This window comes from Nannobrachium achirus (genome assembly GCF_963921795.1).
Source record: "Nannobrachium achirus genome assembly, chromosome: 15".
NCBI classification, from domain to species: domain Eukaryota; kingdom Metazoa; phylum Chordata; class Actinopteri; order Myctophiformes; family Myctophidae; genus Nannobrachium; species Nannobrachium achirus.
This window is the reverse complement of record NC_137822.1, coordinates 37,673,075-37,745,163: the sequence shown is the minus strand read 5'-3', so window position 1 is coordinate 37,745,163 and position 72,089 is coordinate 37,673,075. Positions and strand designations below refer to the sequence as shown.

General features: G+C 41.5%; 1 protein-coding gene across 1 annotated transcript; it reads right to left on the bottom strand.

The window, feature by feature from the left end:
• Positions 1-43,725: 43,725 nt before the first annotated feature.
• On the bottom strand, positions 43,726-71,223 carry LOC308299827 (fibroblast growth factor receptor 1-A-like; the record flags this gene model as incomplete). The annotated part of the gene is made up of 16 exons (XM_080743611.1): positions 43,726-43,886; positions 44,700-44,805; positions 45,421-45,558; positions 45,868-45,938; positions 46,444-46,566; positions 47,130-47,320; positions 48,347-48,457; positions 48,963-49,084; positions 51,129-51,274; positions 52,224-52,414; positions 54,245-54,389; positions 55,716-55,906; positions 56,685-56,808; positions 60,677-60,849; positions 61,747-61,851; positions 71,112-71,223. 16 exons carry the CDS (start codon positions 71,221-71,223, stop codon positions 43,836-43,838), a joined length of 2,100 nt encoding a protein of 699 aa, XP_080599737.1. The 3' UTR covers positions 43,726-43,835.
• Between the last annotated feature and the right edge of the window lie 866 nt (positions 71,224-72,089).

Below are 72,089 nucleotides of genomic sequence, written 5' to 3'. Positions count from 1 at the left end.
CCTACCCCCAACAACATCTAGGAAGTACGGTTATGCTGATGACCTGGCCATCCTACTCAACAAACCATCGTGGCACGCAGTGGAGGAGGGCCTCTCGGAGGATATGACCATCCTGTCCTCGTACCTGAAGAACTGGCGCCTCAAGCTCAGTGTCAACAAGACTGTAGCAACAATGTTCCACCTCAACAACAGGGAAGCGTCACGCCAAATCAACATCATGGTTGACGGCACCCGGCTACAGTCCCAAGCCTCCCCTACGTACCTCGGTGTAAAGTTTGACAGAACACTGTCTTTCAAGCTACACCTGGACAGTGCCAAAGCAAAGACCACTGCCCGTTCTGCCCTCATACACCGGTTAGCCGGTACCACATGGGGAGCCACGACAAGGACTTTGCGCATCTCCACCGAGGCTCTGGTCTTCACTGCTGTGGAGTACTGTGCCCCAGTCTGGTGCCGCAGTCCACACGTCAAAAAACTTGACACTGCTCTTAATGAAGCCCTACGCACGGTCTCTGGATGTTTCCGAGCCACCCCAATCCCTCAACTACCTGTCTTAGCTGGAATCGCCCCAGCTGAGGTCAGAAGGGAGGGAGCCATGCTGGCTCTTGCCCAGAAGGTAAAGAAGAGTGAATTCCACCTCCTCCACCAGACGGTCACAGAGAGACCGCAGCGTAAGCGCCTCAAATCCCGGCGCCCTTTTGCCACACATGCCCAGGAACTGCTCAGCAATACACCAGCTGACACCAGCAGAGCTTCCTGGGTCAAGGCAAAATGGAAGGAGCAATGGAGAGCAGCAGCACCATCCAGACTCCACCGCTACATTGATGATCCGACCGATGTACCTGGCGAACACCTCCCCCGCGGGCAGTGGACAACCCTCAACCGCCTGAGGACAGGTGTGGGACGCTTCGGAGCGTCAATGCAGAGGTGGGGCCTTGTGGACAGCGCTCACTGTGACTGTGGAGACCCCTTACAGACTGTTGACCACATCCTGATCAGTTGCCCCAAACACCGGCCACCGAATGGCGGCCTAGGCCTAAAGAACCTGGACAACGAGACACTGGAATGGCTTGCTACAACTGAGCTGAGGATCTAAAGACATACGCAAGAAGAAGAAGGGTTCAATTCCTGGCCAGGTCATATACGGTAAGATTCTAAGAATGGGACCCAGTGCTTCCCTGCTTGGCACTCAGCAACAAGTGTAGGATATGGCGTAACTAAGTCTCTGTGTCATACAGTACTAGTGTCATGTCCAGTGGGTGTTCTTGTACTTCAAGATGCCTCACGCTACAGAAGCCGGAGATACACTGCAAATGTTAAGGTGGAGAATGTCAACAACACTATTAGGAAGGACATTGGAGATGACAATGATGAAGACGAATAGCTGTGTGTGTGTGTGCGTGTGTGTTGTGTGTGTTGTGTTGTCAGTGTGAGTGCAGTGTGTGCAATAAATGGACACATTGTTCTGCGTGCCCAAAGTGAGAAGTTGCAATACCTTCATTCTTGCGATCCCTGCAGTAACACCTACCAACATGAGTAAATGTTTAATGCAATTCTTAAATACATACACCCATTACCCCTAGCCTACCTAGTAAACAACCAACTTCCGTAATCCAGGAGAATGTTTTCCGGAAATGTAGCGGTTTACGAGGCTACATTACCCCAGAATATTATGATTATAATTATGATTATGATTATGATGAAGATGATGATGATGATGATGATTATTATTAAATTAAAATGATGTTTAACAGAATATCCCAGTTGACCAACAACATGTACACTATCACTCGATATATAAAGAATCCGTTCTGCCATTTTTGCTGTATTCATATAGGCCAGAGAAACTGTTGCCAGCATTGTGCTGTACTCCACTTTGAGACGCTGGTCGACACTCACCTGTGGCCTTGTCACAAAGAGTTTCCCAAAGAGGGTGCCGTGATGTCATGTCCATCCATCATCCATCTTCAACTGCTTATCCGGAATCGGGTCGCAGGGGTAACAGTTCCAACAAAGATTTCCAGTGTTGCCTCCTGAGCAACCTACTATTCTAAAAGTACTATCAATTCCACACTCTGCTGAGGGGGTGTGATTTCACTGTACTCGTCACTGTGTCAGATTAAGTAAAAGTGTCTATATGCTATTTGGACTAAATTATTAAAGATATTTGTAAAACAGTCTTAAGTAGCTAATGTACATGATTAGAACATTTTAATATTTCTACAATTTAAACAAATTGATACAAAACCTGTATGTCCAATAATTTTGGGCATAAACTATAAGTTGAAGGGTAGTGCCAGACTAGCCTGACACTTCAGTCCGCACATCACCACCCCCTGCTGGTGGGTGGTGTGTAGTGTGGACTGAAGCTGCACATATTTTATTTTATTTTGAGTGCGCCCAAAGAGCGGGCGCATTGAATGGGCCAATCAGGGTTGTATGCTTGGGGCACGTGTTGGTCCCAGCCCCCTCCAAACAGAGCACTTTAACGTGAGACACGCTTGTGGACTCTGATTGGTGTCCTCTGCCCACGTGAGAGTCTCTGATTGGTCCGTGAAAACTGTCATGGCGGAGTCAGACTTGACTCGTATTATTTTAATAAACTATGAAATAGTGCAGTTTCTTCACATTTTAATACCATTTTGCACTAACGTAAACATGCAGACATATAATATGTTATGAGAAATAACGTATTTTTGCAATGTCACGCCACGTCGCCGTCGCGTGTGTATGTGTGTGTGTGTGTGTGTGTGACGTCAATAGGCTTTAGCCCCCCCCCCCCGCGGAAATAGATTGTCTGCCCTTAATTTCAGACTCTCATCCCGAAGTGAAACGTAGTGTGAGATGTCTGGCCCTCGCAGTCAGGCAAGTGCCAGACTGGTTCAGTCCAATACGTTTAGACACAGAGTGGACTGATTTGATGTGACAGAAGCTTTTAAAGCCGCACACATGTGGAATACATCACTTGACGTATCCCAATAACTTTCCATGGGGGCAGGTGATGCAACGCGGCAAGTAGGACGACACAGCGAGGTGTCCCATGATTTAGGAGCAGGACTTTAATCAGTACTGCTAAACTTTTTGTTGCAATTCCTGAATGTAAACTAGACCAACATTAACACTATACACAGACTATATAGAAACTAGAAATCTAGCATTCTTGCTGAATTTGTTCTCATCAAGTTGTTGCAAAAGTCATTTTTATTGAATAGAAGATAAAACATGTTGGTAATTAGTCTCCTTTAGCAGTTAATGTATAAGATTTGCTTTTTAGCACCCCCTGGAGGCTAGACGCTGGTGGTGCAGTGCAGATGAACCTCCTTCTCAACTCTAGACCAGTGGTTTTCAGCTAAATGATGGAGAGTTGGTAACCAAATGGACCCTTATAGATCTTTAACTCTTGAGAGTGTAAAATTAAACCGAATGGACCCTTACAGGTCCAAATGAAATCAAATGGACCCTTACGGGTCCATCTCTCCTATGCTGCTTACCAGCATCAATAAAGCATACATTTGTAGACAAAATCCAATCCAATGATAAAATGCTGGATAAATAATGGACCTTGGTGTGAAAAGGGTTGAAAACCACTGATCTTTAGTTTAGTTTAGTTTAGTTTAGTTTAGTTTAGTTTAGATTAGTTTAGTAAGGATCCCCATTAGTCTATACACCGTAGTGGAGACTATTCTTCCTGGGGTCCAAGCATAAAACAACATCACAATAAGAGACATAAAACAACAAGACATAAAATGCAGTACAGTGTTAAATCATATACAGTCTGGCAGGGGCGTCCTCTTCCCTGAGCCAGGCCTAAGCCTGTCTGGACGATTGAGACAAGGAGGAGTTGAAGATGGAGGTGGGCTGCTTGTTGCAGGCAGATTGTCTAGAAGTGCTCACACTTCAAGCTGTGCATGCAGGATGTCTGTGAAGCATCCCCAGCAATACAGATGAAAGTGTGTTAAGAGAGAGATCTTCCTTATTGAACATACACTTAGAGCTGAAATTGGTTGAGGGACATTTCTACAGTGTTTAGTAATGATTTCCATTGCCATTCCCATCATCATTTTAAGGTAAACATAAGGTTATTCATTATCACAAATATGTTTAGAAATATCCTTGAGAATTAAAGGTATGGTTAGTGATATTTGTTTGTTTTAAAGTGTTAAGTGTTAAATAGCTCTATATTCTGCCCAACAAATAATGGACCTTGATGTGAAAAGGGTTGAAACCCACTGCTCTATAGAAATTATTACTATAAGAATATACTAGTGCTTTAACCTTTGAACAAGTTTAGTTTTAACCAAAAAACATCACTTACCCCAAGCTAAGCAGACTCCCTCAAGCGTAGGTCAGCCCTCTTCATTTTGTAGGCACAAATGTAAAGGATACCTGCAACAGACAGAAGGATGTGTTGTTCAGTCATGGATAGACACAAGGGCACAATGAATATTATATTTACAGTATAGAACAGGTGACTTTAACAATCTAGCTTTGAGGAAATGTTCTTCTATAGCAGAAGAGATATTTCTACTGCATGAACAGGTAGCATTTGGCATCAAATCGCCCACACAAAATTACTCTTTTATAGAGCAATAGTTATATTCTGTACTGACTTGATTATAATCACAATTCGAATCAGCAACATAATGTAGATAAACTTTAAGTCCATGGGTTTCCTTACCTGCAAGCAAGTTTATGATCACAGGACCCCAGCCAAGAGCGCAAATGCGCCACCACCATCCATGGCAGCCAACACTTTCGATAACAATGCTCAGATATGCCACCATACAGGCAGCTGGGAAAGGTGATAGATTGTGAGTTACAAGATTATTATTCATAGAGTATGTTCATGTGTGTGAGAGGCAGAGAGGGAGACGGACAGAGAGTGTGTGTGTGTGTGTGTGTGTGTGTGTGTGTGTGTGTGTGTGTGTGTGTGTGTGTGTGTGTGTGTGTGTGTGTGTGTGTGTGTGTGTGTGTGTGTGTGTGTGTGTGTGTGTGTGTGTGTGTGTGTGTGTGTGTGTGTGTGTGTGTGTGTGCGTGTGTGTTAATTTCACCTGGGGGTGTCACCCAGGACTATTTTGCTATCTTCCGCCAAACGCAAAACCTGGAGCTAGGCCGCAATACGGCTATGGATTATTCATAGGTGTGGTTTGGGCGTTACATGAATCAAACCAACATTGCCTCTAAGACAAGTGGCGCTTTGCAGTACACAAGCCACAATGCTATACCTTTTGTGTGTTATTGTGACGAGATAAAAAAGCACAGGAACTGAAGTGAAACTGAAGTGAAAGCATGCAAGCTGGAGATCTATATTAATTATGTGTATATGTCAGAAGACGTGAAAACAAAAGCTTGCCGTCGTAAAAGGATCATCACAAGAATTTTAAGTTGCCACTGGAGACTCACTGGAAATAAATATGAAAATCCCTGCAGCCAATAGATTTCTCCCCTTGCATGAATGACAGCACGACAGTCCAACGATGATCCCCAAGACATCTAACACACTGGCCATGATTGTTACTACACCTGTAGACAGTCATGGGAGAACATTGAACAAATCATCAGTCATCATGTGGAATGAGACCTTCATGGTATCTTTGCTGTATGTACATTTTTTTGTACATTTTAGAAAATGATTAAATGTATTTATGTGGCAGAATCAGTGTTGGGTAACGTTACTTTTAAAAGTAACTTGTGTCACAGGATTACTGCCATTGGAGAGTAGTCTGTTACGTTACAGGACTATCTTATTTTTGCGCTACTGACTATTAAATCCCCTCTGGGAGGACGTTTTGGTAAATGCAGAGAGTGCAACCTACAGGAGTGACCACTGGAGCTGTATTCACCAAGGCTAATTTGCATTGACGTTCTCCTCCTTTCACAAAAAAATAACTTGAACGCTTCCATGAGCTTACCAAGAGCAACCTTTCTGTCTTCCCTCAGCTCTACCATGTCGATAAATGAATGTAATAAAAACAAGGGTTCACCACAGACTGAAAGGCGTCGGTCACTGATTTGCGTGTGAATTTTGTGACTTTTAACGGCGCCGTTACCTCAACAGGGCCAAGATAGAGCCCTTGAACTGTAAAAGGAGCTGTGCCTTTCTTTTTAGGACATGAAATAATGCGTTACTTGACTTTATACCATTAATAATATTAACCAATTTTTTTATATTGCTTTGTCACTAATAAAAGTAACATCATTACATATGTCACAGGGCAGCCCGTGCCCTATACATTTACACATAAATTGAGGACAATGCACACATGCCAAACTACACAGCATTTTCCATTTAACGAACATTGACGGCTGGGAAATGACTGTGTGAAACGGTGAACCATGTGGTTCATGGACATGTTCTTAAGGTAGTATTCCAATGCATTAATGTTCTCCTATTTATTGAATCATTGTGGTGGTGGTAATCAGAGGTGTGGTCACCTCCCTAGTTGTCTCTCCTGCACGGCTGGTGGCAAATGTGCCAGGTGCTGTGGAGGAGAGGGTGTTTCCTATGTTTGCAATGTAATGTGTTTATTTAAAATTACATTAATTTGAAGTTCACCCCAAGAGTTTAATTGTATTGCATCATTGAGAATGTTTAGGTTTCTCTTAGCTCTGGGTTATGTATGGAGGTATTTATTTGGTAGTATTGTTGCTAATTGGTCCTGTGTGCTGTGGTAGGATGATGGATCCACTGGCTGCAGGAACAGTGAGGTTAGTTAGGTGTGGGCAATAGCACAAATATCAACCCTGAGGGGAAACCACACGGCCTTGCTGTGTTCTACAGTAGGGTTTTACCTGAAGAGAGTTCTGTTGGAAATTGTTATATTAGTGTTTGTCTTTTATTTATTATTCTGCATTTCTCTATTCTTGTATTTATGGCCTGTATTCATTTTGCAACTTGAAATCAATGTAAACTGCACTGAATTTTGATGGAGAAGGTTTGGGAGAAATAAAAGCCCTTAAAAGAATATCTTGGCCTGTTCTTGGAGCCTTGGCTGCTCGGGAAACGTTACAACATAATTTGATAATAAATTTGCAAAGCATTCCTCCTATCATTGCTTATCTAGAATATAATTGCTTCATAGCTAGTGTTAATTTAGTTGACTAAAACTAAAACTAAATGGTGTATTATTCAAAAGACTAATGCCCCTAACATAGTAGGCACCGTAGTCTTTTTAAGTCATAACACTACAACATTACATCATTACCCGCCCGCGGTGAAGAGCCATCACCGCGAACCCCGACACATCTCCTCAGGCAATCTCCCCATCACCCTGTTCAAAGGTTGGTCGATCTAGACCAATCAGTGTGCCCCCTGGTTTCAGAGCCACAGAAGCGCAAAACGGAGACTCGGAGAGCAGCGCCTTCACTGTGACAGACTATGATGGCCTCCACTTGTTATCTCGTTTTTAGGTGATAGCTTATCACCTAACATTTGAGATGATAGCTCTTCACCGCAGACCCTGATAGAGGCTTAAGACTATTTGCTGTCAACATTAACATTAATTGCATCGTGTAAGTGAATGGTTGATCTAAACTCTAAACTATATTGTGTACATGAGTGTAATACTAGTACTTACTGACAACACTGAAGTAACTCAGAACAGTTGCCACGATGGCACAGACTGGACCACCCACCATGCACATGTACATGTTCCATTGAGAGCTCCTGTTACTGCACCATGACAAGAAGATGTTTCAACAGGAGGGTGGAATAACAAACATGAAATGCATGAGGAACACACACAATCTTTGAACACATGTAGTCATTGTGATTTGTCCAACAGCAACCATTACATACAAAACAAGACAACCATCTAATCAAGAGCTCAATGGTTCTGCATGACTATATGTGCAGTCTAAGGCATCCACTAGTTAGTAAATACAAAGCTAATCTATATGTATTATGAATAGCCTACTGCTTCTTATGTTATGACGACTGAACGCAAATTGGTATCATATTATCAATAGTAGTATGTAGTATACTACACACACCAACATATCGATTATATTGTCAACTTATAATTTCATATAATCATATTAAAAAGTTTATGGTGAACGTCTCAATCACATGACTATAGAGATACTGTGTACCGATTTGCATGATTTTTGGATAAAATCTGACGGAGTTATATCAGAAAATAAGTTGGCCTCCTGGTGGCGCTATAAAAGGCAAATGTGAAAAATGCAGGGCAAAGGTTTTCCCTCTAGGGAGTGTGCATACAAGGTTTTCCACTGATCTGTGGAGTTATCGGTAAAAGCACAAATTGGCCTGTAATAGCGCCACCATGAGGCTGATTTGAGAAATTTGAAGTGGCATTTCTTCCTCTGTCTAGTAGGAACGTGTGTGCCCAATTTTAAAGTTAGTAAATACAAAGCTAATCTATATGTATTATGAATAGCCTACTGCTCTTCTTATGTTATGATGACTGAACGCAAATTGGTATCATATTATCAAAACAGTAGTATGTAGTATACTACACACACCAACATATCGATTATATTGTCAACTTATAATTTCATATAATCATATTAAAAAGTTTATGGTGAACGTCTCCACATAAATCACTGCAAAGATGTTTTTGAAACAAACATACAGAGTCTGTCAATAAGACAACATTTAATATCAAGCAGATATACCTTGGTTCCACTGGACCCTCTTCACCATGACCTGTTTATGATATTTGAGGAAGAGAGGAAGGCAAGAGAAAATACAGAGAAAGAAAGAGTTACAGATAGAGGGCATGATGTTTCCAACCGGGAGCAAGAGAGACTAGAAAGATGACATTCTGAGAAATTACAAGAGTGGTTGTATTTTCTCAATCAAGTCAACAGGGGAAAATGCATTCACTAATAAATCATCTCAACCACGTATCTCTTAGCAAACTGCAAGCAAACTGCAAGCAAACTGCACACAACTTTTGGAGGAGAAGTCTATAGGTTACTCTATAAAGAAGAATACATTTGGACAAGTACTATAGTGTGTTGCCTATGGCAACCACACTAATAATAACTAGAAAAGCAGTTCCTGCAGAAACTGCCTGGGCTCGCTGAAAACAAACAGCACAAAGTATATTATGTACAGTAGAACATATACACAATTACACATACCTTTTTTATACTTTTTGAGATGTTTGAAAAAACAATGGATTCCTCTGGGAAATGAATTCTCTCTTCCCATTTATATTACTGCTTGGGCTTGAGCTTTATGGAAAGTGTGTCTGAGGTGAGATGTGTGTATTTTGAACATAATGATAATATACTTTGTGCATGTTTTCAGGGAGCCCACGCAGTTTCTGCAGGAACTGCTTTTCAAGGTAGAAAACCACTGCTCTATAGCAATTATTACTACTAGCGTCTAGTCGTCGACCTGGCCAACTCGGAACAATGTAAATAGGGAATGAATGCCCCGCCCTTTAATGCAAACCCCATTATACCTGTTTTCATAGGACCCGTTTTGACCATTTGTCTGCCTGTGTCCATTTATGCCCATATATGGAGATATCTGTATCTGTCTGTCTGTCGGTGTCCATTTTATGTCCATATATGGAGATCACTGCAGTTATAGTTCTGGGTCCATTTTATGCCCATATATGCCCATATATGGAGATATCTGTCTATCTGCGTCCATTTTATGCCCATATATGGAGATCTCTGTATCTGTCTGTCTGTGTCCCTTTTATGCCCGTATATGGAGATCTTTGTGATTCTGCATCCATTGTATGCCCATATATGCCATATATGGAGATATCTGTTTATCTGCGTCCATTTTATGCCCATATATGAGATTTCTGTCGCTTTTTCAAACAGATGGTCAAAACGGGTCCTATGACAACAGGTATAATGGGGTTTGCATTAAAGGGGGAACCGGCACTGTGTCTGCAACACAGTCGGAGGCACAGACAGATACAGAGATCTCCATAATGGGAATCTGTATCTGTCTGTCTGCGTCCACTTTATGCCCATATATGGAGATCTTTGACCATCTGTTTGCCTGTGTCCATTTATGCTCATATATGGAGATATCTGTATTTGTCTGTCTGCATCCATTTTATGCCCATAAATGGAGATCTATGCAGACACAGTGCCAGTTCCGGAAAATCCTGATGTCAGACATCAGAATCCGAACCTTTCGTGCTGGTTCCAGAAAATCGTGTATCGGGTCGGGTCGGGTCGAGGCCGAGCACTGCACTACCTGCTGCGGTGGGGAACGCACGTGCCGAATTTGAAATAGGGAATGAATGCCCCACCCTTTAATGCAAACCCCATGAATTCCCCACCCTTTAATGCAAACCCCAATATACCTGTTGTCATAGGACCCGTTTTGACCATCTGTTTGTCTTTGTCCACTTATGCCCATATATGAAGATCTCTGCACACACAGTACCGGTTGCGGAAAACTCTGATGTCAGACTTTATGCCCATATCTGGAGAACGCGCGTGCCGGTGGGAAGAAGGGTTCTCGAGATACGCGGATTACATACATACATACACATTCACAGAGATTTTGTGTTGACTCATGTGGCGTACGTGATGTCAGAGCCTTTTATGAAGTGATGTCACAATGACTCAGCGCTTGCGCCGATTTCCTCCGGAACAGCCTGATGTCAACAATCAGCTCCGCATAAGGAGATTCCGAACGTTTCGCGCCGGTTTCGGAAAACCGCGAGTCGGGTCGGGTCGAGGCCCGGCACTGCACTCCGCGCTGCGGCGGGGAACGCGCGTGCCGAATCTGAAGCCGGTGGGACGAACGGTTCTCGAGATACGCGGATTACAAACAAACAAACAAACAAACAAACAGACAGAGATTTGTCGCATTTATAGATAGATTAGAATATATAGTCCTACAAGTAGTGCTTTAATCGTGGGGAAGGTTTGTTTTAACAAAAGAAAACATCACCAGAATTCTCCCTCAAGCGTTGGTCAGTCCTCTTCATTATGTAGGCACACATGTAGAGAATACCTGTAACAGACAGAAGGCTGTGTTGTTCAGTCATGGATGCACACAAGGGCACAACAAGGAATATTATGTTATATTATCAGTATAGAACATGGTTTTAACAATCTAGCTTTGAGGAAAGTTCTATAGCAGAAGATAGGCAGCATTTGTCATCAGATAGCCCACGATAGTAAAAGGACTATTTTATAGAATAAAAGGTTTGTCAACTGATATATTTGTCCTGACTTCATTATGATCACAATTCTAATTAGCCAACGATTCACGTCAGTCTGATGTCTTATTACCCTGACTACCTGGCTAAGGTTAGGGTTAGGGTCAGCAATTGGGAGATTCGAATGAATGCAACGTCGGAGTAACTTCAAATCAGCAACAAAATGAAAATGCAGATAAACTTTAAGAACCTGGGTTTTGTTACCTGCAAGCAAGTTTATGATCACAGGACCCCAGCCAAGACCGCAAACTCTGGGTCTGGGCGGGCCCCAACCATAGTGGTCTATACGACGGCAGAGTACCTCCCCATAACTGATATCGAAGATCATATTCGACACCATGAAGCATGCTGAGAAAGGTGATAGATTGGGAGTTACAAGAGTATTATTCATAGTATGTTCACATGCGTGTTCACCCGGGTGCGTCACTCAGCACTTTTTTTATATCATCCGCCAAATGAGATGCTATGCAACGTGCCTTATTTGAACCACACACCCAGGTGCAAAGTCGGCACACGGTGCGAATATTAAGTGCAAAACAGTTGCCAGTGGAAACTCACTGGAAAGAATTATGAAAATCCCTGCAGCCAATAGATTTCTCCCCTTGCATGAATGACAGCACGACAGTCCAACGATGATCCCCAAGCCATCTAACACACTGGCCATGATTGTTATTACAAATGTAGACGGTCCTGGGAGAACATTGAATAAATCATCATGTGGAATGAGAACTTCATGGTATCTTTGAATAGAATAATAAGATGTCTACCCAAGTGTGTGTGTGTGTGTGTGTGTGTGTGTGTGTGTGTGTGTGTGTGTGTGTGTGTGTGTGTGTGTGTGTGTGTGTGTGTGTGTGTGTGTGTGTGTGTGTGTGTGTGTGTGTGTGTGTGTGTGTGGGGTTGGGGGGGGGGGTGTCAGACAAGTACCATAGTCACACTAACAATTTCAGATGACTATAATAGGACTAAAACTAAATGTGTTGTTCAAAAGACTGAGACAGACTATGGTATTTACTGTCAAAATTAACACTGTTCATAGCATTGTGTAACTGAATGTTTGATCTAAACTATATTGTGTACATGTGTGTAAACTACTTACTGACAAAACCGAAGTGACTCAGGACAGTTGCCATGATGGCAAAGACTGGAGCACCCACCATGCACATGTACATCTTCCATTGAGAGTTCCTGTTACTGCACCATGACAAGTTGTTTCAACAGGAGGGTGGATTAACACATATGAAATGTATGAGGCACAAACAGTTTTTTATCTCATTCAGCCATTGTGATCTGTTCAACAGCAAGCATTACATACAAAACTAGAAGCAGTGCTCTTCCGAGCACAGGTCTCTGCCAGGTCAGGTATGTTATTGTGGCCTACTGGTGGCATTAAAATAGGTAAATGTGAAAAGAGTGCCATGTCTTCTTCTTCCTTTAACGCAAATCAACGCTGCATTTATGATTTGAGGCATTTTGTTCCGAAAATGCTTTTTGCAAAGTGAGACATGCTGGTGGCGCTATAACAGGAAAATGTGAAAAGGGTTGCATTTGTTCCTCTGCCTAGTGGGAATGTGCGCGCAAACTTTCATGGAAACTGCACGCTGTGTTCTTGATTTCAGACATTTTGTTCAAAACGGACCAATCCTGCAAAATTTGGAAGCCAAAAGCTAGCCAATTAGGATGGAATATGAAAATTGGGACAGATCTGTCTTGATCACATGACTATAGAGATACTGTGTACCGATTTGCATGATTTTTGGATAATATCTGACGGAGTTATATCAGAAAATAAGTTGGCCTCCTGGTGGCGCTATAAAAGGCAAATGTGAAAAATGCAGGGCAAAGGTTTTCCCTCTAGGGAGTGTGCGTACAAGGTTTTCCACTGATCGGTGGAGTTATCGGTAAAAGCACAAATTGGCCTGTAATAGCGCCACCATGAGGCTGATTTGAGAAATTTGAAGTGGCATTTCTTCCTCTGCCTAGTAGGAACGTGTGTGCCCAATTTTACCCAATTTCACCAAGATGTGCAAGCTGTGTTCATGATTTGAGGCATTTTGTTCAAAACGGAGCAATCCTGCAAACTTTGGAAGCCAATTGTAGCCATTCAGGATGAAATAATGGAAAATCAGACAGATTCATGTTGATCACATGACTGTAGAGTTGCTGTCCACCGATTTGCATGATTTGTGGGCAAGATCTGTAGGAGTGGTGTACAGAAATGTGTTTTGCAAACATCTGCCTCATGGTGGCGCTAGAACAGGGCCATGTGAGAAATGTGGGGCAGAGGTTCTGAATTGGCATCCAGGGAGTGTGTGTGCACAGTTTGGCCGTGACCGGGCCAACAGCACTGGAGATTAGCTAAATACAAAACTATAACCAGGGTTGTTAGGGTTACTTTTAGAAAAGGAATCCCCTACAGTTACAAGTTACTTGCAAAGAAAAATGTAGTCAGTAACGTAATCTGATTATCACAATTTAAAAAGTAACTAAATAGTTACTTTCAGTTACTTTTGGATAACTTTTTAGCAAAACTCTCTTAAAACAAGTTTTACCATTGATAACTACAAGAATGTTGAGCCTATGAAATGAGGAAAAGGACAACAGAATGTTACTTAAACAAAGTGGCAGTACTTTACGCTGATTCGACTTGATTATTTTATTGTTTGGCGTTATAACTTATTTGTAAAATTGATGAGGGCAAGGGGAGAATGTAATCCAGCATGTAACCCCCATCATTCAGATCCGTTACTGTAATCCAGATTACACATTTTAAAATGTAACCTGAGACTTTACAAGTTACTTTTTTTTTTGTAACAAACATACTGAGCCTGTCCATAAGACAACATTTAATATCAATCAGATATACCTTGGTTCCACAGGACCCTCTTCATCACGACCTGTTTATGATATTTGAGGAAGAGAGGGAGGCAAGGGAAGAGACAAAGAAAGAAAGAGTTACTTAGATAGAGGGCATGATGCTTCCAACCGGGAGCGAGAGAGACTAGCAATTCTGCGAAATTGCAAGTGTGCTTGCCTTTTTTTAGCATTTTCCCATTCAAGTCAATGGGGAAAAGTAATTCACTAATAAATCATCTCAACAACAACGTATCTCTTAGCAAAATGTAAGCACATGATTCCCGATGAAGTGATTTGACAGGCTGACTCGAGTGTAGTCCGGCAAACTTTTGGGGTTAAAGATGCAGGTGCAGTTCTGGGAAATTGCAAGTGTGGTTGACATGTGTCGCATTTAGCAAAATGTGAACATATACAGTATGTATGTGACTGGTTGCACAATGCTTTAGCAATAAGGAATGACAATACGGAAACACACACGCACGCACACACACACGCACGCACACACGCATGCATGCACGCGCACGCACGCACACACACACAAAAGGAGTGAGAGTGAGTAAAATATGTGTGCCTCTTCATCTTTTTTAATTGTTTAACCTTGTTTAATTGTTTGTAACTTTAAACTCCATTTAACCATGTCAGATTCGTCGTAAACACACTTTGATTTCTGGTGACTCATACCGCCCTCCTAATACATGATTGATCCATTGTACATGACTCATGAGGGATTTACACTCATGAGGGATGTACAAGCTCGCAACGCGGTATGAAGTGACGTGCTGTATATCTGCTATTTTCTTTCCATTTTTGAGACAACCTTCTTTAGCTTTAGTAACAGTAATCTTACCAGACTGCAGATCTTCATAGACTGCGTTGTCTATCTGTTGGAGATCAAGCCTCTCATAATGTCCCTCTGCTTCAGTTGTTCTTGCTGTAATGGTGGTCTCATTCTCATTCTCGTAGTCTGCATCTTCCTCTTGGAGATCAGTGTTATCAGAATGTCTAGCTACAGCCATTTCTACCTTTATGTCTGTATTCCTAAAAGTACAAATGACTTCTTTATGCAGTTATTTGGTTCAGCTCTTCACAACAACTGAAGATGTGTATCTTCACTGCCCTAAACGTAGAGACACTACTGTTATATTGCATATGATATAACACACACACACACACACACACACACACACACACACACACACACACACACACACACACACACACACACACACACACACACACACACACACACACACACAGAGAGAGAGAGAGAGAGACAGAGAGAGAGAGAGACAGAGAGAGAGAGAGAGAGAGAGAGAGAGAGAGAAAGAGAAAGAAAGACAGCAGCATCACTTCTCCATTACTAAAATAGAGAAGCATCACTTCTCCATTGCTGGTGGCTAGACTGGGTGGTTTTACTTTTCTTCTGAGATGGCATTCTAGATAACAACCACTTCTCAACCACTAGTAAGTTGTACTAATGGAAGCTAGATGTTTTCCTGTAGCTCGCCTTGCACGATCTCTCTAAAACGACACCCATTATTAAGAACCAACAGACATGGACTGGCACAGAACATCATTCTGCTCTGGCATTTGTGGTCTTCACCAGCCCAAAGACACCAATATATATGTTTCTTTTTATTATTAAATTTTTCTTTTGTTTTGTCCCCATCTGCCAGAAGTGCCAGACCGTCCAATCCGGGCCTGAGAACCACCTCTAACCAGTGGTGTAATGTAACTAAAGTACATTTACTTAATTACTGTACTTAAGTACATTTTGAGGTATTTGTACTTTACTTAAGTATTTCCAATTTCCAATACTTTTAATTCTACTCCACTTCATCTCAATCCAAATATTATACTTTTACTCCACTACAATTAATTAAAAACTGTAGCCGTATTTTATACCTAGGCCATTTGAAAATAGCCGATCTACAACACGTCGCATTGCGCCGCGTTGTGAGCTTGCAGATCTGCTATTTTCAAACGTACTGTACTTTTGATGCCAATTTTGTACTTTTACATTTTTACATTTAGAATTTCTGACTTTTACTTGTAACAGGGTATTTCTACATTGCGTGTGTGTGTGTGTGTTTTGATACTTTTACTTAAGTTTTCCACCACTGCCACTAACAGAGTGTGTGTGGGGGTTGGGAACCACTGTTCTTCAGCATTGGTTCTCAACCTTTTCAGGCTGTGACCCCCAAAATGATCATAATTGAACTGGGGACCACTATGCACCGAGCCTATAAAGTATTTGTAAAGTTAACCGAATGGCCAAGGCTCCAAGAACAGTTAAAATACCAGTGGGACCAGAAACTGTATCTGTGCCTTTCCCTGACCACTGATCGATATCTTCAGAAATAGTGTCATATCCTGGAATACATTCCTTACCAAAGAAAATCCTTCACCAATGTGTTTGTAAAGGTGTCTAGTAACACATCTCACAAAGACTGAAATTCAGTTTCCCTAGGAGAATCCGTGACAGCTGCTGAAAGTTGGGATCCCATTAAATTAACTATACAGGATAAAAGATTCAAAAATAAATATGCTTTAAGTAGCATGTGTGGGGACAAACTAGGGGTTTTTCATGATTCTGAATCCATTGCAACCATTTGTTTTGCACAAGAAACATTCCTTGGGGTAAAGGCGGCTCCCCCAAAACAATAAAACAATATTTGTTGATGGGTCAATTAATTGCAAAAACGATGCCGTGATAGTGAAGAAAGGGAACTTGGAAAGACTCTTTCTGACAAACCACAAATCATTTGACTACTAGAAGGAAGTGAAGCCTTACGTATTTGTGTATCATACATGGAACTGGATGGAGCTCTGTCAAGTATTTGTCTCATCAGCAAGATGGTGAAGAAAGAGAACTTGAGGACAAATAGTCGGAGGCCTAAGGGAGATGACATGGTAATCTCGCGCTAATTAGTCTAAAAGCGCGAAATTTTGCACAGATGTAGCCCAGGGTATGCTCTAATGATTTAACTAGGGCGCCCATACATGCATCGTTTTCTGATGCCATTTCTAGCCCAAGGAATGTTTTTTGTGCAAAACAAATGCTTGCAATGGATTCAGCATGATGACAAACCCCTAGTTAGACCCCTCAGATCCTCCTTAAATACCCAGAAAAAAAATGTTTTTCTGGGTATTTTCCTCCTGTATAGAAAGTCAATGGGAGCCCAACTTGATTTGGCCGCTGTGGCGACCCCGAAGGTCGCCGACTCGGGCGCCCTAGCTAAATCATTAGAGCATGCCCTGAGCTACTGCTACATCTGTGCAAAATGTTGCGCTTTTAGACTGATTAGCGCGAGATATCCTTAAGTCCTCGGACTAAAACCACACATCATTTGACGAGACATTTCCAACAGACAGAGAACTGAGAAAAAGAAATAAACTAAGGAACTGAAATTTCAACCATTTGCCAAATATGATACTGTATATATGTTCTTTTGTAAAACTATTGGACAGTTATTTTGTATGTCTGTGACAAAAATAAAATATTTATCAAAATGTCCATCACAAGCTGACACGGTGATGATCTATCAGCTTTTTGAAATATTCAAAAATGTTTTTCAAAATAGTAAAAAAAGGAAAGAAAGGTTTAGTGATATTGAACTAAACTAAACTGATACATTTTTTAAGACCTCATCTTTAAACCAATGCAGTAAGTTTAACCCTTAAATTCAATTAAATTAGATTCATCATTTCAATGGACTAAACTTTGTTTTATTTGATGGCCTTCCTGCCCTAGCATTTGGCCTTGTGCCCTCAAAAAATTTACAATACCAAAGGCCAAGTGGCCTTGCCCCTAAAAAGACAGAGAGAGTTTTTTCTGAAGGTGCCAGTCTGCCATTGACTCCCATTATAATTTTTCCTGAACATTTAAAGGGGTATATTTCTAAAACGATGAACAATCAGGGACGGATTAACCCCTGCAAGGACCCCTGGGTCCTGGACGATTACCACTTTACTACCTGTCAGAAACTCAGCACAGCTCTCTTAGTGTTTTGAAGTGTTATTTTTTTCTAGTAAATGTTAAATAAGAGACGTGCCAAGAGAGCCTGAGAGGTGGTATAGTGGTCTAATGGTTAATTCCGCCTTACTGTGGACATGTATGGTTGAGATTTTTACTTTGAAATCATTTTGTAGTTTTTGAAATATTTAACTTTAAGCGCCCGTTCTCTCGAGACAGTAGCTAAGGGACAATTGGGCGGTCCCTTTTCTTGACGATGGCTTGCCAGATTGATGACAATGGACATCTAAAGGAGAGAAAAAAATCAAACCATCAGTGTCAATTACTCAGATACAGAGGTACTGGTGATGGGATTTGATCCCATGAACTTCTGTTGATGAATCAAGAACTTTTCCAACTAAGTCACCCAAACACACATAGGCCTACCTTGGGTGCCCAGTGCATTTTCAAAGACATTTTGAGTTACTCATGCATATCTTTACAAAGACATTCCAAAGTACTCCGTCATCAAACTACAGGTAGACTGGGGTTCGAATATGGAACTTCTCTGCTGAAAGTCAGATCATTAGACCACTTTATTACCTGTCAGAAACTCAGGGCACAGCTCTCTTGTACCCAGGTGTCCCATTTCACTGCAGCTGCACTAAAGCACCATGTCCACTAGGGGGCAGACACGCAGCTACTTGGTCAGACATCATTTCTGTAGGCTGTTGCAGAGTTGAAAGGTCGCCGGTTTGTCAACAGAAATGGCTGCGCCCTGAGGGTGAGGGAGTATTAGCTCATCTCTATTGGCGAAAAGTACTCTCCCCTTCTATTAGCGAGAGCATCAGGGACTGACACGGAGCGAAAAAATGCACTTTCAATCCAGAAAAATAACCGGATTAATAATTGAACCTACGCGGTCCTTTTTGGAGCCCTGGTCGGGTAGGACATAATCGAAAATGGAATAAATTGCTGCTTTGGGCCAAACAACTCCTGGATCACCCTGAAAGCTTCCAAAAACATAATTTTAAAGGTAGGAAAGTCGTTTTGGGCCAAAAAGGGGAACTGGTTTTAATGTCATTTAACCCTTAAGTTCTGGGTCATTTTGACCCGTTTTACATTTTCATTTGAAAGAAAAAGGTAGAAGTTAATTTTTTCCACCTGAAACTCACTGGCCTTAAAGATTCTTCTGTTAATAAGGTCCAAATAAAGCCGAACTAGTTCGGGATTGGCACAATATTAACAGGTAAACAAATATATATGTTTCCACTACACCCATGCTACACCCCACACATTATTTTTTACCCTCTATGCTGTGAGGGCACATAACCCGGGGGATATTTGGTTTAAAAAACAATACTAATATAAATTTTAACTTAACAAGTCATCATCATACATTGACATTAATTGTCTCAATTCTAAGCAATCCAAATGATAGAAATGGTAAAATAAACAGTTAACTTGCACAGGAGGTGCAAGAAGCTCATGTGCCTCACATGCAGTCCGTGTTTTTGAAGCATGTCCCCCCTATTGTATATGTACAAGTGTACATTCATACAGTATGTGACATTAATGTGTGTTCCCATATTCACGTGTGTTCAGCTCTTATTTTACATGAATTTCAGCTATCAGTAAAAACGCCAAGCTCTTTCAGTGTTTAATGTGATATAGCAAAGCATAAATGCAAACATTTGCCATATTATAGCATATGAATTGTTTGGAATTGAGACACATGTATGATGATGATTTGTTAAGTTAAAATGTATATTAGTGTTGCTTTTTAAACCCGGACAGAAGTTGAACAAAGGTGAAGTGAATCTGAACAGAACATAAGGGTTAAACAGGTATTATAGTGGAACTGGTTTTAATATGCCTACTGTCTTGTATAGGTAAACACCACCACACTACTGTAGTGTTTCTATAGAAACACACTTCAGCAGGGGTCCTCAATGTCTTCAGGCCAAGGACCCCTTAGCTGAGAGAGAGACTAAGCAGGGACCCCCCCCTATACATATTGTATAAACGTGTGATACCGATTTTCATCGATAGATTCATAGACCTGTTTGACAGCTCTGTCATCATCAGTCTATGTTGGATTCACGTTAATGTGTTTTTTTCAGACATTTCGATACTTATAGTAAACTTGGACTGTACTTGGACTGCTCTTTTTAAACTCTGGATGCAAGGGTTCAAGTAGGAGCTATAGTCAACTTTTTCTTGAAAAACAAGCTAAAATAAAAATAATGTTTTATAAAAAATATGCTTCATATATTGTTTTCTGTTCAAAAATGTCCACAAAAGTGTAAAATAATGATAAAATCATCATTTTGGTCATTGTCAGGCTGACACTTTGTTTACATCCTAGTCTATTCCTTTATATGGATTGATAGGATGTAAACAAAGTGTCAGTCTGACAAAGGCCAAAATATTATTTTATCAATATTTTACGCTTTTTGTGGATTTTTTTTTACAGAAACACGTATATGAAGTATTTTTTTTTATAAAATATTTTTGAACATTATTTTTATTTTAGCATCCGTTTTTCAAGAAAAAGTTGACTATAGCTCCTTTAAAATAATTATCCTACTATCACACAAAGATTTGGTGGTGTTTACCTCCTATAGAAACACATTACAGTAGTGTGGTAAAGGGTAAACAGCACCAATTTGACCACCATGCAGCTAATTCTAATAAAAACATATCAACCCTTAATGCTGTGTCTCAGAGGTGAAGAAGACCCAGTTCTGAGCCATTGAGTCATCATGAACATGGTGGGCTCTAAGATCAAGAAGCGGGTGGTCCTTCCCAGCCGCCCTGACCCGTCCACCGTGGCCCAGGTTCTGGAGGACATGGAGAGAGCGGCGACCTACGACCCCGTGTTCACCTTGCTGGATGATACCACCCAGGGTAAGAAGACCACCCTCTAATCACCTAACCCAGTGGTTCTCAACCCTTTCAGGCCATGACCCCCCAAATAATCATATTTTAACAGGGGACCCCCACACCCTGACGAGCACTAAGAGTTCTATTGTGAAAATAGCTGATCTACATGCTCACAACGCCGTTGTGTAGATCATTTATTTTCTTCTATTTTCACAATTTCTGCCTCTAATATTTGACAATTTGGCCAAAGTCATTTTAGAGGTATAAAAAAGTCCTTAAACCTTTTGTTGGTTTGTAAAAAAAAATTCAAACTATGGCCAAATATTACCCAAGAAAGTGCATAATCTGAAAATAGATGATGCAAGGCGGTGTCAGCTATTTTCACATTATTTATCTGTGGAACCGATTCAAACGCATATCTTTGCCTTTCAGATTCAGGCTTAGTTCATGACTAGTTTTGTGAATATATCACTGAGATGAGACAATAATTTCATCAGGAAAAAAAGATCAAGAAGATGGATACTACTGAGCTGTTGAATGAATTAATTCATACAACACTGATTCATAATGATTGCTTTTCTATTTTCCTAATAGATTTAGATTATAGAGAGCGATCAAAACAAAATAAACTTTGTTTGTGACATGTTCATATTTGGCCTTTGGAAGGATGGTGCACGCACATATGAGTGCCAGGGTTCCCAGTCAAGTTCATGGAAATTCCTGGAAATATTTTTAAATTAGAAAAAACGTTTTGAATTAATAAAGTGTTTTTTAAATGTTTGGATATACCATAGTTTTTATCTATTGATATCTAACTGACTAACTATTAATTTAGCGAATGTCTGTCTGTCTGTCCGTCCGTCCGTCCGTTTGACCATCTGCATACTGACTTGACATCACTGAGTGATACTACACAGTTTCGCCCGCCATGGTAACCGCCAGTCTGCATGCTGACATCACGTCATAGTACTGACATGACAGACTGGCCTGTACACGGAACACCATGTATGGGCATAAAGATCTGGCCAACGGGCACTCCAACATGGAACACCATATGGGCTTAAAGATCTGCCCAACGGGCACCCCTAACCCTGACCCCGGGCACAGGACTAGTTGTTTATAAAGCAAAACATGAAATATGTAACATGGCAAAATGTAGTGCTGTCCTGCACAAGCTGCTGCTGGTGGCCTAATAATGTTTAATAAAGAACGTTGCGTGACAAAAATGATAGATCTACAGTACAACATAACAACATGTTGCACTGTGATAGCTGAGTAATAGCTTGTAGATCTGCTCTTTTTGTCACATGACAACTTCGCTCGAGTCTGTCATGGAGCATTGATTTAGATTGTTTTCCTGTCATGGGACACTTGATTTTATTATTCTAGTAAAACCTTTCATTAACACTTTTCAATTGCTAGTTTAAATAAATAATCATGATATGCTTTTATTAAATTATCGTCACATTAATGTTATTATGAATTATAATGTAGGCTATGTTTTTAGCCTTTCTAGGTTGTACAGAGTGAAGACCCGGCCTCCAGCCAATAGCATTTATTTGATTCATTTCCGGGATCATTTCTGGAAAGATGGCGGATTAGCAATTGCTGAAAAAAAGGCTTAATTTACAGTCTGTAGAAACCAATGGCGTGGCGGTGTCCATTCATTTTTTTTTTACAGTCATGGTTTCAGCACACAGAATGAGCTCCAGTTTCAATTTCTTCCAGATTTTCATCAGGACTTTTGATACCTACAATGGAGCTTGTTTTGCCTGTGTGATGGATCACCGTTCTCTGTAAACCATAAGGATGGATTCTGAAATACTCAGACCGGCCCATTTGGCTCCAACAACCATGTCACGCTCAAAGTCACTGAAATCCCCTTTCTTCTCCATTCTGATGCCTGGTTTGAACTGCAGCAGACCATCTAGGTCATGTCTAAGAGCAGAAATGTATGTTAACATGCAGCCATACAGGCGTTCCTACTCTAATTAAGTGGCCGGGGAATGAGTGTATGTCCAAATATATTTTGAGAACGAGAATAATTTTATCTTGGTTTTGAGTTTGTGTAGAGCAGGGGTTCCCAAACTTTTTTGTCTCAGGGCACCCCATAAATATTTTTTTAATCCGAGGCACCCCTACATTATAATTTTCACTCCCAGCACCTTATAGCATATCGTCGTTGTCGGGTGGAAACCTTGTATGTCCAAAACCCCAAAACCGTTTGTTTTGTATTTATCATCTATAAAATGATTGCGAGGCATTGTGTGCTTGTAGATCGGCTGTTTTCACTAGTTTTGTGCGACAGTCTTGTATGATGCAAGGCTTTGCTTTACCAAAAGACGTACACATTTGAAACTTGGGGATACAAGGTTTCTGCCTGACAGTGACGATATTTTAGTGATTATGTTGCGAGGAAAACGTTGTGATAATAGCCATTTTAGTTAGAAATGACTGAAAATAACTTTGTACTTCAAGTTTAAAATGATACTAAATATTTTTTCAAGTGTCCAAATAAATTCCAATTATTATCAAATTATCTCACGGCACCCCTGGACTGCCGTCGCGGCACCCCAGGGTGCCCCGTCACCCACTTTGAAAACCCCTGTTGTAGAGAGTCGAGGTCTCAAGAATCTTTTGTCTTGTGGTAGGTCATTCCACATTTTGGTGGCAGAATATTAGAATGCATCTTGACCCACATTTGAGCCACATTTTGGGGGGACGAGACGAGGTCAGATGATGATCTCCCTCTGGTTTTATGACCATGTGCTTGTGTCTCAGATCTCGAGGGCACTCGGTGGATGATGATGAAGTTGTTGAGAACATTGTTTTATGTGTGTGTTTTCAGACACCAGGGGGCAGTATGGAGACACCGAGGTGGAGACCAGGTAACAGCAGAGCCGCCTCTACCTGGACCCCTCTACCTGGACCTGAACGAGAGACTGCAGGAGGTCAAGGGTCAACTGACCCTTCAGAGGGCGGAGCTACTGGACCACGATGTCGCCGAGGTGAAGAGAGGACTGATACTCTGACATCATGATGTCACTGTGACATCAATGAGGATTTCACCGAGGTATGGTGAGGACTGATGCTCTGACCTCATCGTGATAATGCCACCGAGGTGAAGAGAGAAGTTAGTCTTGCATAGCCAGATGAATCTGAGCTCTCCGCCTACTGACAGGACTCTAGACATCTAAATGGAATCAATAGAGCTGTGTTTCTCAAACTTTCAAATGTCAAGGTCTCCCCTTTAACTTACAGTGTACAAATGGAACCAAATGAACCTGTCAGGGTTCATTTGGTTTTGGTTCCATTTGTACACTGTCAGAGTTACAGACTTGTATGGGTCAATGTTGACCCCCATAACGGAACCCACAGAGTCCCTGGAATCCTCTTTGAGAACCACTGCAATAGAGCACCGAAAGTCTGGCGTAATTTACGCTTTCCTCCTTGGGTCGCGGCAAAAACGAAACAACCTCCATTAATTCAAGGCTTCATGGGGTGTATAATTGTTAAAAGAACAACTCATATTTTGGGTGAACTACTCCGTTAAAGCTAAAATTAGCTGGATGACAGAACGAATGCAAAGATTATGCAAAACACTTCAAGGGCACTTGAAAAAGCTCAGGTCACTTTACACACTGACATGTTAAGTGGTCAGATGGGTGGGCCGTGTTGCATTTTCACAGCATGTTTATTTGGAAATCCTTTGGACAGATGTTTTATTCATGTGCATTTATTTGTCAATAAAGGCAACATCAAATCAGAAGCCATCTGATTTGGTGATCTAATCTAAAGTCAAACTGACAAAATGTTTTCTGAAACTAGTTAAGAATTTCACGCCTCAGGTTATAATTGTTTGTTGATTTGATATGCTTCATGCCATGGGGGTTTTTTGCTTATCAGAGAGAAGCTATTTATGGGTGTAATACCACACTGTAGTGTATAAGGTACCCTTTTTCAAATGGCCCTGTTCTAGCGCCACCATGAGGCCGATGTTTGCTACAGATTTTGTCACGCAAAAAAAAATCACGCAAATCGGTAGACAGTATCTCTACAGTCATGTGATCGACATGGATCTGTCTGATTGTCCATATTCCATCCTGATTGGCTGAGATTGGCTTTCAAAGTTTGTAAGATTGGTCCGTTTTGGACAAAATGCCTCAAATCACAAACGCAGAGTGCAATTAACATTAAATCGCGCACACACGTTCCCACTAGGCTGAGGAAGAAATGGCACTTCAACTTTTTGAAATCAGCCTCATGGTGGCGCTATAACAGGCCGATTTGTGAATATTTGTTGAAATGATGAGAAAAAAAAATCACTATGTGGATTAGCCTTGCATAGACATCTCCTGCTAGACATCTGCATTGTGACTGATAAGAATACATATGTTGAGGGCGAGGCTATATTTCCTCAATTTCCTGGTCAGTGCGAGTTAGCCTAGATGCACTGCTCTCACCCTCTGCCTGTGTCAGAGGATTTATTTTGGTTAAACTAATTAAAACATGTATTTTCGGGGGAAAACCTCAGTTTTGCAATGTAACTACTGTACTTTTTTCTTCCTTTTTTATTAATATCACGTAGACGGTTTTCTTTTGGTACTTTAAATAGCAATAATGAGGCTTGTTTTTATAATGGAAGTGAATGGACAAAAAAGTCTTCCCTGGCTTTTTTGTCCCACCTAGTAACAGAGCGACATGGGGCGGGACTTGACAAAGACTGAATTCTTAGCCATCTGGTCAGTGATGTATATCGGACGCATTGACACTAAGGCTTGCCCAGAATGCCCACCTGCCCCCGGCAGGTAAATAAAACCTGGGGCCAGGTGAAGTTTGCTTTCAGGTTGCCCGACAGGGCAAGTGCTCATTTGAGAGGCCGACGCAACAGTCTATAAACACAACAAGAGATATCTGTCTAAATACCTGAACATGGCCAGCGTGCTCTGTCTTCTGGTCTGTGGAATGTAAAATAAGAGCACTATTTACCTATAATGAGCTGTTTTTACTGTTGCTACACTTATATTTAATATAAAATAACAAGTGTGAAACCATAGACATATATTCAATCATAGCATATGTAGGTATTTGGTATTTGGATTTGTAAGTATTGCGGTACAGTATGACATTTTTATCGGACAGCCCCAGTAAGTAAAGAAATAAATGTTAAATTGAGGTAATTAAAATCGTACCTATCATTTTATAATGGACAATTTACTTTTCGGGCAAGTGGGCATAACCTTTGGGCAAGTAGAACGTGACCTGTACTTGCCCGATGGGCAAGTGCCTCTGAGACCTTGGTGTCAACCCCTGTCGGACCAGTTACCCATATATGGAGACCCCTGCATGATAGTCAACAATGTTATGTCAAAACATGCCCATATATGGGCGTTACCAAATATGGGCATTCCCAGATACGTCCTTAATATTGATGACATTGGGACAGGGATCTCCTTATATGGGCATAAAATATATGTTAATTAGTAAAGCCTACACAGACATACTAACAGAGACAAGCTGTGATATTTCTCATGGTAAACTGCAACCTTCGGTCGCAAATTAAATGCGACCTAAGGTCGCAATTAGTTCATTGTAACTCAACAGTTTTTCTCTCTCCACTCCTCTACCACTCAGGTTGAAGAGCACATCGCTGCATGTCTGGCTGACATCTCACAGTGGATGTTTTCTTCTCGCCCCCTCAAGCTGAACCCAGACAAGATTGAGCTTCTCTTCTTCCAAGGTAAGTCCTGCCCCATGCAGGATCTCACTGTTTTTATCTCTGGTGACTTCGGTTCCAACAGCCAAGAGCCTTGGTGTTGTCCTGGACAGTCATTCATTCATTCAGAGCCTTGGTGTTGTCTTGGACAGTCAGCTCTCACTCAAGGCACACATTGCAGAGGCCACTCGATCCTGTAGGTTTACACTCTATATCAAGGGTCCCCTAACTTTTCAGGCTGTGACCCTCAAATAATCACATTTGAACTGGGGACCCTGACAAGCACTTTTGGAATTGTAGGCATTACGTTTAGTTTGACTCTGTTCCACAGATAAATATTGTGAAAATAACCGATCTACAAGATCCCTTTTATCATGCCAGTTGATAACTAGAGGTAGAGTCTTCGTCCTACTCCTACCGCCTAATACTCCACACTGACACGCTCAACGTTTTGAGCTTGTCGATCTGCTATTTTCACAATATTTAATATCTGGGGAACCAAGTCAAACGAAATGTAATGCCTCAACTCCTACAATTCCAAGTACTTGTCAGGGTGGGCGATCCCCAGTTCAACTATGATTATTTTGGGGGTCGCGGTTGAGAACAACTGGACTAACAATTGATGTTAGTGACTGACCTAGATATGACGACCATGCAGATGTACATTATATGCTGGTCATTCTTGTGTTTTTTTTTTACTTAGGCTTGTTTTTCTTGACCACAATGTTAAAATTGTAATTCAGAAGGCATGTTATTTAGACTGAGGCTAGGTTCATTGTTTACCTGCTATCCCGGCATGGATCCATTCTGATGGATTTCATAGACTTGTTTGACAGCACTGTCATCATTGTTGTGTAGGATTCATGTTAATGTGTATTCTCAGACATTTAACATGACCTTTGGCTACTTGTATTGGTTCTGACTTTGGTTTTCCCCTCTTCACCAAATCTCTGCGACGTGTTGTGAGCTTGTAAATCGGCTATTTTTGGGACCCACCAGAATAGGGATGCTATTGGGTTCCGGTGGTTAATGTAAAAACGAAACAAAAAAAAGTTCCTATCACACAAAGATATTGTGGCCCCCTTAGAGTCCCGGACCCCTGTTGAAGACCCATGGTTTAGCACTACACTGTCTCTACTGTATGTGATCCTAGTTTACTGACACACGACTACGCCGTCTCTATGTGATCCTAGTTTACTGAGACACTACACTTATATGTGTGTACGAATGTGTTTACTTTGCTTAATGTAAGTCGCTCTGGATAAGAGTATCTGCTAAATGGCTGTTCAGGTTTTCATTTATTGTTTGATTGATTGTGATGTTATTTATCAGTGGTGTGGTGTTACGGCCACAGTGCACGCTATGTAGGACAGATGTAGCTCTTGAGCGGTGCTCCTGGAAGGAGCTAAGCTACAACATCTGGCTTTGTCCGGGCTCTGAAGCGTGGCCTACGTCTGGCCTACATCTTGGCACCAAGCGCTCAAAGTTTGTTGTACACCCAGGGTCACATTGGCCAGGCTTTGACTCGAGGCCGATTTAGACCTCGTAAATCACGGATGTACAAAACCTTTTGTACATTTTTGGGGCCACATTAGAAAAATATGAAAACACAGAAGGGCCGACTATATTATCTCCTGACTAAATGTACTTTTGGTCGGACCATAACAAAGTCAATTTCTTAATTTGATTTAACTATAATCATCAATATTTAATATCAATGCTCTTTTGTCAGGTGTGTGCTCTGAACAAAACACATATAACTCACATTATCAAATGTAACCAGACATGCAAGGTAAAAGAAAATCAACAAAGCCTTTCTTTGACCCCTTGAAGGAGTAGTTCACCCCCAAAATGACTTTTTTTCTATTGATTAGTCACGCCATGGAGACAAGAGTTCAATAATATTTTTAGTTTTTTGTCGCATTCCTAAGACAAAAATGTGATAACAATAAATTTACCCCCATTCGTTCCGGATGGTGACCCGTTTCGAAACGGGTCACCATCCGGAATCAATGGGGGGTAAATTTACGCGAATCAAATTTTTGTCTTAGGAATGTGATAAAAACCAAAAAATATTATTGAACTCTAGTCTCCATGGCATGAGTAATCAATAGAAAAAAAGTCATTTTGGGGGTGAACTACTCCTTTAATATTGAGACAACAGGGAACAAGGAATCCTGAGTAATTATACTATAAAATATTTTAGTTTGACGGTGTTGATGGGCCGTTTATAGTACAATTTAGGAATGAAGCAGCGGGCTGTATAACATTTGTCCTCAGATGGATTATAGATATAACTGTCTAGACTCTAGCTATAGGATCTGATCATTATTCCACTGTTGAAATGAATAGATAATACATATCACTGTGCATCAGTTTGTGGCCTTTGTGTTTGACCTTCAGGGTGGATCCACTGTTGAGGGAGGGAGTGGATCAGGATCCTGATGCCCACCTTCTCTACAAGACCACACCAGAGGGTAAGAATTTAACCCACACACCACACAAATATATCCTAATACCACAAGAACTTACCCTAACATCAAAGGGCCATTCAGACTAGAAACTAATCAAACTATATGACTATATGGTTCACTGCATTTCCTAGTGCTCAGTGTGAACTGCCCTTAACACCACAAAACAACACTAATTGTGACATTGAAGACGGGTTATATACGCCCATATTGTTAATGTTATTTTAATTGAATGGTTAATTGGAAATGTTATTAATTAATGTATTATTGATTTTGTTTTCATGTAATAATTATATCTGCTCTCCTCCCAACAGATACACACACACACACACACACACACACACACACACACACACACACACACACACACTCTCACACACACACACACACACACACACACACACACACACACACACACACACACACACTATTAAATCTTTTTGACAGGCGTTTATTAATATACATTTGTGTCAATAAAGAAATTAAATCAAAACCCACCTTGTCATGTTTTTTTGACAACATAGGTTTGGTTAGGTTCATGTTTTTGACAGTATTATTACAGTATGTTGTCATAGGATATGTTGTCGTATGATATGAGATTTTTCTTTTTCTTTTTTTTTACTATATAGAGGGTATGTGCGTGACATCATCATCATACCCGGAAGTTATCCGGGAATGCCTATTGAGTGGCAAAATTGAGTGGCAAAAACTACTTTCTGGCCTTGACAGTCCATTCATCCAAACAGAAAGGTCCTATCTGATTGCATTGAACAACGTTAAACAATGTTAAACTCACTTTGCCACTCACATTGACACTCAATTTGCCATTCACTTTATGCATGCGCATAGCTTTTATTAATGGTTGAGGTGAGGTTTTTGTGTTGTAACAAAAACAAGGAATGGAAGTGGTTGGAATCTATTTTATGTAGGTTTCAAGTCAAGCAGGCAGAATGCTGCCTAGAATCGGTTAAAAAAAACAGGATGCTGTCTAATATCTGTTAAAAAACTGAATGCAGTTGATAACTATGTGGATCAGCTTATAAATGTTCATTAATGTGATACGCTGCATGCCATGACTGAAAAAAAAAAACAGTTAAAAATTTATGTTTGAGTGTAGTACGACACCGTCTGAAAACTTATAGCCGTTAATTATTTTAATGTAAAGACCAAAATGTATGTAAAAACCCAAGAGCTAATCAATGAGCTTTATGATGGAAAAAACAGAACACTACATTAAATATGCGAATATTTAAATATTTGTATGTGTTAACCTGTCGTCTCTTGCTTCGACTTTAAATATGACCTAAAATATATTTTCAGTGTGAAAGGCCTGGTGGTGTAAAGGTAAAGCGGTAAGTGGTAGGTTGGGGGGTTTGAATCCAGGCCATAGCAGCTTCAGTTTTTTGTCCATAAGAGTGGAGTTAGCCTGCCTTCCTCAGTTAAAGTTTAAATAAAATTAAAAAATATATTTGTTTTGTTTTCCCCTCTTTCTCTGCCTCCTTTCGTCTCCGCGCCGCTTGAGTTGTTGCTTTTGGAATTTCGGTTGTGTCGTACATCTTGCATTCTGATGTTTACTGTCTTTCAGCATCTTTCGGGGGTTTGGCAATGTCTCTGGGTTTTTCTTTCACCATCTTTAGGGTGTTATTTCTTTCCGGATTTACTTTGCATGTTTTTCCCTTTTACCATCTTTCGGGATTTGCTTTTACACGATTTTCCCTGTAACCATCTTTCGGGGTTTTTCTTTGCACCATCTTTCGGGGTTTTTCCTTGAACCATCTTTCAGACTTTTCCTTCACCATTGGTGAGGTTTGAACTCGCAGTCTTTGAACTCTGCTGCGATTATCTTAACCACTGTGCCACTGTGGTTCTTACTTAATCTGTTCTCTTGTAAACTGTCAAGTGAAAGATTAGAGGTAAAGTTTCAAGAGCCAGGTAAAACTTTAGATAATCCCTTTGCTGGTTTTGAACCAGGAACCGTCTACTTGTCAGCACTGTGTCTTCTCCACTGCACCACCACAACTCATACAGAAGTTGTTCTCTTGCACAATTTCAAGTAAAGATCAGTTAAAGGTATAAGAGTTAGTTAAAATATTGAGCAATACCCTTAACAGGTTTGAACTAGTAACCTTCTGGCCACAAGGTTTTCACCTTAATCACTACTCCATGAAGGCTTGTCATGGTATTGTTCTCTTGCACATTTTCAGTAAAAGATTTGATAAAGGTGCAAGAGTAACATAAAGGTTTGAAGGACTCCTTTGCTGGAGTCTAACTAGAACCCTATGGATTGCCAGTCAGGGATCTTACCACTGCACCACTGGAATTATTAATGGCTTTTCTTTAAAGGTTACATAAAGTTAAAATAACTAGATAAAAGATGGAGAAAATTCCAGGCTGGTTTTGAACCATTAACCTCCCACACTCAAGAAGTGCAGCGTAACCACTGGTCTACTGAATTTAACATGTGGTCTGTTCAATTTTTCAGTTTTTAATGAAAGATTACTAGAGCCAGGCAAAACATGGGAAATGTTGTTGCTGGTTTCAAATCAAGAACATCCTGATTGCAAGCCCTGTATCTTAACCACTGCATCAAAAATCCAGGTAAAAAGAGGAAATAAAGAAAGATAAAATAAACAACAAATGGTTCTGCTTGTGGTAATACCGGTTCAAACTTGGAAAATACACCCAGCGGTTTTGAACCCAGAACCTTAAGATAGTTAGATCTGCACCTTAACCACTGCTCCACCATGGATTATACTGGTTTGCTCTCTTGCATGTCCTTGATTAAAATATTAGACAAGGGTAAAAGAGGCAGGTAAAACTAAACTAAAGATCCCTGCTGGGATTGATCCAACAACCTCACAGTAGAAAGACCTGAGTCATGACCACTACTCCATCAAGGTTAAGAAGTTATGATGTCTCTTGCATATTTTTCACTAAAAGATTAGATAAAGGTGCATGAGTAATGTAAAAGATGGCAGATATCTATGCTGGTTTAAGATGGCAGATATCTATGCTGGGTTTGAACCAAGGACTTTAAAGTTTAGTAAATTCCGTCTTTACCACTGCACCAACTGTAGTTTGTACTTATATTGTTCTCTTTTGTGTTCTTCAGTGTAAGATTAGGAAAATGTAAAATATCCAGGTAAAACTTGGAGAATAGTCATTATTGGTGTGGAACTCAGATCCTCCTAAGGGTCTGTATCTGAACCACTATACCATTGAAGTTAATATGTCACCAGGTCTATGTGGATATCTTAATAAAAAGATTGGGTTGTCTTAATATCTTTAGGTTAAAGTTGGAAAGATCAAGAGAAGATTAACATGGTACCACAATGAAAACCATGTGTAGTCAATCCAATTCAAGGCAATCTTTTGTACCACTTTACTTCATGGTTCCAACTCATGGTTCCAACTCATCAAGGTAAATACAGGGGGTTCAAGTTTGGGTCCCTTCACTTACTATACAGGGGGAAAAAAATACCCAAAAAGAAATCTCAGACCAGTCTAAAGCCCCTTTCACACCACGCAGGAGCTGCGTATGTGAACGCACGTATCCCATTCATTTTCAATGGAGGCGGGCGTATCGCGCGAGACGGGCTGTCTTGCGCGATGCGTCAATTTCGCGTCGATTTCACATTGAGCGCACGCTGAGCGCACGCATCAGCACGCTGAGCGCACGCATCAGATCGGCTGGCGGGACGCATTGAATTTGAATAAAGCTCGACACGACCAGCTTTATTCAAATCTTGTGTGTGAGTGAGCTCTTGAAACCAATGAAATCAGTGCTGCTCTGCGTGTAGGTGCGGTTATGGGACACAAATATGGCGGATCTCAAAGAGAAGACTTACTTGTAACAGACTATTTCTACATTGCAGTATTGATACTTTTACTTAAGTAGGCTAAAACATGTTCATTGATTTATTTAGCGGCAAAGATGTTGAAAATAAAATGTAGAATTGAAAGAGCACAAATTATTGTTCCTATATAATCAAAGTGCTCACAGATAATAAAATAAAAAACAACCTTGCAACATATTTCTGTTATTGTTTGACCCGTTCTGTCTCGAGTTGTACCAATGGGTCCATTTGGTTACGTATACTCTCCCAGAGTTAAATGATTACTCCACCTAGTTAGGTGTACTCCACCTATACATTTTCACTCAAATGATTCTGATTAAAGATTTAATTGTGTTTCTGTCGTTGACAATTAGGCTACATTTCTGTTTGGCTTGTAGGCTTTGAAGCTGCACATGGCAGATATGACATAAATATATAAAGAAATTACTGACATATTTGACATTTTTATACTTAATAAAAAACATTCATAGTGGAAATAGCCGATCTACAAGCTCACAAGTTGTGAGCCAATATCATAAACTGCTAGTTCATTGTCAATGCATAGTCCATGCTTTTTTTATTCAATGATCAGGAGGATACAGGGTAACCGGTAGAATACAGCACCAAACAACCATTTTATACGTGGAAAAATCTGCATACAGCACCGCCTGGTGCGCCCATTAGACACACCTACACGCAGAGCCGAACGCACGGGTGGCGCACGGGAGACGCATAGAATTGCGTTCCTGTGCGTTTTTACGGCGTGCGTGATTTCCCGGTGTGAAAGCTGGTTAAGAAACTAGCTTGTAAGGAACCTTGACAGTTGTTGCACTAGGCATTGCTGCATGGTTCAAATCCGGAGAGTGAGACAGTAAGGTGCAAGTACTGTTTTCAGTTGTCTTGCGTCCTTTGAGGCACACAATAAAGGCTATAGCCCAATTACACCGCACATGTGTGACATGACCTAGAGAGCACAAGGAGCAAGTTGTCATCTCGACAGACTGCAGTCTATTTACAGTAAGTTAATAAAGTAACGTAAGTATAACTAAATGTTACATTTAAGGATTCCAATTAAAAGAATAACAAAACAAGATAATTCAGGATTCCAATTCCAAAGTAGCAAAAATAGCAGATCTACAAGCTCAAAACTTCAGCGTGACGCGTTTTGAGCTTGTAGATCGGCTATTTTGTGCCACTCTTACTGGAGATGAGAGGTTTTGCTCGACAGTAGCAATAGCCTATAGTATTAAATATAGGGCCCTCTCGATCTATCACCCATCTCTTTTGGGTCACTCTCTTTTATTGATGCACTGAGTGACAACAAGTGATTATTGTCCTTAATTTAATCTCGCCTTGGATGACCTTATAAACAACGATTTACTTAATTTTATTTTAATATAGAAAATTCATGTTGTATTATTATTTTGTGGCGACTGTGTCGAGGTTGTATCATGTATCAATGGGTCTGATTGATTGATTGATTGATTGATTGATTGATTGATTGATTGATTGATTGATTGAAGACTTTATTGTCAGTTTTCATAGGAAAAGGTACAGTTTCATGACGGTACTGTTCACTGGTACAAGTTCTACTAAAAGGAGATCCTAAAGCACTTGGCTTTTTTCCATAGGCAACCAGTGAAGTATCTCATATAACATCGAATGACAGACAGATAGAACACACATACTATGATAGATATAACTCATAACATTGAATGACAGACGGATAGAACACAGTAGATATAATCAGAAAAAAAGGAAAATTAAAAAATAAAGAAAAGGGTGCAAAGAAAAAACACAGTAGCCTAAGGTCTAATAATAATAATAAACTGTATTACTTAGTATAGCACCTTTCATGACATGAAATGCAGCTCAAAGCGCTTTACAGAGCAGAAAATGAAGCACATGGTGCTTATCAGAAAAAATACACACCATTTCAATAAAGCAGATAGAAATAAAAACATAAAACATTGAAAATGTAGGTAGGTAAATACTGAGAAGGGTCAGGGGAGGGTAACTGGGCTAGGTTTGTTTTTTGTTTTCCCGGGGGAAGCGAATGTCGCTTCTCTCCTCCGACCCTCCGAGCGGCGGTCACACCTTGCCAAGTTGAATTTTTTTTCAACTTTGCAAGGTGTGACCGCCGCTCGGAGGGTCGGAGGAGAGAAGCGACATTCGCTTCCCCCGGCTCCACCCATTACGTCCTGACAGCCAATCAGCGCTGCTCAGACACAGAAACGTTTGGGAATCACTTTTTTCTGCAAAGAAAAAACCATAACTCTATGGAAAAAAACATTGGCAGAATTCTGGACTTTTACTTAGAGTTTTTCTATATTGCAGTATTGATACTTTTACTTCACTGGAGTAGGCTATTTTACATTTTTGGAGCTATTAGGATAATGGTAATCTAGTGTTAATAGTCACAGACCGCATTACCAGTCCAGCACGTCGAGGTCGCCTTACAATGCTTTCTGTGCTGCTTTTAAAGTTAATCTGCTGGAAATCAGTCTTTAAAGTAAAGACTCTAGTGGGATTTGAACCCACGGCCTCTGATTATCAGCTCTGTGTCCTAACTCATTGAGCCACTTGCTGGTTAACCTTGAAGGTCTTTTCTTAACAAAGGAACAACAAACAACGTTACAAAAGAGGGAAGAAAAAGAAAATAAGAACTTTAACAGCATATTTGTCTATGGTTTGTTGTTGCTGTTGCTTGTCTAGATGTTTGAATGTCATGATATTATACGCTGCCCGCTGGTGCTTATTTTCTCATGCAGCCGGCCTGCCTTGGAGCCTTTACTTTACGGCCGGACTACACCAAGCCGTTTCGCGCGCGTCAGTGCGTATGCGTGCGTATGCGGGGCGCGCACGCGTATGCGCGTTTTGGATAGATCCAATGTATATCAATTCAGCCGGCTACACCAGGCGTACGGATAGCGCGAACCACGGATACGCATTCCCTAAAAATAGGATCGGTTCTATTTTTTAAGTAGACGTATGCATTTTGTACACAGACTATCTGGTCTTCCTCACATATACTCCCTCCTTGGTGTAGCCTGGAGCGTTTACGCACACGCGAGCGCATAGGCGACTCTAGCCTCTTCCAGCAAGGGGTGCACGACCTCTATTACCTCATGCACGCGCGCGCAGCGCGCGTGTACGACGTTCGCGCGCGCGCGCGAAAAAAATTGCGGATATTAGCGGTTTTGTAATGTTGTTTTAGCGGATTTCTGCAGTTAATTTTGTACCCAATGCATTTTTTCAAGTTAAAATCGGTTCGGTTCTACACGGCGGCAGAACCATTTTGGGCTTAATATAATAGGGTTTATAAAAGCATGACCTGACTGTCTTAGTCTTACCTTGGGCTGGTCAGGAGGAAATGGTTCAGTCACGCACAGTGAGACAAGAGTCCTGGCTGATAGAGCCTGAGGTCTGTGTTTTGTAGAGGAAAGTCAGGTACAAAATGATCCTCTCCATGTGATGTTTCAGGGCAAGCAGCTATATTATAATATCTACCGGTAGTCACGTCCATAGTAGTGAAGAGCTCGAACTCCATGCTTTATTTTTAACAGATGTTGTTTTCAATTTCAATACTGGCGCGTGGATATGACATCACATCAGGAGGGGAGGGGGGGGCTGCCTGGAGCTGCCAGCCTCTATCACTACCACTAGGGGGTGTTGTTGTATTCGGTCTGAGTGGATGTAAAGTTACATTACAAAAAAAAAAAAAATCAAAATGGCGGCCAGGGGTTGCACGTGCACCCTAGGACACCCCTTAAAATCGCCTATGCGCGAGCGTCTTCACGGACAGTATGTGCGTATGCGCCATCTTTCTACAGTCTATGGTATGCGCGCATTTCTTGGTGTAGTCCGGCCGTTAAACGCAGCACGCAGCGTAAAACAGCTCTTCAGTCCGTTCATTCTCTCACCCACACACACGCACACGTGCACACGCGCGCACGCACACGCACACACGCGCACACACACACACACACACACACACACACACACACACACACACGGTCGCCACCTGGTTTGGCAGAGGACAGAAGTATACATGTATTCTGTCCAGCCGCGTAGATCCACGAAATGCATAGGGGGGGACCTGGGCCGGGCGCGATGCGCGTGCACGCGCGCGATTTCGTTTTTTTGGCGTGCAGAGATCGGTTTTCGGCCAGTTTTACCCCCTCATTTTCCTTCAGATACGGGCCTTAACGGTTTTATGATGTATTATTTATTTACTTTTCAAGTTATCACTACTGCAATAACCAACACAACCAAAGCTTACATGAAAAAGTAAATAGTTACCATTGTTGCTTGTTGGTCAACTTGGTCCTCCCGAAATGTACAGTTCTAGTTCTGTAGCAACTTGGGACAGGTTGTGAGGTCGGTATCCATTTAATTCCAATAAATGTAGTCCAATGAAAACATAGTCCAATGAAAAAATCATGCTGTCCTTCTGGCTTCTTCCACACCACAGCAAGAGAGTGTATCCACCACAGCCAAAACAAAGTCGCCACATTATGATGTCATCACTCACTCTGAGACTCTCAGACTGAGAGTCAACTGTTATTACTACTATTATAAAACGATTTGTACATGATTTGACCAGTGGCCACCTCATACAGAGCTTAGCTTCCCTCCTGCTGTTGTTGCTGGATGGTCCGGTCCCACAATCGTTCCTGACAGAAACTGTGTCCTGAACTATAGTTCCTCTCTATGGTCCTGCTAATGCAGAAGAGAATAAATAAATATTACACCTATTCTAGGTAGTAGGTAGGATATCCTCTAAAATGTGTTTACTATGGGCATGGTTTGGATGACAATATAGTCTTTGCAACAGAAAGTAATTATTAAAAACCATAGCAATTAAAAAATAATAGATTTAATATTAGATTTTTATTCTCAAAAATGATTATTTGATTATTCTAACCACTAATTACAATTAATTGTAGCTATTTCATGAAGGGTTTTACTTGATTGTTAGAACTATATAATTTTTAGCTTGATAACTGGTCATTGCGACCGTAGGTCGCATTTACTATCAAAAGCTCCACGGGCTGTCTGTCAGTCAGTGAGTGAGTCACACTTTTGCCCTGCTCATATCTCCACAACCGTTGCCCCGATCCATGCCAAAATTTCCACACAAACTCCTTGCCTGCCAAACTACAACCTCCAAGGACCCCCGGAGTTCCAGGGACCCCCAGGTCCCTGGGGGACCCCCAGGTGTAAAAGAAATACCAAATGTGCAAAAATGACCAAATGACCACCCCCACAGGGCTGCTCACGGGGAATTCCCGGGGACCACCCACTCCTGGTGCTCCAGAACGGATGCAAAAGTGGTGGCGCCCCCAGTGGAGGACCCCCTCCACTGCAGCTCACATAAAATGCCCTAACTCGGCCTAGGAGCGTCCGGGAGAGCCTGGGCCGGTACCTATTCGTCCGCCAAGGCAACGCGGAGACCCCACCCCTCATTTCTCACATGGCCCTCTTCTAGCGAGACCTACGGTCGCTTATTTCCCGATTAGGGAGTCTTACTGGTTTTAGGTTGTTTTTTAATGTCCACGGAATCAAGAAATGTTCTCCGCAGAATTCCGCATTATCAGGATTGTTCTCCGCGGAATCAATACTTTTTCTCCGCGGATTCCTGGGGGGACTATCTATTGAGTTATTCCAGCAGCACTTTTAAATACTTTAAAATGTCATCAATAATTATTTTCTCAAAAAAAAGATTTTTTTTTAGAAAAAAAAAAAAATTTTTTAGAAAAAAAAATTTTTTTTTTAGATTTTTTTTTTTTTGGGGGGGTACCAATTGGACCTGGGGGGGGACACGTAACCCCTGTCCCCCCCGCGATTTGCGCCTATGATTCTGTCCTCTGCCCACCAGTGGCGACCGTCGTGTCCAATCCTCATGCAAATGAAGTTGAAAGTTGAAGAAAATACCACGGAAAATACTCTTTCAACTTCATTTGCATGAGGATTGGAGGGCGACAGTCGCCACCTGGTGGGCAGAGGACAGAATACATACGCCGTCGCCGTACATTCGTGTATATGTAGGCTGACAAGAAACGGGGAGAGAGATACTGTGAGTGTGAGGTTCACATAAAATATCACAAGTAAATGTTTGAATAAACGTTTATTTACATAGAAAGTAGGAGGAATTTGACTTATTTAAAGCCTACTTATAAAATCATCATCATCATCACCACAAAGTCTATATATTATCGAATATTCATCTTGTTGTTGTATACTTGTATTTTGTGTCGGCGTTGTATTTATTTCAATGGTCCGCCCGTTTCAAGGCAACATTTAATTATGGCCTTTGGATTGAAATCGAAGTGTTTATAGATTGCTGCAGCCTGTAGTGTGAAACTGAATCAGCTGGAACTTAGAATCTGAACGCAGCTGCTGTTCTTGGCGTCGACTGTTCGTCATTCATCGGCAATCATCGGCGCCGCCGCCGCTCCGCTCGGGGCGGCAGAACCGGGATGTTGTTTCGACGTCTCAAATGCGTCAGGAACCGGGACGGTGTTTAGTCTTCTTGCACCACAGAAACGGCGAAACACCGTCCGAGTTCCGGCTGCGCACAGACCTCCAAACACCATCCCGGTTCCTGCAGGTTGCAGCACACACACACACACACACACACACACACACACACGCGCACACACACACACACACACACACACACACACACACACACACACAGTTTGATTGATTGTGCAGCCTCATGGAAACCCTGTACATAATATAAAATGTCACAATGCGACATAGCTCTGTTTACACAATGCTTTACCCCCTCCAACTGTATAGCCTACATGTTCCCCATTTTCAACTCTTTTTTTATTTTATCTGTGATACCTTCTTTGGCAATGTAAACGTATGTTTTCTCATGCCAATAAAGCTAATTTGAATTGAATTGAATAATGTCAAGCAATGCATGCATTTCTCACACACCCCCCAAGCGGACCCCGCCTTGACCACGGCCAAATTTGAACCAAGCTATTAAACGATTTTAATGTCATAGACCGCATTAATAGTCCGCTGTGCCAACTTGATGAGGTCGGCTCACAAACTTTTCTGTAGCCTACAGTTTTTGAAGTTATTCTGCTGTTCTGGATATCAGTCTTCAAAGGAAGAAGATCTCAAGTGAGGCTCGAACCCACAGTCTCTGAGTCATTGGACTAGTAGCCTAACTCATTGAGCTACTTGCTGGTTGAAAGTTGCTAGTCTTTTTTCTTATTAGACGAATAACAAACAGCGTTACAAAAGAAAAAAGAAAAGAAGACTTAACCCAGATCTATCTTTTGAGCCATATCGGCTTAGAGATGCAAATGTGAACGGCAGACTTAAACCACTTTTTAGAACCTTTTTAACCACTGCCCCACCGTGGTTCACATATTTAACCAGTTCTATTGGCATCAATCATTGGAAGTTCAGGTACAGGTAGAAGAAACAGGAACAAACTTGGAAAACCAAGATCTGTTGGAATTGAATCCTTCTGTAGTACAGGGGCCTTTCTTAACCACTACTACACCACTGTGATTTGTGGGTGATGTCATCTCTTGTCAACTTTCACTATCTATACTTTTGTATGTGTACTAGAACAAAGTATATAAATATTCCTGACTGGATTTGAACCCATGACCTCATGACTATTGTGCACTTATCTTAACCACTATTCATTGAAAGTTTATGTACAGGTAGAAGAGAGGAACACATTTGGAAAATGTTATTTGCTGGAATTAAACCAGCAACTTTCTGCAGTCCAGGGGCATATCTAAACCCCTACACCACGGTGATTTGTAGGTGATGTTATCTCTTGGCAGTTTTAACTAAATTATTTGGTAAGTGTATTAGAACAAAGTATAAAAATATTCCTTACTGGATTTGATTCCATGATCTCATGACCATTGTGCATTATCTTAACCGCTGCGCTACCAAAACACACATTACTTCTCTCTTTTGTGCGATTCATTGAAAGTTTAGGTACAGGTAGAAGAGAGGAACAAACTTGGAAATGTTTGCTGGAATTGAACCTTATGCAGTCAAAGGGTATATCTTAACTACTACACCATTATCTCCACTACACCACTGTGATTTGCAGGTAATCTAATCTCTTGGCAATTTTCACTAAACGATTTGGTATGTTTGTTAGAACAAAGTATGAAAATATTACTTACTGGATTCCATCCCATGACCTCATGACCATTGGGCACTTGTCTTAACCACTGCACCACCAAGACTCACAAATTAATCCCCTCTTCTGTGCTATTCATTGAAAGTTTAGGTACAGGTAAAAGAGACAGGAACAAACTTGGAAAGTGATATTTGCTGGAATTGAACCAGTGACCTTCTGCAGTCAAATGGTATCTTAATTACTAGACCATTGTGATTTTCCAGCAATCTTATCTCTTGGCAATTTTCACTAAACTATTTGGTATGTGTATTAAAACCAAGTGCCAATTTTGAAAATTCTGGAACCAAATCCTATGACCTCTTCACCATTGGGCACATATCTTAACCATTGTACCACCAGGACTCACACAGCATTGTGTCTCTTCTATGTTATTGATTAACAGGTACAGTACATGTTTGGGATATGATACATTCTTCTTGACCACCATGATTAGATTATATATCATCTTGTGTACTTTTAAATAAAACAATTAGGTACAAGAGCAGTATATACGTGGAAAGCGTTCCTAACTGGCTTTAAACATGCAACCTTTAAGATGTTTATCTTAACCATTACATCACTGTATTTTAAAGTCTTCTACTCTTCTGCACTCTGCCGTGAAAGGTACTGACACAAGGTACAAGTACAGACTTGTTCTATTGGCGTTATTCATTGAAAGTTTAGGTACAGGTAGAGACAGCAAAACATTGGAAAATATAAATATTAATTCGTGTTTTTGAACCTATGACCATCTCCATTTAAAGCATCTAGTTCAACTGTGCTTCATGCACCATATGCTTATTATCTTTTGGCATATCACTATGAAATGTCCAGAAAAGTAACAGATAATGTATGGTCTCAGGAGATTCATACAGGTCATCATAATATGGAAAAACATTCTGTTGCCTTTCAGGGGAAGATGTGATAAAGTCTTTGTTCAGATAGAATGCAGGCACCTTTGTTTTTCAAATGTGACCTTTGTGGCCGACTGTCCAGAGCCACACTGTTATTTGCCGGAGATCAGATAGGATTTAATTGTGTATTCAGACATTGTCATATCCATATCCACGTTGAGTGCTGTGGTTAATGACGGGAAGACGTAGGCGTGAGTATAGGCATGGTGTGAGTCAACGTATTTGTGATCAATGGTGTTATGGCATCGGATACATTTATAATACTGCCATCAGTCTGCCTCTGTCCATCATTCTTTTATGTACAATATTGATGCATTCATTCATGAGATGTCAAATGATGTCCTCTTCATAGTTCTCACTCACACACGCACACACTCTCTCTCCCTTTCTCTCGCACACACGTCTTTCAATGTCTCACTTCTATGCAGAATTTACATCATCTGCAATAGTGACATTGTTAAACATTTTAAACTCAGCTTTTTTTTTCTTTCTTTCTTTCTTTCTTTCTTTCTTTCTTTCAAAGCATTATGAACCCCCCGCTCCTAAAATAAAATAAAAGTCATAAAAACATTGTAATACTATATTTACACATAACTAAAGGTATTTTCCCTGTAATACCGGACCTCAAATTGGAGGTTAAGTGCATCGCTGTTACTGACAGACGCTGGTGGCAATGTTCTGAATATTTACAACACTGACAAGAACCATAACACTGTGATTGCAACGAATACAGGAAGGCTCTGCACCAATACCTACCCCGCCCCCAGTCAAGATCCGGTGACCTCGGAGTGGACGGCACCAGGTATAAAGCTTATGTTTTTATGCATCCATAACCCATTCAAACTGGGAAAGCATCTGTGTCAATTTGGATTTTAGCCATAGCATATTGTTTCTCAGAACTAATTCGGCTATTCAAACATATCAGATATACAAGCTCATAGCGTGTCACTTTGTCTATGGCTATGAGCTCGTAGATCTGCTATTTCTGAATCAGGAAAATGTGTTTAAAGCGAATTATTTTTTAAACTAAAATCTTTGCTTCTAGGGGTCCCTGGAACCAAATGTTTGGGTCTGTGGCCAATTGCATATCATTTTGTGGGTCCTTGACATGAAAAGCTTCTGAGCACCAATAGCTGCGTTTACATGGACACCTTTCTTTCAATCTGATTAAAATAAACCTGATTGAAGGTTTTGGATCAAGTGTTCTTACATAGTATAAAGGCTAAATTAATTCACTGAAGAAATAATCCACACAAAGTAAACAACATTCTAACTATAGATTTCCTTTTCTCTGAACGCTCAATGGCCAGAATGACCTGGTGCCAACCGGTTTGAGGTTCCACTGGGTGAGAGTAGGTATCGGTGCCGACCGTTCCGGTTTAGCATTGCTAAAACTAAAATGACACAAACTGAGATGTCATCACAAGCATCAACAGAAGACGCTAAACATGAACCCCGGATCTTATATCTTCCAAATGAGATGTTCTGCGCAGAGGATTGTAAAGCTGCTTCCTGAAGCCTGTCTGGGAGAGCATCCAGCCTCCGACAGCTGTTCTTCACATCAATAGTGACAGATGTGTTTAACCCAGGATTCCCTGTATACTTCGTCGTGCGCTGGCGACGCAGGCCGAAAAATCGATGATCTCCGAGCTCACGACGTGCTATAACGCCGCGGCTTTGTGAGCTTGTAGATCGGCTAATTTCCCCGGCTTTAGCAGTCTTTTTTTTTTTTTTTTTTTCGCCGCTGGCAAGACACAACAGATGAAGATGGGAACTGTTGGTCCACAGAGAGAGAGGTGGTCCCAGGGATCCGGTGTGGAACATGTGGAATGGACTGAAGCAGCAGAACCAGCTGTTGGCGTCTCAGCCTAGCGTTGAGTATTGGACTGGAGAAACAGACAGATCTAGGTACTCCTGGAGAGAGAGAAGCCAGAGTTTAGGAAGAGTTATTTCATAGTTTCTTTACCTGTTTCTACATATACCTTCTAAACCAAGTAGTTCTTTCGAGATTTGTCTCAAATTAGATCCCCATTATCTTACTGTACAGTTATAGCAGCTACTACTCATCGAGAGATAACATTCAAGCAAAAATAAAATAAAACCAATAACAAATTACAGTACAGCACAAAGACTCTGATAACTGATAACCTGTATAATACATTCTATAGCAAGGGTCTTCAACAGGGGGTCCTGGACCCCTAGGGGGTTCTCAGAGTTACTGTAGGGCGTCCTCCAAATCTGTGTGTGGTAGAAACCTTTTTCTCCTTTTTTTATATTAACCACGTGAACCCTAATGTCCATATTCGGAGAACTTTAGCCAAAAATAGCAGATCTAGCTTGTAGACCGGCTATTTTCGGCAAAGAGGTTTGGTGTAGAGGGGGAAAATAGCAGACTAAGTACAGAGTGAAAGGTCAAGCCATTTGTGAAAAATCATGAATGCAATCATTTTTGCAAATCTTTGAATATATACTGTATGTTTTTAGCGAACATTTGTAACTTTTGTAACTATTTTGAGATGGGGTCCGTGGCCAAATATGTAATTCCAGGGGTCCTTGACATGAAAAGGGTTGAGCACCACTGATATAGAAACATAAGTTTTTTTTCAGAAAACTGTTAGGATAAAAGACATTTGTAGAATGGCCTCAGGTCTAAAGGGTTAATGGATTGAAAGAACTTGAAGCTGCTGACATACAGTGCATTCCTTGAATAACGATGTGGAACATTACCTGGTTGGACATGAGCGAGAGACTGTTGTCTAAGTGTTCTACTAGTTTCTGGAAGGTCGGTCTGCGAGACGCCACGGCGTGCCAGCAGTCCCTCATCAAGGCGTACCTGGAAAAGATAGACAGATAGAAACCCACAGTGGGGTGGGAGGGACAGAGAGAGATTTAATTACACTTCTCTTTGGATTCAAGCACAACATCCCACCATGAAAAATAAGAAAACCTGAGGAAGCAATTAAAAGTAGGCTAGCCTATTGCTAAGATTTACCAAAGTGGTCCTCGATGTTAAAATACAAATACAAACACATGTACATGAATAGATCTGAAATAAACATATAACGGCCATAATAAAACCTTTTAATATAACTTTAGATCAAACCCTTTTCCCTAAACATATGCAAAAATATAACTAAAACGTTATATTTCCATTAGTAATGGACCGGTCCGTCCGCACCAAGAAGGATGATAACACTTTACTTAAAGGGCGAGTCTATAATGCATTATAAATGCAATGTGATGCACTTTTATAATGCTTCATAACACTCATTATAAATGTTCATAATCATCCACAACAACTTTTATAACAAAGTTTATGAAGTATCATAAGTGCTGGTCATCATGATGCATTATAAGCTCAGCTGTGTGTGTGTGCATGTGCGTGCGTGTGCGTGTGTGTGTGTGTGTGTGTGTGTGTGTGCGCGCACGCATGCGCGTGCAGACTCACAGCTCCTGCGTGCAGGCGGAGGGTCTCTCCATGCGGTGTCCCTCCTTCAGCACCTTGAACAGCTCCTCTACAGGCACCCCGGGGTACGGCGAGCCCCCCAGGGTGAAGATCTCCCACAGCAGGATCCCAAAAGACCACCTGGAACACACACACGAGGAGACCCAACAATCTTTTAAAACAATGGTTAAAAGATTAATTAAAAAAAAATCACTCATAGAGCAGAGCTATTTTGAGGTGATTTCATTAAGCATCCTGCGAAGCTTAGCCATTGTGGTCCCGGGTGTAGAACACCACACATTTGAACACCACAAATAAAGAAACATTTATGTTTCTTTTCAGAAAACCATTAGGATTTAGAAGACATTTTTAGGTATTTTTCAGGTCTTAATGTCTTAATGGGTTAAATGGAAACATATTAAATATGAATTAATTTGTAGAAGGACTTACACGTCACTTTGGTGTGTGTAGATGCGGTCAAATAAAGCTTCAGGTGCCATCCACTTCACTGGCAAACGACCCTGCAAGAACAAGGCAAGTCACCCCACCATCCTTCTAGCCTTCACAATAACATTCACCACACCAATCCATCTATCCTTCACAATAAATGTCTCCCCACCAATCCACTTATAATACACTAACAATAACTAGAAAGGTGCAATTCTGGGAAATTGCAAGTGTGGTTGCACTGACGCGAGTCACAAGGAATCCACTGGGAAATCCGTCTATCCATGTATATTATATATTGTGATGTCAAGTGAAGCATGACAACAGTGACAGCAGTGTGTGAAGCATGACCAAATGCTTCACTTTTCTATTGTGCAAAGGTTAACAAAAAGCAGGTTCACTTTGCTGGCAAAATAATCTCAGACCGAGAGTGTTGCTTATAGCAACCACACTATTAATAATAATACAATAAAACAATACAAATGGATCAATTAATACAGAAGATTTCACAGTGTAGAGAATGAATCCTCTGCTTAATATGCATGTTCTGGCTACAGTATCCTCATCCATGGTGCTCACATTAGTGGTTTTCTTGTAGTAATCAAAGTGGTGGATGTCTCTGGCCAGACCAAAGTCAGCTATCTTCATGACCGCGTCCTCCGTGACCAGCACGTTCCTGGCGGCCAGGTCTCTGTGAATGCACTGGACAACAGGAGCACAAATGAATGGCTGCTTCATTAAGGCATCATGTAACTAATAAATAGAATCAAACTCGGTAGGCCTGTCATACAGTATGTCCATGAGCAGGAACGTGCAGAGAATGTTAGAGAGGCAGGGATATTTCTAAAAGGGCCTTTTGGTTAAAATATCGAAAAAAGCAGACCTCCAAGCTCACAACACGTCGCAGCACGACACGTTGTGAGCTTGGAGGTCGGCTATTTTCAGTGCTTGATAGTTACTACACTGAACTAAGCATAATCAAGTCAATACTGGAGATGTGGCGTACGGCATGGATGTCTACACAGAGAGGGCAATTCTTTCAACATAAGATACTGCATTCAAGTTCAGGAGAGTTTGGACAAGGAAATTATTTTGAATGCTGCCTTCTGGCAAGCATTCTGGCAAGGGGAGCATTTGCAATTATTTCACCATAGTAAAAACTGCATTCATGGTCTGGAGAGGGCACAGACAGATAAAAGGGCCCTTTGATGTCTATGTGTGCACGTGCCTGTCCATTAGTGTCTATGTTTTAAAGGTCCACTGACCTTCTTGGAGGCCAGGTAGGCCATCCCTCTGGCCACCTGGTAGGCAGCGGACACCAGCTCCCTGAGCTCCACGTCTCCCAGGGGGGCCTGCGTGGTCCCGCTCCAGTACTCCAGGCCCAGGGGCCGCCGCGCGCGCAGGTACTCCCTGAGGTTTCCCTGGGACGCGTACTCCACCACCACGTACAGAGGTCCTGGGAGAACAACATTATACACAATGTCACCTTCCAGTGGTGGGAAAAAGTACTCACATTTAGTCATTAGAAAATGTACTTGAGTACCACACACTAGTGTTGTAGTACTCGAGTCAGACTCGTTTCAAGTCAGTTCTCGAGTCCGAACTTTCTTTGACTCGGTCTCGGTTTCACCCATGATTTTACTCGATCTTGACTCGGTCTCGGACAAAGGGAATCGGGACCCTTCCCCCACCGAGTCCACTCGAGTCAAGAGTCACTACAATGCAATGAAAATTGTATACCCATATTATGAGGAACGTTATGAGAGAGCTGTATGGCGCTCTTCATGAATGAATTACTAGATGATGTGTGTAAAAGGTTTAGTAAGTAAACACATAGTCCGGAAAATGTGTCAGTCTTGTGCAAATAATAGCAGGAACTTAAAGGACCAGGTCACCTCTGGGACAACCAGATCTTATTTTATTGTTGTGTGGGACACGATCAACACAATCCTGAGTTATTTTTTGTGTTCAATCTGTGTTTTTAGATATTTTAGTATTTCAGCCGATTTCAGCATGCTACAACTGGTCATATGATGCTAAATGCATCATATGACCAGTTGTAGCATGCTGAAATACTAACATATCTAAAAACACAGATTGAACACAAAAAATAATTCAGGATTGTGTTGATCGTGTCCCACACAACAATAAAATAAGATCTGGTTGTCCCAGAGGTGACCTGGTCCTATTACTAAATATAGGCATCAAAATATACTTAAAGCACCAAAAGTACTGAGGCGTATACCTTCACGAGACTGGGAGTGCCAGAGCAGGGTGTTAATTTACAAAAGAAAAGAAAAACACAAAAAGTTTAAATAATTCATGGAGATAGGTTTCTGTCCGACAGCAACGATGATGATACCTGTCTTTGATGAGTGAATGTACACCGTGTTCCAACCGACTGTCAGAGGTACCATTTCCCAATACAGAGGCAGATTCTACAGTATCCCCTCATCTGAACCATAACACATGAGCTGCTCACCGTCTTGCGTGCAGGCTCCCAGCAGGTTGATGATGTTCTTGTGTCTTCCGATCATCTTCATCATCTCCATCTCAGAGATCAGATCAGACAGGTCCTTCTCTGTGGCGTCCGCTGCACCACCACCACAACAACAAGGACATGACATTAGATTCAGGCATAACCTGTTCAAATATAATCCTCAAAAGAACAGAGAAGATCTATCTTGTGCCAAATCTGCAGAAATGTTTCATGTTCTTAGCTTCTTCTATATTTTGTCACATTGAAAGATTGATTGAATGAATGAATGGATGAATGAATGAATTAGTTTGTTTCGGTTACAGTCTACTCTGCAATATCCAGTGTTAAACAAATGAAATATAAATCAGAAAGAAAACAAGCATAGCAACAATGTTTGAAAAGGAGTAGGATGAAGTGTAAACTTATAAAACTCCTTTTACTCTTATTAACTGACAATTATCACAACGTTATACACAACCCAAACATTTCCAGTGCCTGTTCAAAACATAAAACATAGAATGTAACACTAGTAATAACAGAAATAAATAAACAATGAACCGATGTCAGCTGATGAGAGACTAAAAGGCTTAACATGTTAAGGTTAAGAGTGTTCTGTCACCTTTGAGCATCTTGACAGCCACCTTGGAGAGGCGCGTGGGCTTATCTTTGTCAATGCCTACCGCCTCCGCCAGCACCACCTGACCAAAACAACCCTCGCCAAGAGGTTTCCCCAAGGTCAGCCTGAGAGAAAACACACACAATGGAGGCATTTAGCAGACACTCTTAATCCAGAGCGGTTTACAGTACGCAAGGACTGCACAAGGTAATACATCAAATGCAAAGAAATAGTAATCTAGGACAGGGGTTCCCAAACTTTTTTGTCTCGGGGCACCCCATGAATTTTTTTTTAATCCGAGGCACCCCTACATTATAATTTTCACTCCCAGCACCTTATATTTATAGCATATCGTCGTTGTCGGGTGGAAACCTTGTATGTCCAAAACCGTTCGTTTCGTATTTATCATCTATAAAATGTACTAAACTAGTGAAAACAGCAGATCATCTACAAGCACACAGCGCCTCGCGATGCGAGGCGTTGTGTGCTTGTAGATCGGCTGTTTTCACTAGTTTTGTGCGACAGTCTTGTATGATGAAGCAGGGCTTTGCTTTACCAAAAGACGTACACATTTGAAACTTGGAGATACGTGGTTTCTGCCCAACAGTGACGATATTTTAGTGATTATGTTGCGAGGAAAACGTTGAGATAATAGCCATTTTGGTTAGAACTGACTGAAAATAACTTTGTACTTCAAGTTTGAAATGATACTAAATATTCTTTCAAGTGTCAAAATAAATTCCAAATATTATCAAATGATCTCGCGGCACCCCTGGACTGACACCCCTGGACCCAGGGTGCCCCGTCACCCACTTTGAAAACTGATCTAGGATTATATGTAAACCATATCAGATACATGAAAAAATAAATAATTTCTATATTGAAACTATACAAACAACTATAGGACGCCAGGTCAACAACCTGGCATCTGTCTACAACCTACATGTTATCATGCTATCTAAATTACATTTTAACTTTTGCATAAGGCCGTCAAGGCTATAGGGCGAGTGCTACGTACAGCAAGTAGGTGCTACGGGCTAAGCAAGCTATGACACACACAAACAGACGCACGCACGCACGCACACACACACACAGACAGACAGACAGACAGACACACACACACGCACTGCTATGCAAACAAAGGAAGGTGGAGTGAGTATCCAGTGTTGACCTAGCCTTGAACAAAGGAACGTAGCTGTGTATTCCAACCAGGCTGTTAAAGGAACATAGCTGTGTATTCCAAACAGCATGTAACATGGGGGTATAGCTCAGTGGTAGAGCATTTGACTGCAGATCAAGAGGTCCCCGGTTCAAATCCGGGTGCCCCCTCTATTATTATTATTAAAGAGGACATTAGTTTGCTTATGTATGAACTGCTATTTGAAAATATAAATCAAGCACACATTAACTGGAACTCACAAATTAACTGGATCTCTGTTTGAAAATAAATATTGTTGAGGGCTGTTTTTTTGTTATTTCATGCCATAAAGGGTCCATGGACTTAAGACTGTTTAAACATCTGCATTACTTAATTTATAAGAAGTCTACACAATTAGAAAATGTAGAAGAATTGTTAATTTGATCAATCTTGCCAGTTATCTCTCCTTCCGTATCAATTCAATACAGCATGGGATTGTGGACAAAATCTTATCCGACAACAACAACATATTCTAAGTTTTGGGTCTGAGAGGCTGAATGTCATCAGTGGTCCGTGGCTCAAATGCAGAATAAATAATGGACCTTGACATTGAAAACCACTGATAATAACTTAATAATGGTACAGGGTGATAATGAGTCCCAGGGTAAAGGCTCTTTTCCACCGGCAGCGATAACGATGACGATAACGATTTAAAAAAGTGGGTTTTCAATTGAAGTGGATCGGCAGCATCCACCAAACACCGATAAAGACAACGATAGCCGACAACTACATCGTTAGGATCAACAACGATGTGGTTAAGATCACAGCGATATGGAACTGGGTCTCTGACAAACAGCTTGAGGTGCGCTCTGAGCGAGCGGCTGTTAATTAGCGCCTCTTCACACTGATGTCCGATAACTTTATCGGACATCAATGTGAAGGCATAATTATCGCTGTGATATTTTATGGCTATCGTCATCGTTATCGCTGCCGGTGGAAAAGGGCCTTTATGCTGTGACTCTAGGACCCACCGGTCTCGGGACAGCTCCCACAGAGGGTCCTGGGGCAGCTCGTACTCGGAGACCCCCGGCAGGAGCACTGTGGTGGTCCCGCTGGAGAACCGGGACGAGTGCATGAGGCTGGCGTCTGATTGGAGGGTGGACGAGTCGATTGACACCTAGAAAGAAACAGAAAAGAGCAGATAGGTCTTCAAGTATAGGCTTGCATCTGTACATGTTTAGGATAAGACTGTATGTAGGCTGATATGATTGTTCATGTACTGGATCCTCAAACTCCAACTTTGGGGATAGGTGTACCCCATTGATTAGACAAACACTCGCACTGGATTTGGGTAAAGTGATGACACATTGAAGTATCTGACAATGTAAAAGTCCACGTACCAACTTTGGGCAGTATTGTGTTCTAAAAACATGTTGTTTTGTTTTTCTTCATTTGCTGAAAAGTGAATCTTTTGGACATAGCTGGTTTCTGCCTGCCAGCAGAGATATGGAAATGTACGACGTACGTATACTGTATCTTCAAGTTTTTTGCCTTTCCTCGACATGATTCTCTGTTGCTGTTGTTTTCTTTTTTATTATTATTATTTCCTTTCTTTTTCTCCCTGCTCTCTCTGGTGGAGTAGAAGTTGAAAGTACTGAAAGCTGGTGATACTCCAGTAAAGTAAAGTTTCCTCAAAATTGTACTGAAGTACAGTCTACTTAATACTTTACACCAGCGGTTCTCAAACTATGGGTCCTGACCCAAAGGGGGGTCGGCGGGCAGGTGACAGTGGGGTCGCGCATTGGCTTGGTTTTATCAAGAAACTATGGTCCTCGCCACCAACCGTAGAGTTAAAGCGACCAACAGGACGGCAAGTCGGCAACTTGAATACACACTCTGCCTCCAACGCCGAAGGAGGAGAAGCAGAGAACACAACAAGACACACACTGCAGAGGAATTATGTTCAATGTGAGCAGGCGGCTTAAAACAGGGTGTTTTTGTTGTGATAGGGTCGCCAAAAACTTTCGCTAATAAAATGGGGTCGTACTCATGAGATCAAAACGTTTGAGAACCCCTGCTTTACACCATTGGATGTGACGATAAAGACGGTTAGGTGTTATTCTGACCTGTCTCCTTAGAGGTATGCTTTTGGCTAGTTTCTGCACGGCCAGCGGGCTGCTGAAGCCGCTCTTCTTGGGGGCGCAGTAGAGACGGCAGATGATGGCCAGGGCAGCCAGGAGGACCACCATGAAGAAGCCAAAGCAGTAGATGAAGATGTCCAGGAAGGTCTGAGAGGGCATCGGGGATGGTGGGAAGTCTGTAGGACGGGGGAACAAGAGACGAGATTTAAAGCCCACATGTAAAAAGGACAATCCTCACATGTTAACATACACACTTTTCAATTGACATTATTATATATATGGACCCCCATCTGAAAAGGTTTTGTGCCAGAAACGCCCAGAAGAGAAGATTTATGTAAGAAAAAAGATCTGCTATTTTTTAAAGCAAACATGGAAAACGATGAAGTGGTTAAAATTATTGCTACTACGTTTGCTGAGGACCCCCCTCCTTGGGGGAACCCGGACCCCACTTTGAGAACCACTGTGGGCCTAGCAAAATTGTTAATACATGCTTGATGCATGTATGATTTTAATAAACACTTTCACAGGTTGGTAATTAAAAAAGTTAAGATCTAAAGGTGGCAGCGTGGCACGCTTGTACATCTGCTATTTTTGAACTGGTTTGAAAATTATTGAAAAGGTCAGGAAAATATGAATATTGAATCAATTGGAATAGAATTTGACATAAATCTTCTCTTCTGGGGGTCCCTGGCCACAAACCCTTTTCAGAATATACATATCAATTTGGGTGGTCCTTGACTCAACAGACTTTGAGAAGCACTGCATTACAGCCGGTAATTATACCCTCATTAGTGTGAGGGGAGGGTTTGGTTTGGGAGCTGAAATGTCTTATCTGAAACGCCTTATCTGAAGAATGGAATGTTTTAGTTTTTTTTAGCTTTCGTACTTTTTGTACTGTGGAGAGATTATTAAATCATCTGAATCTGTGGTTCTCAATGTGGGGTCCATGGACCCACCAGGGGTCCTTGCACGGGTTCCAGGGGGTCCCCTGCAGCTAAACGATTTCCAATTCAAAACCAAATGGACCCTTACGGTTCTGTAACTCTGAGAGAGTACAACTGGAACCAAATGGACCCTTTGGACTCTTTTGGGTCCATTTGGTGTGAGCTTAAAGGGGCACTCCACCACTTTTCAACCTATGTTCATATAATTGGTCCTCACTCAAAAATAGCTTTTTTCTTTTTTTTTTTCTCAGAGGAGGGCTGTGGGCAGGTCAGAAACCCATAGTCTTGTGACATCATCGATTGTCAGTCCAGCTTATAGAAACTGCAGGCTTTCTATTCCTGAAAAGTTGCAATTTTAAAGTGGAAGCCATTGTTCTCGCGATAATAAAAATCTAAATATTTTTTTCAAAAATATTGTTTTTTTTTTTTTTTTTTTCGGAAAATGATGATGTCACAAGACTATGGATTCTGAACTTCCCACAGCTCTCCTAGGAGACTTGGACTGAGTAGAAAAAAATTGTGATATTTTATCATGAACATTAGTGAGGACCTATTATATGAAGACAGGTTGAAAAGTGGTGAACTACTCCTTTAAAGATGAGCTGGGTCAAACTGTACTCTTGACTTTCCATCTTGCTCTGATACAGATATAATTATAATAAAACTCTCATTAATATTCGGCCAGGGGTGAGAGCACTGAAATGTCTTTTCACGTTTCATACTTTTTTTTTAAAATAGGCCTATTTAACTTTAATTTCACAATTTCAGTGCGTCACTGACCAGGGTGGAGTGGTGTAAATAAGGACACGATAAGTAATGTTACTCAACTTTTACTGACTTTACTTGTAATTCTAGTCTTTCTACATTACAGTGTTGATATTTTACTTACTTATTTACTACTATTTTAAGTAAAAATAAAAAGAGAGTACTTTTTCACCACTGCCGGGGTTGAGGAGCCACGCCGTTCCCAAGTGGATCCCAAGATCAACGTGACTCCATGTTTTTATGCCTCCACTTATGTATGTTATGTATGTGTAATGTTATGTACTTGTGTTACTGTACCTTTGACCACATGGAGCCATGCAGAGTGGTGGGACACCCCGATGGAGTTGCCTGCCAGGCAGGTGTACTCTCCTGCATCGTCCACACTGACGTTCTTCAGAGTCAGAACCTCCATCTCCTTGTCTGTGCTGTTCAACCCAGCAGTCTGAGAAACACACACGCATGCACACGCACACACACACACACACACACACACACACACACACACACACACACACACACACACACACACACACACACACACACACACACACACACACACACACACACACACACACACACACGACATGTTAAGAAAAAACATAGCGTTGGCGTCGGAAAGAAACCTCTTATCTTTCCATGTTCGCCACCTTTTTGTGTTTATGCCCTACTTGATCATACTACAGTGTCACACAAAAGCACCACAAGCAGATACTTTTTAATGTGAATCCAGAAGATTAACAGTTCTTGGCATAATGAGGTTTACACCCGACAGAGACGATATCTAAAATGTCACGAAATATTACGAATATTTCACATATTAAATTGCATGAGTCTTTCACACGGAGAAGAAAAAATAAGAACTGCCACTATCTGTGTGTAAGCTATGGTCCATAGAAAACAGGCGGTTAATGAGAAAAAGAAGTGGAGATAAATCCATGTTTGTGCAGGAGCTTGTATACAAAGAAATGAGGCAAAGGAAGTGAGCAGCAGCGGCAGAGGCATCATGGGAAACTGAGTTCTTTCGCTCACTAGTGGCCACCGCAGCGCAGGGGCTATTGGTGACCACGGTAAGCAGTTAACACGTCCCTGGATGTGATAACGGCAGGGTAGTCCTTATCACGTTCCTGGACGTGTTAGGCAAAACAGGTGTTAACCCATTTAGAACGGGTACACATTATTGTGTATTATTATTTTATGCTTTAACTATTGAAAAATAGCAGATCTACAAGCTCACAGCGCGGCACCGAGTGTCGCGCTGCGAGCTTGAAGATCTGCTATTTTTGAAAAATCAAGAAAATTTCAATTTTGACCCTATTCTATAAGTGTCTTTTGAATCCTTCTAAGGTTTTTAAAAAAATAAAAAACTATGTTTCTATGTCAGCAATCTGGCTAGCCATCGTCAAAGAAAAGGTCCTTTTCACTTAACTGGAGCTCAGTTAGTCTGTTCTTGAGAGATTACTATGCCAGTGGTTCTCAAACCTTTTCATGTCAAGGACCCCCAAAATGATATGTATTTGGCCACGGACCCCCATTACAAAATATTTAGTTCCAGGGACCACCCAGAAGCAAAGTTTGAGGTACAAATGTTCGCTTTAAAAATACATACAAGTCAAAGATTTGCACACATTTTCACGACTTTTTCCAAAATAGCAGATCCACAAGCTCACAGCGCGGCACTCGGTGCCGCGCTGTGAGCTTGTATATCTGCTATTTTTCACTGCTTAAAGCATTCAATAATTCTAGGCATGAAAGTGTATGTGCTCCATACCTTCAGAACGCGCACATAGGGGACCCCGTCAGGCCCCTCCCTGCTGCCGTTGACCCGGATGTGTTTGAGCCACTGGATGTGAGGCTGAGGGTCGCTGAACACCCGGCACACGAACGCCACGTCGCTGCCCACTGCCGCCGTCTGATTGGCTGGGAGGCCCGCCTGGAGGATGGGCCTGTGTGGAGAGCGCTCTGCGCGCATGCATGGGGGACAATGATCCATCAACTGATTCATACAAACTCATTTAGACTTGAAAAATACCTTAAAATGTCCTGATTTCTTTATTGTGGTGCTCAAAGTTTTTAATGTCAAGGATGTCCCCTAGAATTATATGTATTTGACCGTGGACCCCCATCTCAAAATAGTTTGTTCCAGGGACCCCCCAGAAACAAAGATTTGAGTAAAAAGAAATGTTTTAAAAGAATATATATTCAAAGATTTGCAAAAATCTACAAGTTTTTTTCAGAAATAGCAGATCTACAAGCTCACAGAGTGCCGCGCTATGAGCTTGTATATCTGCTATTTCTTCCCTATGGAGACTCACGGCCGGACTACACCAAGGCTTTTCAACATGCGTCTGTCAGCGTCTGTGCGTAGAATTTACTGTGTGCACACAACGCGTTTGGAAACTTTGGATAGATCCAATATATATCAATGATATTGGCTACACCAGGCTCATGGATAGCGCGGGCTCCGGATACGCATGCTGTAAAAATAGGATTGGTTCTATTTTGTAGCTATTTTGAGCTTGCTTAGTTTGTTCCTTATGGAGACACAAAGAGTCTCCTCAAATGATTGGCTTAGGAATGCAACGAAAACATCCATGAATTCAAGTCTCTGTTGGGTGAGTAGCCGAATCCATAGGGGGAAAAGTCATTTTGGGGGTGAACTTTGAACTATCGCATTAAGGTTTCTTCCTGACAATGTATTGTGAGGTTTATCAGCCTTTTAAAACATGTCCATGCCTACCTACGACATCCAGCAGGTAGGTGTGCTTGAGGCTGCCGTGTTCGTTCTGCACCACACACGTGTAGTTGCCTTTATCGGACGGAACCACCGACTCCATGATCAGAGTCCACATGTGCTCTCTGATCTGTAAAACATGTCCACAGAACAGGAACCAAGTGAGCCAAGTCATCAGTGAAACAAAACAAAGTGGTGGAAAAAAGTACTTGAATTTTTTACTGGCAATGTAGAAACACTCTGTTACACATGGAAGTCCGGAAATCAAAAATTGACTTGAGTAAAAGTACAAAAGTATCAAAATGTACTTAAATTACCGTCATTATGGGCCCACATTATGTGCTCATTAAAGGTGATACACCATGAAAATTAACTTTTCCTATTTTAAAACCTTTTTTTTGGGGTCCCACTAGCACCTTCTATCCTCACAAACTCCCATTTCAGACCGTTGTGTCTTTCTCTGGTTTTGGGAAGGTGGAGGTTAAAAGCATCCCACGGGTTCTCAAAACAGGCAGTCCAGATTTGCTGGATTTGCTTAAAATTATACTTAAGTACAGCACTGTACTTTAGTAAATGTAATTAGTTACTTTGCACCACTGGAAACTATTAGTTGGATGTGGTGTGTTTTTTTGGTTAACCACATGAACCCCAGGGTTTCTATTCTTAGAATTCCTACCATTTGGGCCCTCTTCCTTACTTCCTTCACAGGTGTTACCAATGATACTAATGAAGGCTCTGTTCCATTTAGTGTAGCACAGTGGTTTTCAATTAGTTTTTGTTTTTTTTACTAGTCCTGTGCCCGGGGGAGGTGCACAGTATCTGAGGGATTGAATGTAGGAGTCTTGGGGTGCCCGTTGGGCAGATCTTTATGCCCATATATGGTGTTCCATGTTGGAGTGCCCGTTGGGCAGATCTTTATGCCCATACATGGTGTTCCGTGTCCAGGCCAGTCTGTGATGTCAGTACTATAACGTCAGAGTATGACGCCAGAGTACTGCAGACAGTGATGTCAGCATGCAGACAGACATTCGCTAAATTCATAGATTTCAAGGACCCCCATAACTCTGAGAAAATGGAAATTGGTACACTCTCAAGAGTTACACACCCGTGAGGGTCCATTTGGAACCATGAGGGTCCCTGGACCCGCAGAGTGGAGTAGCAGAGTGTTTCCAGTGATACAACATGCACATGTTTGTAGTATACTGACTGACTGCCTGTGTGCCAAAGACACAATAAAGTGTTCTTATCAGCACTCTGACTCTGTTTGACCAGAATGGAACAGAGCCTTCATTAGTATCATTGGTAACACCTATGAAGGAAAAAAGGAAGTGGCCCAATTTCTTTCCAACAGGGGCGTCAATTGGGTATGGCATGGGTATGGAGCTGCCATACTGGGTCACGGGGGGGGGGGGGGAATAAAAGTTACTTTTAAATCCATGAATGTCTCTTTGTCTATCTGTGCTGGTTATTATGTTGTTAAATTACAGTAAAATAACTGCAAATGCAAAATGTTATAAAATGGTCACTTTAACAAGGTATTATAATTGTATTCTCCACACTTGTATTCTCTCCATGACAAAAAGGTATATTCCCAGGTTCCGCAGGTCAGCTGCACAGGTGCAATGCATTATTGTTAATTGTGGCACGTTTACTAACATGCCAAGTTTAGCTGCACTTGAACAACCATTCCAGGCTGCCATATTATCCAGCCCAAGAAATCGTAGAAACGGGGGAAAAATAAAATTGACTTCTTAAAATAAATGTATCATGCCTCTTGCTAAGGTATGGCAGCATGACTGGTGTCTTGCACGCGCGCGAAGGCACGCATGCAAGACACCATGCATGTTGCCAAACCTTAGCTTTTTCTGAACTGACGCCACTGCTTTCCAATATGGCTGCTGTGCATTGAGCCTACAGTATTACCATCCTAACTATTAGGAGCAGTGGGTGATGTTAATACATCACACAGAAGGTTTAAGAGTGTTGCTCAGGGTCACGTTGACACAGACTGGGTGGAACCGCTGACCTTGTGTTTCCCAGACAGCCTCTCCACCCACTCAGCTACGTCACCCCTCCCTCCCTGCCTCCCTCCCTCTGTCATCATTAATCAGCTACAATTTCATAGTGTTCCACATTTCTCAGTTTTATCTGCTTGTAATTTGTTTTTATTCCAATTTCAAACTTTTTAATTCTGTATGAGTTATGAGTTATATCTCTTCTGATTGGATCAAACTGGTATCCTGGGCCTGAACGTGTACTTTATGTTTACTATAGCTGGAGAGACGGAGAGGTGGGGTGAGGTGCTCTGATATTGAACAATAACTCAACGATTAATAGAGAGATATTTAACAATTATTTTAACAAGAATATAATCATAATCATATTTGAACTGGGGACCACCCACCCCACCCTGATAAGCACTTGGATAGGAGTTGATATTACATTTAGTTTGACTCGTTCCACTTGTGAAAATAGCCTAGAATTTCTATTTAACGATTTGAAAGAAATTAAACGTAATTAAAGTGTATTAAAATGTACAGATAACCTGTATACAGCACACTTATACTGCACATTGGTTTATTTACTGTTCAGTGAGAAAACAATGTTGCACATTAAGCTAATCAATTATCTGGGGCTGATTCGCATATAGGGTCCTGAAGCCCAGTTTGGGAACCACTGTACTAAATGCAGGGAGGTGCTGGGCCCCTGATTCAGCCCTGGAAAAAGAGTTGGAGAGGCCCTCATTGCGCTCTATAGAGAGAGATCTCTCTCTATAGCGCTGCTACTACTCAAAGATTTGCCACCCATTTCAGATCGTGACAAGCCAGTGCATGGGCCAATTACATGAGTTATATTTCGTCGTTGTCTTGTGATTTAAACTAGTGAAAACAGCCGATCTACAAGCACACAACGCCTCGCGGTGTGCTTGCAGATCTGCTGTTTTCACTACTTTTGTGCGACGGCCTTGTATGATGAAGCAGGGCTTTGCTTTGTGAAAAAATTTACAAATTTGAAAGATGGAGATACGAGGTTTCTGCCCGACAGTGACGATTTACTTTGTTGGCCGCCCAGCCCCCAAAATGGAACGAAGGCCGCCATTTTCTTTTTTTCCTAATGGCCGGCCTGGACCGGCCGGGAATGAACCGGCCGTTCGGGAGTTGTCCCGCTTTTCCCAATGGCCAGCACGTCCCTGACTAGATGTCAGGGACGTGCAGAGAATGTTAGAGAGGCAGGGGCTGAATTTTCTAAAAGGGCCTTTTGGTGAAAATATATATAATATATAGAAAACACAGAGAGGGCAATTCTTTCAACATACTGTAAGATGCTGCATGCTGCAGTTCAGTAGTTTGGACAAGGCAATATCTTGAATGCTGCCTTCAGGTATGTCATGGAAAGAGGGCATTTGCATTTCTTTCACCATAGTAAAAACTGCATTCCTGGTCTGGAGAGGGCACTTTTTACAGACAGACAAAAGGGCAGGGGCTCAAGCCCCCTTTGTTGTCAATGTGTACACGTGCCTGCTAGATGTGTCCATAGGAAATCATTGTATTGTATCACTGCATTGTTCCCAGCAAACATTTTGAGGTATATTAGACGTCTAATATACATCTAAACTTATACTAGACGTCTAAGTTTATACGTATAAAAATGGTCTACCAGAGGTATAGATATGCACGTTTTTTAGACGTCTAAACTTAGACTAGACGTCTAATATACGTCTAATAGACGTCTAAGTTTATACCTGGGTCTAAATTTAGACTTCTAATAGACGTCCGGCCGTTAAGGTCTAAATATACGTAGACGTCTATTAGACGTCTACATTTAGACCCAGGTATAAACTTAGACGTCTATTAGACGTCTATTAGACGTCTAGTCTAAGTTTAGACGTCTAAAAAAACTTGCATATCTATACCTCTGGTAGACCATTTTTTATACGTATAAACTTAGACTTCTAGTTCAAATTGTTTAGTGGGTTTTCCATACAGCACGAAACCCACCTTGAACCCTCCGATGCGCTGGTCCTTCCTGAACTCCCTGCCGTTCTTGTACCAGTGCAGGGAGGGGCTGGGGTTCCCCGTGGCCTGGCAGCGGAACTTCACCGTCCTGCTGGCGGGCACAGCGTGCAGCCTCTTCTCCATCCGCTCTGGCAGGATCCACTGAGGAGCCAGCGCTGCTTAGAGGGAACAGAACTAACAGCATGAGTCCTCATTACAATCACTGATGTTGTTCACATAGAGGGAACAGAACTAACAGCATTGAGTCCTCATTACAATCACTGATGTTTTTCCTCACAAATATGTGAACAACTGATACCTTCTAGGACTTAATAAACTGGATTGGCTCGAAGTCGCGCTACAAACACGGAACAAACAAAAACAACTTTATTAGGAAACTAACTAGTAAAAAAAAAGGCTAAGAACTAAGCAAACAAAATCATTAAAATTAAAAGGCAAAAGGGGGAATAGGTGGGGAATGCGAATCTGAAGTGGTGCGTTTTGAGGGTGGTTCTAAACATAGCAAGGCTGGGGGCAGCTTTTATGTGAGCTGGGAGTGAGATCCAAAAGGAGGAGGCTGCAACTGAGAAAGCCTTGGCACCGCAGGTTGGTGTCTTTGTCTTGGGGTCATCCAGTAGGTTGGTATCACCAGACCTGAGGGAGCGGAAGGGGGGACTTGGACCTCTTTGCAATCAGGCCCTCTTGTCTACACCACTGGCTCCCACACTTTTTAGCTCTAGTGAAAACAGCAGATCTACAAGCACAGACCACGTCGCTTCGTGATGTGTTGTGAGCTTGTAGCTTTTATGGATGCTGGAGTTCAAGTGGTTAATAAAAACCTAATGAACCCTAGCACACAAATACCGTACAGACAGAGGAAGAAAGAAAAAGCCTGGTCATCGTTCTGTCATCCACCAAAAATAGCCGATCTACAATATAAGCTCACAACCCGTTGCGTCGCACTGCATCATGTTGCGAGCTTGTAGTTCGGCAATTCTTTTAGGCACGCGACACTGACCACACGGTGAAAGTATAAATTAGACAGAGGAGAAAATGCTTGGTAGAGTTCTTACGCTGTAGTTTTTCGTTGCTTGTTGAGAACTCGTTGGACAGCTTGTTTTCTTCTGAGGATGACTCATCGTCATCGTCTTCATCTTCAGATGATTTAACAGTGTCGGCTGAAAAAACAATACACAAATATATTTAAAAGCTGTTAATAACGGTGTTTAGTGTAAACAACAAGCGTGCTTGCTTTTCCAGGAAACAGGAAAGTCAATTAATGCAGCTGGTTCTAATTAAACATTGTTACGGTCTGTGAGTCTGAGTGTACAAATTGGAACCAAATGAACCCTTTATTTGTACACTCTGAGTTACATTATCGCTGATTTCACTGTGTTTAGCTTAAAGGAGTAGTTCACCCTCAAAATGACTTTTCTTCTATTGATTACTCACGACATGGAGACTTGAGTTCAATAAAGTTTTTTTGTATTTGTTGCATTCTTAAGACAAAAATGTGATTATAGTAAATTTACCCCCATTGACTCCGGATGGGGACCCGAATGGATTAGGGTCCCCATACGGAATCAATGGGGGTACATTTCTTGCAATCAAATTATTGTCTTAGGAATGCGACAAAAACAAAAAAATATTGTTGAACTCAAGGCTCCATGGAGCGAGTAATCAATAGAAGAAAAGTCATTTTGAGGGTGAACTACTCCTTTAAGGTCCCAGAGATTAAAATTGTTGTTAAATGAGGGTCCGTTGCTGTCGGGCAGTTAAATATGTTTTTATTTAACTTTGTTTAGGTTTTTTCATAAATGAAAGACCCTACTTGATCACACTACAGTGTCAGACAAAAGCATCAAAAGTAGCAGATCTGCAACCTCGAAACATGGTGCAAAGCAACGCATTTCGAGCTTGTAGATCTGCTAGGGGGCAAAAAATGGGTGAATGGAAACGTGGATGGGTGAATGTAATGCATATTGTAAAGCACACTATAGCCTACAATGACACTATAGTATTTGTTATTATGCAATGCCAATAAAGCATCTAAATGGTATGCCAATGCTACCCATCTCACATCTACTGTATGTAATGGAGAAAGTCCTGTACTTGACTTGAGGGAGGAGAGGGGGCTGCTATGATGTCTGTGTGAGACCACACTAGGCTAACGCGGACCAGTTCGTGTAGGCAGATGGGCGGGCGCGGCGAGTCTCACCGCAAGTCTCACCGCAAGTCTCCGACCAATAGCATGTGTTCTCCTCCCCCTCCCCTCTGCTGCTCTGCTCAGCGTAGAGAACGCTGCTGCGTCATGACGTCAACACATTCGGTGTGACGTTCTCTGCACTCTGATTGGTTAGGGAAATTCTACACTTCCTCCAACAGTGATCATAACGCGATCGCCCAGGCTTCATTTTCTTCCGATCGCCAAATGAAGCCTGGGTTTCCGAGGCTAGTGTGAGCCCCTGGATACACTGAACTGAACTGAACATGTGTTAAGGCTACCCATTACTTCAATAACTAAGCTGTACTGTATGTAGAATTTGAGAACGTCAAAACACATCCTCCTGAGCTGTAAATGGAGAATCGATAATGTTGCCTGTTCAACTCTGTGTCACAGAAAAAGCAGCGTCTCTCCACAGTCTTCATACTTCCTTCTAGGCCTGATCGGCTGACTAATGCCAATAGTCGACTGGCAGTAGTGGCACTATAGGCAACTACAGGACGTTCTGATTGAGAGATTGTCAGTGGAATCAGTCTCATTGCATAACATTTCTCCCAATAAATCAATATATATATCCTATTTTCTTTTTTCTTTTCTTTTTTTAACTATGTGTTAATTAATCTATCTATAAATGCGACAAATCTCTGTCTGTTTGTTTGTTTGTTTGTTTGTTTGTAATCCGCGTATCTCGAGAACCGTTCGTCCCACCGGCTTCAGATTCGGCACGCGCGTTCCCCGCTGCGGCGCGGAGTGCAGTGCCGGGCCTCGGCCCGACTCGGCATGCGGTTTTCCCGAAGCGGCGCGAAACGTTCGGAATCTCCTTACGCGGAGCTGATTGTTAACATCAGGCTGTTCCTGAGGAAATCGGCACAATCGCTGACTCATTGTGACATCACTTCATAAAAGGCTCTGACATCACGTACGCCAGGAGTCAACAAAAAATCTCTGTGAATGTGTATGTATGTATGTGAATCTCGAGAACCGTTCTTCCCACCGGCACGCGCGTTCTCCAGATATGGGCATAAAATGAATCCCCGAATGCGGAGCTGATGTCTGACATCAGAGTTTTCCGCAACCGGTACTGTGTGTGCAGAGATCTCCATATATTGGGGTTTGCATTAAAGGGTGGGGACAAAGGCTAACAGAAGGCAAACAGATGGTCAAAACGGGTCCTATGACAACATGACAACAGGTATATTGGGGTTTGCATTAAAGGGTGGGGACAAAGGCTAACAGAAGGCAAACAGATGGTCAAAACGGGTCCTATGACAACAGGTATATTGGGGTTTGCATTAAAGGGTGGGGACAAAGGCTAACAGATGGTCAAAACGGGTCCTATGACAACAGGTATATTGGGGTTTGCATTAAAGGGTGGGGCAGGCATAAAATGGACGCAAATAGACAGATATCTCCATATATGGGCATATGGGCATAAAATGGACCCAGAACTATATCTGCAGTGATCTCCATATATGGACATAAAATGGACGCCGACAGACAGACAGATACAGATATCTCCATATATGGGCATAAATGGACACAGGCAAACAGATGGTCAAAACAGGTCCTATGACAACAGGTATAATGGGGTTTGCATTAAAGGGCGGGGCATTCATTCTCTATTTACATCGTTCCCGAGTTGGCCAGGTCGCCGACTAGACGCTGGGCCGCCCGAAGGGCGGCCCAGCTTCTAGTATAATAAATTAGGTAAATCGTCAAATCATGCATTATTTTTTATTCGACAAAGAGATTGACTCCCTCAATCGATTAGTCTACTATTTGACTAGTTGAGGTCAGGCCTACTTCCTTCCCTTGAACAATGAGAAAAAAGAAGGGGGAAACTAGCTTAGGGACATCTGGTAGGCATTGTGTCAAATACCACTACTGCTACTTCAGTTTGGTACGTTTATAGAGGGACCAGCCAGCCACTCACAGCCACCGCCATAGTATTAGGTGGGTTTTTAGGAATGTACTTTTTTAAGTAGTGAAGTCCAGAACACTTTCAGTAACACTTCCTTCCTTGTTTTAATGACAAAGAGGCTTAAGCTCAGTCCACACAAACCAAAAAGAGAAGGGAGTGCTTTGAGTTCAAAAGTAATGCGTACTTTGTTGTGTGATGGATAGCTAATAGCTTGTAGCTGTATTCAAGGTTCAAGGATGTGTTTTATTGTTACATCTTGTGTACATGTAGGCCTACATAAGAGTAAAATGTATTTTTGTTCGGCTTCCATCATACAGCATAGGTAACGTAATAATATCAATAAACAATAATAAAACCGCAAAAAAGAGCAGAAAATGAGAACATCCACGTATATACATGTGCATTATGATCTTGATTTATTACACGGCTTGGTTGAATGCTTGATTCTGATTGGTCAGTCACTGAATTCCGGCGGTATGTTATTTCTGGATAATTACAGACCTCTGTCTAATCAAAGTCTCAGAGCACCTGCTGCGCTGCTTTATTTTATGTCGTATGTCGTAACACAGCGCCATGTAAATAAAAAGTGAGGAATAGACAATGTATGCAGTAACCGAAAAATTCTATTTGATCAACCTAGGAGACCGGGTTGAGCTGGATGTAAGCAAGTAAAAAATATATATGTTTTTCTGTTTTCTTTTCTGCTCAGTACTTTTACATTTGTTGTCCTATTTTCTTTTACTTTATCATCTGTTTTTGTATATTAAAAAATACAAAAAAGCATATTATACATATGTATATATAATATACTGTATAGGCCTATATTCTGTTGTGCAAATCGAATAAACCAAGGAAATACTTTGTTTTGGTTGAGTCATATAACAATCATGCCCAAAATTAGGTAAGCCAGGCTGAACGTGGTTAAATGTTGATTTGAAAGAATTTAAAAAAAAAAAGTGAGGTGGAGAAACTCAAAGCAGACGTTGTTGTTTACGGTTGGAGAGAGAGAGAGAGAGAGAGCGGCCGGAAAAAAACATTTACATTTGATGTGTTCTGGACCGGGAGAAAAACGGGAATTTATGGAGTCCAAAACAACAGTATCACATGTACTACACAGCTGGGTCCCAGATGTCTGGAACAAAGAGAACCAGAAAAAACACAGGGAGTTTATGAGCATGTGCAGAGTAGACACACAGTCACTCTGAGAGAAAGCGAGGCAGACGGACACAGAGAAAGAGGGAGAGAGAGAGAGAGAGAGAGAGAGAGAGAATAGGAAGTCGAAAGCTTTTCCGAAAAGGTTTTCTTGTATTCTTTTGGCGGAGCTGATTACCCACAAGCAAGTCTGGCCAGCTCTTACACCCTGCTCAATAATTCTCTGTGTCTCTTTCCGTGTGTCTGGACAGCAACTGCTGGGAAACGTACCCGCATTTTGGACTTAAAACATTCAGAACGGGTACACATCATTGTGTATCATTATTTTATGCTTTAACTATTGAAAAATAGCAGATATACAAGCTCACAGCGCGGCACCGAGTGCCGCGCTGCGAGCTTGTAGATCTGCTATTTTTGAAAAATCGTGAAAATTTGTCTTTTGAATCCTTCTAAGGTTTTTTGAAAAACCTATGTTTCTATGTCAGCAATCTGGCTATAGCCATCGTCAAAGAAAAGGTCCTTTTCACTTAAGTGGAGCTCAGTTAGTCTGTTCTTGAGAGACTACTATGTCAGTGGTTCTCAAACCTTTTCATGTGAAGGACCCCCAAAATTACATTTATTTGGCCACGGACCCCGCATCTCAAAATATTTAGTTCCAGGGACCACCCACAGAAGCAAAATTTGAGTTACAAACGTTCGCATTGAAAATACATATATTCAAAGATTTGCACACATTTTCACGACTTTTTCAAAAAATAGCAGATCTACAAGCGCGCCGCGCTGTGAGATTGTATATCTGCTTTTTTTCACTGGTTAAAGCATTCAATAATTCTAGGCCTGAATGGGTTAAACGTTGCCATACCCAAAACAAAACAAGACGAACTCGTTACGAGTAAAAGTCCCTCATTCACAACGTTACCTAATCCATTTAGAACTGAGGTTGATTGTAAAAACGCCTTCTAAATCCTGACCGAAGTTTTCTGAAAAACATATTTAACGGTATTAAAAGATTAGCCCAAGGGTCTTCAACAGGGGGTCCAGGACCCCTAGGGGGTCTTCAGAGTTACTACAGGGGGTCCTCCAAATCTTTGTGTGATAGAAACTTTTTTCTTATTTTTTTATATTAAACACTTGAACCTATATCCTTGAACCGTTTCCATATTCTGAGAACGTCCGCCAAAAATAGCAGATCTACAAGCTCACAGAGCCTCACGCTGCGAGGCGTTGTGAGCTTGTAGATCGTCTATTTTCGGCAAAGAGGTTTGGTGTAGAGGTAGAAAAGGAGCAGACTAAGTACAGAGTGAACGGTCAAGTTTATTAGTACCGTATTGGCGGTTCACGTGGTTAAATATCTGTAAACACAAATTGACATGAATCCAAAATACACTGATGATCGTGCAGATTTGTGCTGCCAAACAATTAAACTAGATGGAATATACAGTATAAAAAAGTTGTGGGGGTCCCTGCTTCATCTCTCTCTCTCAACTAAGGGGTCCTTGGCCTGAAAATGTTGAAGACCCCTGGATTAGCTTACAAAAAAAGAAATGTTGCAATATACTGTATACTGTAACAACTCCCCCAAAAGGGGTTCCCGGATTGAAAGGTAAAACACCAAATGGGGTTCCCATCCTAAATGGATGAAGTCAAAGTACTGGGCATGTTTTTAAAGGGGTACTGTCACCTAAAGGGGTTGAGGGGCAGATAACACTGTGACATGAGCTTCTCTGAAAACGGTCTGAAACAGTCTGAAGCTCATGTCACAGTGTAATCTGCCCCTCGCCCCCCAACAACAGCTGACCAGTACAGTAAGTAGTCATACAGTCAGGCTATACAGACAATTAATTTGATTGGTTTATAATTGCGCATCCCCACAATGACATCATAAAAATATTAACTTGATTTTTAAGATTATTCTTAAAGTGACAGTAACCCTTTAGGTGACAGGCTCCCTTTAAATGTTTTTATTTCTCCAAAAATTATGTTTTAGCAAATTCAACATAAAAAAAGGTGGAACCAGGGCGGGACAAGGCAGAAAGAGCCTGCTGGTTGGTCAGTCAGGGACCAATCAGAAGGCTGACAAAGGGTGAATTGTATTGTGTTATTGGGCTATAATTATGGACAACTGAATTTCCCCCTTGGGATAATAAAGGTATCTATCTATCTATATATCTATCTATCTATCTATCTAACCACTAAGGCCCTATTTTATAATTTGGCTAAAAGCTCACAACTAGCCAGACTAAAATATTGAAAATAGAAAAGTAACTATAGTAGCTAAAGCTGTGAAATACATGTAGTGTGAGTTCAAAGTACAACATAATGCCTCTGAAATGTAGTGGAGTAGAAAACAAGTACTCACAGATAGGCTACAGACCATTATAGCCAATGAACCAACTAAGAGCCAAATGTTTGTTTCACAATGAAAAATCCCTCAGTATATTCCCAGACACCACAAGACCAAAATCGGCCAAAACTTAAAATACCAATTTCTTATTACAGACATATTTTCTCATAGGAATGTTTCAGAAGCGCGAGACTTGAAGCTGCGTCCAAGCGGCTTTTCTTTAAAGGACATACCCATGCAGCCATAACATAACCACAACCACAGCACATAGAAAGAGGCTAATATAGCATTGTGGTGACTTTTAATATTAAACTACAGACGTGCAGTAAAGAGCAAACACATGAAAGTGTAGAGTTCTGGGATTCCCAAACAGGCAAAGTTCCAAAGTAAAAACAGATGACTGTGGGAGACCACGGTAAAACGCAGACAAACCTTTTAGACCTTCAAATATGCATAGTTTAAAGCATTTTTTTTTCCAGGCATATGATCACATGAAAGGTTTAACCCATTCAGGCCGGGAACACATTTTGCTGTTTGGGAGGGGCTTACAGTACATGTACAGTATGTAGCAACATATTTGTTTTGTAGGCTAATTTCTGATTTAGCCCTATTCTATAGGTTAGGCCTAAATTAAAGGAGCTATAGTCAACTTTTTCTTGAAAAACGGATGCTAAAATAAAAATAATGTTTCGAAAATATTCTATAAAAAATAAGCTTCATATATGTGTTTCTATTCAAAAATGACCACAAAAAGCGTAAAATGTTGATAAAATAATCATTTTGGCCATTGTCAGACCGACACTTTGTTTACATTCTAGTCTATAGACTAGGATGTAAACAAAGTGTCGGCCCTACAATGAAAAAGTTGACTATAGCTCCTTTAAGCACTCGTTTTCTGCCTCGTTGCTGTCGAGCAGAAAAATCTTTTATCTCCATATTTAAACGTTTTTTTTTCTCTCTTTTTTTTGGTAAATGAATGCCCTATACTTGATCATACTACAGTGTCACAATAAAGCATCAAAAGTAGCAGATCTGAAAGCTCGAAACGCGGCGCGAACTTCCGCGAAGCGACCCGTTCTGAGCTTGTAGATCTGCTGCTTTTGAATTTGAATCGTGAAAAGTAACAGTTGTGTACGTATCCACCCGACGGAAACCAAATACTTGGTTGACTGCATGGGGACCCCCCGGGGTCTATACCATGTCACCCCTCCTTTTTCCCGCTACACCAAATGTCTTAGACACAAAAGAGCAGACGTACAAGCTCACAACGTGTCAAGCTGAGAGGCGTTGTGAGCTGGTAGATCTGCTATATTTTCGCCGAATGTTTGTCCCAGAATAGGCCCGCTGGCATTCATGTGGTTAAAATCCGCAGACTAGTTGACAAGACGTTTGGAGTCAGTCACAACAACTCTTCATTGTTGTCATTGCTGTCATTGTTGTCATTATACGGTAGTTATTATCGTCATTGCAGTCATTGTTGACATTTTATAGGTATTGTTGTCATTGCTGACTGAGGAAGAGATGTGTGTGTGTAGTCAAGTAGTCTGCATCTTTTAGAGTGTGGATCTACCCAGGTGGCAGTAAAGTGACATTTTAAGGACCTTTTTAAAACCTTAAAAAGAAGAAAGAAAGAAAAGAAAGAAAGACCATTGTTGCATCAAAAGTAATGAACAAGCTACACTATGGCTTATATACTTGGCCAATTTTGTTTTTTCGTCGTCCTCCACTCTTGACACGTGTTGCCAGATTGCATTTTGCATTAAGCACTTTGTTATTTGAACTGAAGCCTATCCTACAATTAATAAATGGCTTTAATTGAAAAGTGATGCATTTTCTTTTTTACTTGCTATGTAGCCTACTGTATCGGGTATCGGTAAAGTATCGGGAAATATCCAAATAGAGAACTTCTTTTGAGCTGCCATTTATCTCTATGGTAAGGACAGACAGTCTTCAGTCTGCCATGTATCTCTATGGTAAAGAGAAAAGTCTTCCATGTATCTCTATGGTAAAGAGAACAGTCTTCCATGTATCTCTATGGTAAAGAGAACAGTCTTCCATGTATTATGGTAAAGAGAACAGTCTTCCATGTACAGTATCTCTATAGTAAGACAGGCAGTCTGCCATGCATGTTAAAGACGCCCAGCGTTGTTTGGCGCGGCGCCCAGGGCTCTTCAAGCTGGAAACGGTTCAACTTTCATAAAGCAGCGCCAGTGATATACAATCCTCCTGATTGTAATGTGCCAACCCCCATAATTTACGACCCGTCGTAATCACAACCATGAGATGTCCTCGTTAACGTCGTTTCTGCTAAACTATTTGTGCCAACAACTGGTCGAAACTCAAGCCGGTTCGCGGCTCAGATTCCATGAAAGCGCCACAGTTCCAAGAATCTAGAACGGAACCAGTTCTAGAACCATTTTTTTTTATCCCATGATTTTGTAAGCCATTTTCCACCCAGTGCCAATTTCCTAAGCTGTAATCCTGGGCGCAGCTCTCCCTCTGTCAACCTGGGGAGAGCCCCGAACTGAGCTCATGCTTCCTTCAATGCATGAGGCGTGAGCAGGCCGCTCCTTATCACCTGACAGGGAGGAGTTTCCCTGGTAGGAACACAAGTTCCTTACCCCCACCTACTCTAGGTGACACGGGGAGAACATGCATACTCCACACGGAAAGGCCCTTTCGCCAACCCCACCTAGAGGGAATGGACCCCAGGACCTTCAATCTGTGAGGCGACTACTGACTGCGCCACCGTGCCTCCTTAGTTCTAACGGGGAGTGAGTGCAGTTGTCTTTCTTACCGGTGCCGGAGACGTCGGTGTGCGGTCTGGACTGACCCACAGGTGACTGGACCAGCAGCACGCACAGCAACCACATGAGCAGCAGGGGGCGACAGAGAGTCACAGAGGACATTCTGGAACACATCACCTCACCAAGATGACTGGGGGGGAAATTAACACACACACACACACACACACACACACACACGCACGCACACGCACACGCACACGCACACACAGTTATTAAAACATATATGAAGAGAACCTAATTAACCACTAACCTTTTTTCAATCGATTACTCACCCCATGGAGACATGAATTCATGGATATTCTTTTGTATAAGCCAATAATTTGATGAGGCTCCCTTTAAGCCTGATTTATTCTAAAATAGCAGGAAAATAGCCAACCTCTGAGCTTGTATAATGGGCTATTTTCACTTTATTTGAACAATTCTAAAAGTGAAAGTGGTCAAGTCTTGTGTGTGGGTTGTATACGTAAATATTTAACCAATGAAAAGTATGAACAAGAACATGTAACTAAATGCAGTAATAACTACATTGGATCCATTGTAACAAGTTTTTTTTTCCATTTACTGAAAATTAAATGTTTTGGATAAATAATATATGTGTAAATAATAACACCCATGGGTGAAAATAGAAGCCTTCTAAAAAGCAGAGCCCTGCCAGTGCTGGGGACCTGGGGTGGGGATGGTGGTGGTGGGAGCAAACACGTGCATACCAGCCTCCGGTGGCACTGACAGCAAGAGGAAGAACGGTGAATGAGGCAAGCTTAAATAGAGCGCCAGATTGGTCACATCACATACAGGAATACGTCGCCCACACACTGACGCACGTGCAAGTAAAGCTCTCCAGTGTGTCTGAACTGGCAGGCTACGCATCATATGATGTCACGTCTTATAAAGTTGGAATCCAGAGGTCTTCATCAACGTTTTTCAGGCCAAGGACCCCTTAGCTGAGAGAAAGATGAAGCAGGGATAAA